Here is a 72089-nt window from a genome sequence, read left to right as displayed (position 1 = left end):
TTCGTTAAAGCGGAGGAATCCGATAGATTTCGATAGGTCATCGAGTGGCTGACCAGTCGCACGCTACATCATGACAGTCAGTTTTCGGCTTTCTCTACTGAGGTGCTCGCCCGACCGAACTGGGGCACAATCGCAGTAGTTCTCCTGGTGCTACCTTAGCCGATAGAGCGGAACATAAGGTAGCCGAACTCAGGAGCCGGGCAACCCAACATTTGACCAAAGACATGATTCGGAGCTGATGCATATAATGCCAAAACTCGCGACGCCGAACACTCCCTAAGGTGTTCGGTCTTTATGAGTGCGGGCGAAACAACACTCTTTATTAAAGAAGCCCCTAGTGTCCAGGTATGTGCAAAAATTCTGACGTGGCCACATGCCAAGACGCCAGCCTCCTCCTTGGTTATATCAGAAAGAAAAAACCAAGGGATGTGTAGCAACAAGAGACAGTAAAAAAGGTTTACGCAGGGTCTTAATCTAAAAAGAATCCTTTAGGACGGGTCCCTACTGCACGTCTGCGCCTGTGTCTCCGTTGTGCCGTATCCTGGACGGGCGCCGCACGACGTTCATCTGTAAAAGAGAGGAACTGAGTTGAAAACGGGTCGTGCCGAAAAAGTTTAAAATAAGCAAAGTATAAAGTAAGATATATAAGATTGAGCTTTATTGTCTCTTATTGTATATGCGTGGAGCCCCTAGTGCGGGGGTATATGGCTTCTAGGCCTGCATCAATGATGATTTTGCACCGAACTCGTCTATCCGCGTTCGTGGTCTTGAATGACCTATTTCGAAGTTTTTTTTGGCCGGTGAGGCCATTTTGCTGTGGGGCTGTCAAAGCGGCCGCACAGTCCACCGCTTGGGGAGGCGCACTTTAGTGCTTCCCCTTCAAAGAGATGATGCCTCGTGGACCGGGCATCTTAAGCGTAAGAGATGCATAATGCGGTATTGCGTTAAAGCGAGCGAAAGCTTCGCGTCCCAATAGTACTTGATAGCGACTTGAGAATGGGACGATATGAAAGGTCAGCTTTTCACGGTGGAGGTTATCGGCAGAGTTGAATATGACTTCGAGTCGGAGAAAACCCATACAATGGGTGTCCGGACCAGGTATTACCCCTTGAAAGGAGGTTTTGCTGCAGCAGATTCTTGCTGGGTTTATCCCCATGTGCTGGATTGTATCCTGATATATCAGGTTTAGTCCACTACCGCCGTCCATAAGTACATTTGAAAACCGGAGTCCGCCAATTATTGGATCGAGTATCAAGGCAGTCCAGCCTACATTCTTGATATTCCTAGAATAATCTAGCTGATTGAAGATGATCGGTTTTGACAACCAGTGGCAGGACCCTTTGGGGATGGGCCGTGTGGTGCGTACCTTTACGGGCGCCGCACGTTTTGTTATGTGAAGTGAGTTCACTGTTTTTACTTCTTGTGGGAAGTTCTTTTGTTTCCTGGTGCTCTGCTTTTGGGGTTCGTCCGCGTCTTCGCTTGGTGTGTCGAGCCCCTTGTGTTCGGCATTGAGTCTGCCGGATTGTTTGAAAACCCAACAGTCTCTGTGGGTATGGTTAGCAGGCTTCCCGGGAGTACTGTGTATCTGACATATCCTGTCCAAGATTTTATTTAGGTTGGATGGATCGTCCCTGTTATCCTGGGGGGCGATTTTTCCTGATTTTGTCGTGAGCCTTTGAATCCGGCATTGACTGCCGTGCTCTTCGGACTTTTGTACTTAGTCCAGCGACGGTCCTTGTTGCGTCACGGTTTTCCGTTTCCATCCCTAGTTTCGGATGTACTTGGGTCACTGGGGCTGCACCTTGCCAAACAGTTGTCCTCCCCTGCACAAAAGCGGGTCATGAGGCTTGTTAGTGCGGCCATTGTTCTTGGCTTTTCTTGGCCGAGGTGTCTGGCGAGCCGTTCGTCTCGGACGTTATGCCTGAAAGCTGCTAAGGCTTCGGCGTCCGGACAGTCGACTATCTGATTCTTTTTAGTGAGGAATCTATTCCAGAACTGCCGAGCTGATTCTCCGGGTTGTTGAGTTATGTGACTAAGATCATCTGCATCCGAAGGGCGGACATAGGTCCCTTGAAAGTTTGCTCGGAAAGCATCCTCGAGCTCTTCCCAACTTCCAATTGTGTTTTCGGGAAGGCTTTTAAGCCAATGCCGGGCTGGCCCTTTAAGCTTAAGGGGTAGATATTTTATGGCATGGAGATCATCTCCTCTAGCCATGTGTATGTGGAGGATATAATCCTCGATCCAAACTCCAGGGTCTGTTGTTCCATCATATGCCTCTATGTTGGGTTTGAATCCCTCTGGGAATTCATAGTCCAGGACCTCATCGGTGAAACATAGGGGGTGTGTGGCGCCCCTGTATTTGGGTGTGCCGGATTCTGATGATGGCTTCATAGCGTTGCTTATGAGAGCTTGCTTTCTTGTCCCATAAATGGACCTGACTGGGCCATGATACGAATCCTTAAGTGGGTCGCATGCCGATTTAGGTGCGACGCCGCTTGCTGCTTTACGGGGTCGTCTATCCGACCGTGTTGCTTTTTCATTTTTTGAATGCGAGGGCTGTAGGGCCTCTTCGTCGAATTCAGGCAGTAGCTTTCTTTTTGGATAGCTTTTAGTGCGGCGACTGTCGCCGTACTTATCTGTGGTATTGATTACTTTGCTCCATCTAATCCGGAGTGCATCTTCTGCTGTTTTTAGCTTCCGCTTCTGCTTTTTTAGGCTGCGTGCAGTTGCAACGAGCCTCTCATGGAGATTCTTCTACTCCATAGGTTTATTCGGCGTGAGGTCATCCGGAATGCCGTTTTCACCGGAGGAGGGATGTTCGGTTTCTCTATCCGTGTTGCCCTGTTCGGACGATTGCTCTAAGGCCTGCTCATCGTCTACCGGCTCGTCCTGCTCTATGGCTGGGTTTTTGTCGAGGCGAGGCTTGGGTCAGTGTTTACGCCGACGCTTTGATTGCTTTTCGGGGGGTCGATCTCCCGTCCCATCCCCTTTTTCCTCGTTGTCGCTTCCTTTAGGGGTATCCACCATGTACACATCGTGAGATGAGGTGGCTGTCCAATGCCCTATGGGCGTTGGTTCGTCGGTATCTCCTGCATCGTCATCCATGCTGTCGATGTCTCCGGAGTCGAAGTTGAGCACGTCGTTTAAATTGTAGACAGTGGCTACCAAGTGGGTGGTGGGTGGGCTTTGGATTTCTTCATCGTCTGTATCCCATCCTCGCTGACCGTAGTTCGGCCAAGGCTCTCCTGATAAGGAGAGAGACTTGAGAGAGTTCAGGATATCGCCACAAGGCGAGTGCTGAAAGATGTCTGCGGTGGTGAACTCTATTATCGGCGCCCAATCGGATTCGATCGACAGGGGCGCGGGGGGTTCGGAGTACGGAAAGGAGTCCGGATCCTCGGAGTCACGGATCATGCAGAGTGCGGGGCTAGCGTTCGGCTCGATCGCCTTTGAGATTGAAGCCCCCGAGGTGACGTCCAACCGCTCATCCTCGATTGGCGCAATAGGCTCCGAGTTAGGGGTCGGAACCGATGCGTGTGCGGCCTCCAGGACACTGTCCGGAGGCAGAGCTAGGTCATGCCCCTCGAGATAGTGCGGTGCGCTTGGCCGTGGCTCGAACCCGTCGAAGATCAAGTCTCCGCGGATGTCACCCGTGTAGTTTAAGCTTCCAAACCTGACTTGATGGCCAGGGGCATAGCTTTCGATCTGCTCCAGGTGGCCGAGTGAATTGGCCCGCAAAGCGAAGCCACCGAAGACGAAGATCTGTCCGAGGAGAAAAGTCTCACCCTGGACCGTATCGTTGTTGATGATCAAAGGAGCCATCGGGCCTAAAGGCGACGACACAGAGGAACTCTCAATGAAAGCACCAATGTCGGTGTCAAAACCGGCGGATCTCGGGTAGGGGGTCCCGAACTGTGCGTCTAGGCCGGATGGTAACAGGAGGCAGGGAACACGATGTTTTACCCAGGTTCGGGCCCTCTTGATGGAGGTAAAACCCTACGTCCTGCTTGATTAATATTGATGATATGGGTAGTACAAGAGTAGATCTACCATGAGATCAAGGAGGCTAAACCCTAGAAGCTAGCCTACGGTATGATTGTTGTATAAGGAGTTGATTGCCTACGGACTACAACCCTCCGATTTATATAGACACCGGATAGGGTTAGGGTTACATAGAGTCGGTTACAATGGTAGGAGATCTTGAATATCCGCATCGCCAAGCTTGCCTTCCACGCCAAGGAAAGTCCTATCCGGACACGGGACGAAGTCTTCAATCTTGTATCTTCATAGTCCAGGAGTCCGGCTGAAGGTATAGTCCGGCTACCCGAACACCCCCTAATCCAGGACTCCCTCAGCCACCAAGCTACAAAAGCTTCGTGATGAACTATAATATGCAAGGGATGAATAAAACTATTCCTGAGCTCTTCGTGATGCTAAAAGCCGCGGAGGTAGAAATCAAGAAGGAGCATCAAGTGTTGATGGTCAATAAGACCACCAGTTTCAAGAAAAAGGGCAAAGGGAAGAAGAAAGGGAACTTCAAGAAGAACAACAAACAAGTTGCTGCTCAGGAGAAGAAACCCAAGTCTGGATCTAAGCCTAAGACTGAGTGCTTCTACCGCAAGCAGACTGGTCACTGGAAGCGGAACTGCCCCAAGTATTTGGCAGATAAGAAGGATGGCAAAGTGAACAAAGGTATATGTGATATACATGTTATTGATGTGTACCTTACTAATGCTTGCAGTAGCACCTGGGTATTTGATACTGGTTCTGTTGCTAACATTTGCAACTCGAAATAGGGGCTACGGATTAAGCGAAGATTGGCTAAGGACGAGGTGACGATGCGCGTGGGAAATGGTTCCAAAGTCGATGTGATCGCGGTCGGCACGCTACCTCTACATCTACCTTCAGGATTAGTATTAGACCTAAATAATTGTTACTTCATGCCAGCGTTGAGCATGAACATTATATCTGGATCTTGTTTGATGCGAGATGGTTATTCATTTAAATCAGAGAATAATGGTTGTTCTATTATATGAGTAATATCTTTTATGGTCATGCACCCTTCAAGAGTGGTCTATTTTTGATGAATCTCGATAGTAGTGATACACATATTCATAATGTTGAAATCAAAAGATGCAGAGTTGATAATGATAGTGCAACTTATTTGTGGCACTGCCATTTAGGTCATATCGGTGTAAAGCGCATGAAGAAACTCCATACTGATGGACTTTTGGAACCACTTGATTATGAATCACTTGGTACTTGCGAACCGTGCCTCATGGGTAAGATGACTAAAACGCCGTTCTCCTGTACTATGGAGAGAGCAACGGATTTGTTGGAAATCATACATACAGATGTATGTGGTCCAATGAATGTTGAGGCTCGTGGCGGATATCGTTATTTTCTCACCTTCACAGATGATTTAAGCAGATATGGATATATCTACTTAATGAAACATAAGTCTGAAACATTTGAAAAGTTCAAAGAATTTCAGAGTGAAGTTGAAAATCATCGTAACAAGAAAATAAAGTTTCCACAATCTGATCGTGGAGGAGAATATTTGAGTTACGTGTTTGGTCTACATTTGAAACAATGCGGAATAGTTTCGCAACTCACGCCACCCGGAACACCACAGCGTACTGGTGTGTCTGAACATCGCAATCGTACTTTATTAGATATGGTGCGATCTATGATGTCTCTTATTGATTTACCGTTATCGTTTCGGGGTTATGCTTTAGAGACGGCTGCATTCACGTTAAATAGGACACCATCGAAATCCGTTGAGACGACGCCTTATGAACTGTGGTTTGGCAAGAAACCAAAATTGTCGTTTCTGAAAGTTTGGGGCTGCGATGCTTATGTGAAAAAGCTTCAACCTGATAAGCTCGAACCGAAATAGGAGAAATGTGTCTTCATAGGATACCCAAAGGAGACTGTTGGGTACACCTTCTATCACAGATCCGAAGGCAAGACTTTTGTTGCTACATTCGGAGTTTTTCTAGAGAAGGAGTTTCTCTCGAAAGAAGTGAGTGGGAGAAAAGTAGAACTTGATGAGGTAACTATACCTGCTCCCTTATTGGAAAGTAGTACATCACAGAAACCGGGTTCTGTGACACCTACACCAATTAGGGAGGAAGCTAATGATAATGATCATGAAACTTCAGATCAAGTTACTACCGAACCTCGTAGATCAACCAGAGTAAGATCCGCACCAGAGTGGTACGGTAATCCTGTTTTGGAAGTCATGCTACTAGATCATGATGAACCTACGAACTATGAAGAAGCAATGGTGAGCCCAGATTCCGCAAAATGGCTAGAAGCCATGAAATATGAGATGGGATCCATGTATGAGAACAAAGTGTGGACTTTGGTTGACTTGCCCGTTGATCGGCAAGCAGTTGAGAATAAATGGATCTTCAAGAAGAAGACTGACGCTGACGGTAATGTTACTGTCTACAAAGCTCGACTTGTTGCAAAAGGTTTTCGACAAGTTCAAGGGATTGACTACGATGAGACCTTCTCACCCGTAGCGATGCTTAAGTCTGTCCGAATCATGTTAGCAATTGCCGCATTTTATAATTATGAAATTTGGCAAATGGATGTCAAAACTGCATTCCTGAATGGATTTCTGGAAGATGAGTTGTATATGATGCAACCAGAAGGTTTTGTCGATCCAAAGGGAGCTAACAAAGTGTGCAAGCTCCAGCGATCCATTTATGGACTGGTGCAAGCCTCTTGGAGTTGGAATAAACGCTTTGATAGTGTGATCAAAGCATTTGGTTTTGTACAGAATTTTGGAGAAGCCTGTATTTACAAGAAAGTGAGTGGGAGCTCCATATCATTTCTGATATTATATGTGGATGACATATTATTGATTGGAAATGATATAGAATTTCTGGATAGCATAAAGGGATACTTGAATAAGAGTTTTTCAATGAAAGACCTCGGTGAAGCTGCTTACATATTGGGCATTAAGATCTATAGAGATAGATCAAGACGCTTAATTGGACTTTCACAAAGTACATACCTTGACAAGGTTTTGAAGAAGTTCAAAATGGATCAAGCAAAGAAAGGGTTCTTGCCTGTGTTACAAGGTGTGAAGTTGAGTAAGACTCAATGTCTGACCACCGTAGAAGATAGGGAGAAAATGAAAGATGTTCCCTATGCTTCAGCCATAGGCTCTATCATGTATGCAATGCTGTGTACCAGCCTGATGTGTGCCTTGCTATAAGTCTAGCAGGGAGGTACCAAAGTAATCCAGGAGTGGATCACTAGACAGCGGTCAAGAACATCCTGAAATATCTGAAAAGGACTAAGGATATGTTTCTCATATATGGAGGTGACAAAGAGCTCATTGTAAATGGTTACGTTGATGCAAGCTTTGACATTGATCCGGACGATTCTAAATCGCAAACCGGATACGTGTTTTTACTGAACGGTGGAGCTGTCAGTTGGTGCAGTTCTAAACAAAGCGTCGTGGCGGGATCTACATGTGAAGCGGAGTGCATAGCTACTTCGGAAGCAGCAAATGAAGGAGTCTAGATGAAGGAGTTCATATCCGATCTAGGTGTCATACCTAGTGCATCGGGTCCAATGAAAATCTTTTGTGACAATACTGGTGCAATTTCCTTGGTGAAGGAATCCAGATTTCACAAGAGAACCAAGCACATCAAGAGACGCTTCAATTCCATTCGGGATTTAGTCCAAGTGGGAGACATAGAAATTTGCAAGATACATACGGATCTGAATGTTGCAGACCCGCTGACTAAGCCTCTTCCACGAGCAAAACATGATCAGCACCAAGGCTCCATGGGTGTTAAAATCATTACTGTGTAATCTAGATTATTGACTCTAGTGCAAGTGGGAGACTGAAGGAAATATGCCCTAGAGGCAATAATAAAGTTATTATTTATTTCCTTATATCATGATAAATGTTTATTATTCATGCTAGAATTGTATTAACCGGAAACATAATACATGTTTGAATACATAGACAAAACAGAGAGTCACTAGTATGCCTCTACTTGACTAGCTCGTTGATCAAAGATGGTTATGTTTCCTAACCATAGACATGAGTTGTCATTTGATTAACGGGATCACATCATTAGGGGAATGATGTGATTGACTTGACCCATTCCATTAGCTTAGCACTTGATCGTTTAGTTTGTTGCTATTGCTTTCTTCATAACTTATACATGTTCCTATGACTATGAGATTATGCAACTCCCGTTTGCCGGAGGAACACTTTGTGTGCTACCAAACGTCACAACGTAACTGGGTGATTATGAAGGTGCTCTACAGGTGTCTCCAAAGGTACTTATTGGGTTGGCGTATTTTGAGATTAGGATTTGTCACTACGATTGTCGGAGAGGTATGTCTGGGCCCTCTCGGTAATGCACATTACTCAAGCCTTGTAAGCATTGCAACTAATAAGATTAGTTGCGGGATGATGTATTACGGAACGAGTAAAGAGACTTGCCGGTAACGAGATTGAACTAGGTATTGAGATACCGATGATCGAATCTCGGGCAAGTAACATACCGATGACAAAGGGAATAACGTATGTTGTTATGCGGTCTGACCGATAAAGATCTTCGTAGAATATGTAGGAGGTAATATGAGCATCCAGATTCCGCTATTGGTTATTGACCGGAGACATGTCTCGGTCATGTCTACATAGTTCTCGCACCCGTAGGGTCCGCACGCTTAAATTCGGTGATGATCGTAATTAGGGTTTTTGTGTTTTGATGTACCGAAGGTTGTTCGGAGTCCTGGATGTGATCACGGACATGACGAGGAGTCTCTAAATGGTCAAGACATAAAGATTGATATATTGGAAGCCTATATTTGAATGTCAGAAACGTTCCGGGTGAAATCGGGATTTTACCGGAGTACCGGGGAGTTACCGGAACCCCCCCCGGGGGTTATTGGGCCTACATGGGCCATAAGGGAGAAGAGAAGGGCCGGCCAGGGCAGGCCGCGTGCCCCCTTCCCCCCTAGTGTGAATAGGACAAGGAAGGGGGGGCGGTGTCCCCCCTTTCCTCTTTCTCCCTTCCTCCTTCCTTTTCCAACAAGGCAAGAGGGGGGAGTCCTACTCCCGGTTGGAGTAGGACTCCTCCAGGCGCACCCATAGGGCCGGCCGCACCTCCCCCTCTCCCTTCTTTATATACTGAGACAAGGGGGCACCCCATGACACACAAGTTGATCCTCGTGATCGTTCCTTAGCCGTGTGCGGTGCCCCCTTCCACCATATTCCACCTCGGTCATATCGTCGCGGTGCTTAGGCGAAGCCCTGCGTCGGTAGAACATCATCACCGTCATCACACCGTCGTGCTGAGAAACTCTCCCTCAATGTTTTGCTGGATCGGAGCTCGAGGGACGTCACCGAGTTGAATGTGTGCAGAACTCGGAGGTGCCGTATGTTCGGTACTTGGATCGGTCGGATCGGGAAGACGTACGACTACTTCCTCTATGTTGTGTCAACGCTTCCGTTGCCGGTCTACAAGGGTACGTAGACAACACTCTCCCCTCTCGTTGCTATGAATCACCGTGATCTTGCGTGTTCGTAGGAATTTTTTTGAAATTACTACGTTCCCCAACACTGATAAGGAAAAGGTGACTTGAAAAACGTTAGATGAGGACGCTTACCAAACACAGCAGAAGTCATAGCGTTTATTTGCCGCTTTAACCCGATGAGTTCCTCAACCACCGGTTTCAGGGCTGCTTCTGTGTCTTCGGCCTTCTTTTCTAAAGAGGCCTTCTCTGTGTCCCAATCTGCACGCTCCTTCGTAAAGGTTTCCTTCAGCTTATCCATGGTTGCTAAGGCATTAGTCAGTTCTTCCTTGGCTTTGGACACCTCCGCTTGCTGAGATTTAATGTTCTCCTGAAGGTCAGCAGTTCGGGCGTCCTTCTTACTCAGCTCGGCCTACAAAGACAAGATATATCATCAATGGGCTATGTATATTTGAAGTACCAAGCGTATAACAAGTTATGCACTTTTGCACTTGTGGGCTAATGCCTATTCGCTTCATTCTAGCAAATTATTTCAAGTCCCAAGCGTCTAATACAAGCATTATTCTTGGCACTTGGGGGCTAATGTACATCTACTCAAAAGTAACAGTAATTAAAGTCCCGGTTCACCTTGGAAAGGTAAACCGGCCCTTGGGGACTACACAGGCGAAAGTTACAAGGATACCATGCTAAAGTACTAGTTCATTTTTAAAGGATCAACTAACCCTTGGAGGGTAAGTATGCAGAAGTATGGTATTATAAAGTCCTGGTTTTTTATTATTATCATAAATCGGTCCTTGGGAGCTACTGGAATTGGTACTTACAATTGGACTTAAGAGAGAAGAGGATTTGTACCTACTTCATAACGTTCCTTAATCAAATTCACTAAACCGGCTTCATAGTCACGGTTTGAGTACAGACGGTTCAGAAAACCAGAATGGAGCTCTTGGGCATTAAGGTGGGCATAGCTTGATAAATCGGTGCTCCACTTGCCTTTCTCCATGGCAGCATGCTCTTCTTTGGCACTATGTTTTGCCAATATAACAGGATGGCCAGGAGAGGTGTGGCCAACACCAGTAATGATAACCTCATCTTCCTTGTCACCAGCAACCTTTTCTAGAGTTGATGGAATGTCAGTAGCTTTCATTGGACTAGAAGGTCCGTCATCAGTCCGGACCAGACATGTCGGTTTATCATCTTGCACAGCAGTATCAACTTTTGCTTGTTCATCAACATTATGATCTTGAGGGGGCGGTTCACCAAATGTGGCCTTAGTATTTGGACCTTCCGATTCCGTAGTCAGCTCCGGTTCAGTCACCACATGGTCTTCAGACGGGTTATTCGCCCGAGCCTTCTTACTGGGTCTGGCTTTGGCTCTAAAAAGAACAGATGCAAAATTTAGCATAGCATATAAAATTTGAAACATCAAAAGATTGAGTTGAAATACTTACCCAGCAACGGTCTTAAGAGGAGGGAGTTGTGTGGCCGTTGATTCGCCGGATGATGAAGGAGGTGTCACCTGATAATTCAAATCGGACGGATTAAGAGGTTGTCGGAAATAGCCTGCCTTGGGATAAGAAGTGTCAGAAGTGGGTGAGACCTCAGGTCGGCGTTTTCAAACTGGGGTGTTCGGTAAACCGGTCGAAGTGACCATTTGGCTGTTGTCCCGGGTTGTGCGGCAAGCCTCGTGCTGCTGCTTCTTCAAAAGAAATTTTGGATCCAAGTGAGCAAGAGGGTGAGAAAATCTTACCTTCTAGACTGATTGACGAATTTTTTGTGTTGGCAGAGGGTCTGAACTGGAGGAAAGGATAATTACCTTTGCATCGTCAGCTTCGCTGCCCTCAGCGTCCTCCTGATAAATATCATTATCAATGAGGTGCATGAAAAGTGATCCAAGTGAATCAAGTTCTACCTCTGCTTCCGGTTCATCAGGGTCGTCATCAAGCTCTAAACCGATGGGTTCAGTGGCCTCCCTCTTCGTGGTTTTCTTGACAGCTTCCGTTTTAGGTCGAGAAGGCTTCACCGCTTTCTCCTGAGGTTTCTTTTTCCAGAACGGATCATCGCCCTGTTTAAAAATGGTCAGAGGGTATTCATAGTTGCATAGTTCAAAAATATCAGGTGTAAAGCGGAAGCAAAAACAATACTTACAGCAGGCGGTTTGTTCTGTGTGTAAAAGGGACTTAACCTGGTCTTGCTACAGACAGCTTCCGGTTTATTCAGCATTTTCTTGACAGACTCAGTAACTTCCTCATCTGTGAGCTGAATGTCAATATGACGTTGGGAGTCTTTTACGTCACCGGTGTACTCGCACATTAAACCGGAGCGGCGACTTAACGGCAAGATACTCCAGGATATCCAACAACAACGAAGTCCACACCTGTTAAATTGTTGGCCATGAAAGCTCTAAGATTGGCGAGTTGTGGTGCGTACGAGGCCCGTTCCTTGGCACTTAGTCATTGTGGAAGCGGATGAGTATTGGCGAGCCGGTGAGCATGGTAACCCGGCAAAGGGTTCTCCTCTTCAGGAGAGTTGTCCTTGCAGTAGAACCAAGTTTGATTCCATTCCTTTGGGTGACTATGAAGTTTGGTGTGAGGAAAACTAACGTCCTTCCTTTTCTGAATGGAGATGCCACCAAGTTCAGTATTGGGCCCGTCTACAAATTTAGTGCGACGGTTTAAGTGGAAGAAATCCCGGAACAACTCGACAGTTGGTTCTTCTTGTAGATACGCTTCACAAAAAACCTGAAAGTTGCAGATATTGGATACAGAGTTGGGTCCAATATCTTGAGGGTGGATCTGAAAGCTGGCAAGTACATCTCGGAAGAACTTGGATCCATGCGGTTTAAAACCACGGCCTATATGATCAGCAAACACCACTACTTCACCCTCTCTGGTGGTAGGAGGATTTTTCGGCCCAGGAACTCGCCATCGGATTTCATTTTTCTTCGGTAAGGTACCAATTTTGACCATTCCGTTCAGTTGCTCCTCAGTAACCCGGGAAGGGACCCAGTTACAGTAATAGAACTGTTTGGCCATTGCAAGTGAAGAGCTGGAAAGAAAATAATGCCGGTTTATGATTCATTAATGACAAAGCGTACGGTACAATAGGTTGAGGAAAAAGGAATTCAAGCATATAAAATTGATAAACCGGAGTAAGTTATAAACCGCCTATGACAGAGTGTTTATAAGTGGTAAAGTGATGAACGGTTTACAAGGGGACTAATGGCATATGACAGATTATTTTCTACATAGATAAACCGCCTGTGCAGGTAAAGATGGTACAGATCTGAAGAAGCAAAAATGGCTAAGTGAAGAAAAACAGGTTTCACAGAATCATGTTCGCGTTTTGGATCTACTACAAGTCAGGAAAAGAAAAAGATTTAGATCTAAAAAAAAGGTTGGTCCTGGAGCAGTTCATTAAGGTACAGATCAAAGTTTTTATGTGTACAAAGGCTTGATTTAAACAACCAAGAAGGGGAGCACTAGAACTATCGCACGGAGCGTATCAAGCCTAAGGTCTACTGTCTACGGACTGGTGAAGAACAAGAAAGGAACGCCATGAACCTGTGGGAACCCTAAAAATGGATCTAGAGAGGAAGGAAGGAAGGACTTATTGTGGCCGCGGAAGCAGCGGAGGTGCGCTGCGGTGCTCTGGTACGAACAGGATGATGCAGTGGCCGACGGTGAGGCAGAGGCGAGGCTTGACGATGGCGGCGGCGTTCGAGTGCGGAGACGTCGCGAGGAAGAAGAAGGGATGAAGACGCAACGGAAAGAAAATAATGGGGGTCCTCCGCCTCTATTTATAAGGGTAAAGAGATAAACGACAGGCGCGGGAATCGAGGAGCCCAAAAAATGGATAGATAACGAGATTGTTGCCTCGATTGTTGGATGCTCATTAATAAAAGGGGTATCTTCGGCTTTAAATAAACAGGTGATGTCATGGCGGTTTACTACAAATCTGGAGGATGACGTCAGGGCGGTTTACAAGATCTATGCGAAGGTGCAAGGGCAACAAATTTTCTAAGTGTTGAAGATTGACATGAACAAGTTCAAATCAATCTGGGGCCTAATGTTGGGGATATTACTACTGGACATAAACCGACCAGGAGTGGCCGGGTTAACTCTATGAGGATTAGAAGCCCAGGAAGACAAAGGATGGTGGCGCTTTATCAAGGCCCAAAGCCCAAAGGCGGGTTAAGGCATGTAGATATAAACCGACATTATCATGTAACTTGTATCGTAAGATAGGAAGAATAGAGACCGAGTTGGACACGTTGATGATCCAGCCTCAGGACTCTGTAAACCGACGGGCGTCGACCTATGTATATAAAGGGACGACCCGGCGGCGGTTTAGGGACAACACACAACAACTCGAGAGCCAGGCAAAGCGGATTCACTCCCTGGTCATCGAAACCCTAGCAATTCCATCACAACTGGAGTAGGCTTTTACCTAGATCGTAAGGGGCCGAACCAGTATAAAACTCTTGCGTCCCTTGTCCGCTTTAACCCCTTTAAGCTAACCCGTAGCAATGGCTCCACTATTGAGTCCTTTCACAAGGACATCTGCCGTGAGAAAACCACGACACATGTCCTTCGCCCGCTCCTCCGGCCCAGCTCCCGCGTCAAGCCTGCCAGCCTTCGCGGGCCAAGGCCCATGGGTGAGGCAGCACCCGAGCCCCCCTGCACTGTTGGGCCGGCCTCTGATTCGGCCCGTTCGTTTTTTTCTGTTGTCAGTGATTTGTTAATTTCTCAAAGCTTTGCATATTTACAGAACTGGCCCTATTTTAATCTGCTAATAACTTTTGAACCATGCATCCAAATAAAACATGTCATATATATAACATGCTTAGAATTTGATCTAGTTTCACAATATCCAACTTTCATGCATGTTTAAAATGTTGTTTGTTTTAATTTGCATAAATACCATGTTTAAATGGTCTATTTCATAACTAAATAACCATAGCTCCAAACTTAATAAACTTTATATGTAAATGGGGTAGAAAAATGCCTAGTTTAACATGGTGGCTTTACTTTGCATGTTTAATAACTCTAAAATTGTGTATAGGGCAGAACAGTACCAACTCTAAAATATGCACATGAGGATTTTCTGGAATTGTTGTTTGTTGTTTCCGGCCTCATTTAAACTTGACTAGATAGTTAGTTTATGTATGCTTCACCTCTTGCCATGTTAATAAACATTTAATATTGTTGGATACATAAACGAGATCGAACTAAATAACTTGAATGTGGTGTTCCATCAATATGCAACACCAGATCTCGTTGCATATTGAGCTCCACTTAATTTGTAGTATTGTTTGTGCACTTTGCCATGCCATGCCTCATTAAACCGGACATGCATCATACCTGGTTGTGCATCATGCCATGATTATGTGATGGTTGTTTAATATGTTGTTTTCTTCTTTTCGGGTTGCTTCTCTCGTTAGCTTCGGTTTTGATCCGGAGTTGTGAGGATTCGTTCGACTCCGTCCGTTTGTCTTATTCATGGACTCGTTCTTCTTCCTTGCGGGATCTCAGGCAAGATGACCATACCCTCGAAATCACGTCTATCTTTGCTTGCTAGTTGTTCACTCTATTGCTATGTCGCGCTACCTACCACTTGCTATATCATGCCTCCCATATTGCCATGTCAAGCCTCTAACCCACCTTCCTAGCAAACCGTTGTTTGGCTATGTTGCCGCTTTTGCTCAGCCCCTCTTATAGCGTTTCTAGTTGCAGGTGAAGATGAAGTTTGTTCCATGTCGGAACATGGATATTGTTAGGATATCATTATTATATCTTATTTACTTTAATGCATCTATATAATTGGTAAAGGGTGGAAGGCTCGGCCTTATGCCTGGTGTTTTGTTCCACTCTTGCCGCCCTAGTTTCCGTCATACCGGTGTTATGTTCCTTGATTTTGCGTTCCTTATGCGGTTGGGTGTTATGGGAACTCCTTAACAGTTCGCTTTGAATAAAACTCCTCCAGCAAGGCCCAACCTTGGTTTTACCATTTGCCTCACCACCTACCTTTTCCCTTGGGAGTCGCGCTCCTGAGGGTCATCTTTATTTTAACCCCCCCTCGGGCCAGTGCTTGTCTAAGTGTTGGTCTGAACCGGGCAGCCTGTCGGGCCACCTCGGGGCAACTCGAGGGCTGGTTTTACTCGTAGCTTGACCTATCCGGTGTTGCGCTGAGAACAAGATATGTCCAGCTCCTATCAGGATTGTCAGCACATCGGGCGGCTTTGCTGGTCTTGTTTTACCATTGTTGAAATGTCTTGTAACCGGGATTCCAAGACTGATCGGGTCTTCCCGGGTGAAGGAATATCCTTCGCTGACCGTGAGAGCTTGTGATGGGCTAAGTTGGGACACCCCTGCAGGGTTTGAACTTTCGAAAGTCATGCCCACGGTTATGTGGCAGATGGGAATTTGTTAATATCCGGTTGTAGAGAACTTGACACTTAACTTAATTAAAATACATCAACCGCGTGTGTAGCCGTGATGGTCTCTTCTCGGCGGAGTCCGGGAAGTGAACACGGTTCTTGTGTTATGCTTGAACGTAAGTAGTTTCAGGATCACTTCTTGATCACTTCTAGTTTCTCGACCGTGCGTTGCTTCTCTTCTCGCTCTTTTTGCGTAAGTTAGCCACCATATATGATTAGTGCTTGCTGCAGCTCCACCTCACTACCCTTTCCTACCCATAAGCTTAAATAGTCTTGATCTCGCGGGTGTGAGATTGCTGAGTCCTTGTGACTCACAGATACTTCCAAACAGTTGCAGGTGCCGATGATACTAGTGCAGGTGACGCAACCCAGCTCAAGTGGGAGCTCGATGAAGATCTTGATCGTTGTTTTATTTCGTTTCCTGTTGATCAATAGTGGAGCCCAGTTGAGACGATTGGGGATCTAGCATTTGGGGTTTTCTTCTTTTATTTTGGTTCTGTAGTCGGACCTAGATTGTATTCTGGATGATGTATGTTTAATTTGTATTTGTGTGAAGTGGTGATTGTAAGCCGACTCTTTATCCCTTTCTTATTCAGTACATGGGATGTGTAAAGATTACCCCTCTTGCGACATGCCTACCATACGGCTATGCCTCTAAGTCGTGCCCCGACACGTGGGAGATATAGCCGCATTGTGGGTGTTACAAGGTGTATCCACCAAAGTTTCCGGGTTATCCTGTTCAAACATAGGTGTATTCACCAAAGAGGACATAGCCTTTTAATTGGTTTGGAATGCCAGGTGTATTCACCAAAAAAATCCGGGTTATCCTGCCTGTATGCAAGATGCTTCTCCACCAGGTAATCCTGAATGACCTGCCGTACTCTTAACAGTCAATCTTTTAAATAAGACCCTGAACTCGTTACGGTTGAAATGGTGGTTTGTCATGCGAGCGTCGGCTTACGGATAGTGAGGATGACCCAAGGCTATTAAGCCGCCTTCATTGAAACTTGGTTAAACCTGCCTGTTTGCATGATGCTACTCCGAACCCCGTTTACTCTCGATAAGTCAATCCATATGGACCCTGAACTTATCAAGGTTAAAACATTGATTGGGTCAAGTGAGAGCCGGCTTACGGAAAGTGATACGTCTCCGTCGTATCTACTTTTCCAAACACTTTTGCCCTTGTTTTGGACTCTAACTTGCATGATTTGAATGGAACTAACCCGGACTGACGTTGTGTTCAGCAGAATTGCCATGGTGTTATTTATGTGCAGAAACAAAAGTTCTCAGAATGACCGGAAACTTCACAGAACATCTTTTCGGAAATAATAAAAAATCCTTGCAAAAGATGAAGACCAGGGGGCCCACACCCTAGCCACCAGGGTGGGGGCGCGCCTGCCCCCCTAGGGTGCGCCCTCCTACCTCGTGCGCCCCCTGGAGCTCCTCCGACCTCAACTCCAACTCTATATATTTGGTTTCAAAGAGAAAAAATAAAGGAGAAAGATCCATCACGTTTTACGATATGGAGCCACCGCCAAGCCCTAAAACCTCTCAGGAGGGCTAATCTGGAGTCCGTTCGGGGCTCCGAAGAGGGGAATCCATCACCATCGTCATCATCAACCATCCTCCATCACCAATTTCATGATGCTCACCGCCGTGCGTGAGTAATTCCATCGTAGGATTGCTGGACGGTGATGGGTTGGATGAGATTTATCATGTAATCGAGTTAGTTTTGTTAGGGTTTGATCCCTAGTATCCACTATGTTATGAGATTGATGTTGCTATGACTTTGCTATGCTTAATGCTTGTCACTAGGGCCCGAGTGCCATGATTTCAGATCTGAACCTATTATGTTTTCATCAATATATGAGAGTTCTTGATACTATCTTGCAAGTCTATAGTCACCTATTATGTGTTATGATCCGTTAACCCTGAAGTGACAATAATTGGGATACTTACCGGTGATGACCGTAGTTTGAGGAGTTCATGTATTCACTATGTGTTAATGCTTTGGTCCGGTACTCTATTAAAAGGAGGCCTTAATATCCCTTAGTTTCCGCTAGGACCCCGCTGCCACGGGAGGGTAGGACAAAAGATGTCATGCAAGTTCTTTTCCATAAGCACGTATGACTATATTCGGAATACATGCCTACATTACATTGATGAATTGGAGCTAGTTCTGTGTCACCCTAGGTTATGACTGTTACATGATGAACCGCATCCGGCATAATTCCCTATCACCGATCCATTGCCTACGAGCTTTCCATATATTGTTCTTCGCTTATTTACTTTTCCGTTGCTATTGCTATCATCACTACAAAATACCAAAAGCATTGCTTTTTCTATCATTACCTTTTTCTACCTTTACCACTACTATCATATTACTTTGCTACTAAACACTTTGTTGCAGATACTAAGTTTCCAGGTGTGGTTGAATTGACAACTCAGCTGCTAACACTTGAGAATATTCTTTGGCTCCCCTTGTGTCGAATCAATAAATTTGGGTTGAATACTCTACCCTCGAAAACTGTTGCGATCCCCTATACTTTTGGGTTATCAAGACTATTTTCTAGCGCCGTTGCCGGGGAGCATAGCTCTATTCTTTGAGTCACTTGAGATTTATATCTACTTATCATTATGAAGAACTTGAGAGATCCAAAAACCAAGATTTATCCCTTAACTACGAGGGGAGGTAAGGAACTGCTATCTAGCTCTGCACTTGATTCACGTTCTGTTTTGAGTAAGCTTGCGACACCTAAACCTGCTTCTGCTATTCGTTCTGATATGTCGCATGTTATTGATGATGACACTTTTGCTATGCATGATACTTATGATGAAACTACTTCTATGCTTGATACTACTATGCCACTTGGTGAATTTCTTGATGAACAACTTGCTAGGGTTAGAGAGAATGAAAATATTGAATCTGATAATATTGATGAAAGTGATGATGAAGACTCTCCCTCTAATGAATATGAATCACCTGTTATTCCTGAGGGTTATGTTTTTGAAAAAGAAGCTGCTCTAGCTATTTTAGCTTGCAAAGATAGATATGAGCTCAAGAGGTTATTATCTAAATGGAAGCAGCAATCTCTTAATGCTAGAATGAAACCTGACCCTGCTTTTGCTACTTCACCTATCTGTGTTACTGATAAGGATTATGAATTTCCTGTTGATCCTGATATAATTACTTCGGTTGAATCTGATCCTTTTCATGGCTATGAATCTGAAACTGTTGTGGCACATCTTACTAAATTAAATGATATAGCTACCCTGTTCACTAATGATGAGAGAACTCGTTACTTTTATATCCTTAAAATATTTCCGTTCTCATTAAAGGGTGATGCTAAGATATGGTTTAATTCTCTTGATCCTGGTTGTGTGCGTAGTCCCCAGGATATGATTTATTACTTCTCTGCTATATATTTCCCTTCTCATAAGAAACAAGCTGCTTTGAGGGATATATATAAATTTGTGCAAATTGAAGAAGAGAGTCTCCCAAAAGCTTGGGGGAGGCTTCTCCAATTACTTAATGCTTTGCCTGATCATCCTCTTAAGAAAAATGAAATACTTGATATCTTTTATAATGGACTAACCGATGCTTCCAGAGATTACCTGGATAGTTGTGATGGTTCTATTTTCAGGGAAAGAACACCGGATGAAGCTGAAATTCTATTAAATAATATGTTGACAAATGAAAATAATTGGACACTTCCTGAGCCTATTCCTAAACCAACTCCGAAGAAAAGAGGTGTTCTATTTCTCAGTCCTGAAGATATGCAAGAGGCAAAGAAATCTATGAAAGAAAAAGGTATTAAAGCTGAAGATGTTAAGAATTTACCTCCTATTGAAGAAATACACGGTCTTAATTTACCGCCTGTTGAAGAAAAACATGATCTTAATCCATTACCTATTGAAGAAATACATGGTCTTGATAACCCGACACGGGTACTAAAGGTAAATCTCTCTATAGATATGATAAAGCTGAAATCCCATTTACTAAGTTTGCTAGCCCATGCTTAGATGAGTTTGATAAATTTATCACTAAGCAAGAAGATTTTAATGCTTATTTTGGTAGACAATTGAAATATAATTCAAATATGCTTGAACACTTGGGTGATTATATGGCTAATGTCAAAGGTGAACTTAAACTTATTAGTAAACATGCTTCCATGGTTACCACTCAAGTAGAACAAGTTCTTAAGGCTCAAAATGATTTGCTCAATGAATTGAATAGTAAGAATAATGATAATGTTGTTAGAGTTATGACTAGAGGTGGTAGAATGACTCGGGAACCTTTGTATCCTGAAGGCCATCCTAAGAGAATTGAGCAAGATTCTCAGAGAAATAATATAGATGCACCTAGTCCTTCTAAAAGGAAGAAAAAGAAAAATGATAGGACTTTGCATGCTTCTAGTGAACCTATTGCTGAAACACCTGAGAATCCCAATGATATTTCTATTTCTGATGCTGAAACACAATCTGGTAATGAACCTGAAACTAGTGATAATGCTAATAATAATGCTCATGATGATGCTCAACCTAGTAATGATAATGATATAGAAATTGAACCTGCTGTTGATCTTGATAACCCACAATCAAAGAATCAACGTTATGATAAGAAAGACTTTGTTGCTAGGAAACACGGAAATGAAAGAGAGCCTTGGGTTCAGAAACCCATGCCTTTTCCTCCCAAACCATCCAAGAAAAAGGATGATGAGGATTTTGAGCGCTTTACTGAAATGATTAGACTTATCTTTTTGCGTATGCGATTAACTGATATGCTCAAAATGAATCCTTATGCTAAGTATATGAAAGAAATTTTTACAAATAAGAGAAAGATATCGGAAGCTGAAATTTCCACCATGCTTGCTAATTATACTTTTAAGGGTGGAATACCAAAGAAACTTAGAGATCCAGGAGTACCCACTATACCATGCTCCATTAAAAGAAACTATGTTAAAACTGCGTTATGTGATCTTGGAGCCTGTGTTAGTGTTATGCCTCTCTCTTTATATCATAGACTTGATTTGAATAAGTTTACACCTACTAAAATATCTTTGCAAATGGCTGATAAATCAACTGCTATACCTGTCGGTATTTGTGTGGATGTGCCTGTTGTAGTTGCAAACATTACTATTTTAACGAACTTTGTTATTCTTGATATTCCCAAGGACGATAGTATGTCTATTATTCTTGAAAGACCCTTTTTGAATACTGCAGGGGATGTTATTGATTGCACTAAAGGCAATGTCACTTTTCATGTTAATGGTAATGAGCATACGGTACACTTTCCGAGGAAACAACCTCAAGTTCATAGTATCAACTCTATTGGAAAAATTCCATCGATTATATTTGGAGGTTTTAAATTTCCTCTTCCTGCTGTCAAGAAGAAATATGATATTCTTGTTATTGGGGATGTGCATATCCTCGTTGAGGTAACATAGTGTTATTCGAAATTTCTCCGGTTCCATGTTATTCGGAATGACTTCGTTAACAAGAATTGGTCAACCTTGTTAGTGGATTCCTTTTGATGATCATGAGATGGATGAAACTAGAAGGCACAACTCTCTGTACCCTCTTTCTACTTTCTGTTATTTATATTAAATAAAATAAAAATAAGCATTTTCCGTCTGTTATCTGAATTATTCGTGCAATATAAAAATACCCCGAAAATAAAAGTTCTCCAAATGCCCTGAAATTTAAATATGATATTTTCTAGAACATTTGAGAATATTTGGCACCGAGAACACAACACGGGGTCATCCACCTGGCCACGAGGGTGGAGGGCGTGCCCCCCTGCCTCGTGGGCCCATGGTGGCCCCCCTCCACTTATTCCTGCACCCACACACTTCTTCTTCCTCCCACAAACACGAATATCCAGCTCAAGCATGAGGTCTAGCTCCTTTTGCTACCATTTTCAATCTCCTTGCTCAAAGCACCTCTCACAAAACTGCTTGGGGAGATTGTTCCTTGGTATGTGACTCCTCCATTGGTACAATTAGTTTTTGTTCTAGTGCTTTATTCATTGCAAATTTTTGCTGCTTAGGTGACCCTATTCTTGAGCTTGCATGTCAAATTCATATGGTCAAAAGTAGTTTTGATGCATGATATAGGCTCTATGCACTTGTAGGAGTAGTTGCTATCAATTTTATTGAGTTTGGTTCACTTTTATTTTGAAGTTACTAAAAATTTCAGAATTTTTCAGAAAATAATGAAGAGATTTTTTAGGGGCTCATCGAGCCAAAGCTCGAAGGAAAAGCAAAATGAAGAAGCAAAGAAGCCCAAATATAATCTGCCCCGCACCGCTAAGGTTCAGCCGTGTGAATGGCCTTCTGATGATTTCTTGAGAGCAGTCGGAATTTATGATGATTTTTATGAATTGACTGAGAATGCAGGCCTCACCGCCTTCCTCCATGACCAACGCGACCAGTATCTCTTACTCACCAATATCTTTGTGCAAAACTTTCATTTCCATTCTAGGAGCTCACCACCTACGGTGGAGTTTTATTTATATGATGAGCATAAGGAGATGTCACTTTATGATTTTTGTCAGGTTTGTTTGGTCCCTTTCGAGGGCACGACAGAGGAACCACATCGCGGCGATGTGGATGGGTTTATTGATACCATCACTGTAGGGGAAACGAGGAAGGTTTTCGATGCACGAATCACTAGCATACATTTTCCTGTTTTACGCTACTTTGCAATATTTGCTAGCGGTTGCTTAATTGGTCGCAGAAACTGTGGGAATCTTAGTGTTCCTGATATTATTATTTTGTTCCATAGTTTATTCAGTGATAACTCTGTTAGTATGGGCAATATTATTGCTAAACGGTTAAGTCTGAACCGTACAAAGGGCCCCATCTTTGGAGGCATCTATGCTTCACGCCTAGCTGCACATTTTAACATACCTATTAGGCATTATGAGAAGGAAGAAAAATTGCTGCCTCGTGTTTATTTAGATTATAAGAGTATGGTGGCACACGATTTTATTGTTAAGAATAGGGAACAGGAGCTTAAATACAAATTTTTCTTTCATAAACATCATCCTGAGACTATTACCCTGCCTACTCCTTCCTTGTTTGATTTATCTTCAGGCCAGTACCTTGTTCTGTTAGAGGCTATTCACGCCTATTGGAACCCTACATCAGCAACAGAGCCAGAGTCGGAACCACAAGTTGATCCTCCACGACAGTCTAATTACCATTGGGATCTGGAGATGATTGCCAACCAATGATAATCAGAGTCTTCTTCATCGCAGTACGACCCCAACTATTACTATGGATATCCGCTAGGCCAACCGTGGCCATAGACCAACTTAGGCCAAAAGCCTAAGCTTGGGGGGGGTACGTATTTCTCACCGACATTACATTCATGTTCACACACTCATTGCTAGATGTCGGCGTTCATACTTTTTCATTGTATCATCCATGCTAGTTTATTTTCCTTTTTATGCTTTATTCTTGTGTGTTTAATAAACGTTAAGAAAAACAGAAAAATTTAGTTGTAGCTTTTAATTAGTTTACTTTCCATGCTTGTAATAGTAATTAAAAAGAAAACTCAAAAAGATTTCCTGTTCTTCTTTTGCTTGTTGGGAGCTTTCCCGTGTAAATAGTTTTATTTCTTTTCTTTGGGGGTCGATAGGAGAAGACCATAATTAAATTGTTGAAGTGGCTCTTATATGCATTGTTGTCGATCTGACAAAAGAGCCCATATTGCCTTGTCTTCTCTTGTTTACTGAATGCTTGCAGATTCCAGCTTAGTCCAATGCACGTGCACTATTATTATTATCCACATCATTCGGTCGTGCAAGTGAAAGGCAATTATGACGATATATGATGGACAGATTGAGATGAGAAAATCTGGTATGAACTCGACCTCTCTTGTTTTTGTAAATATGATTAGTTCATCGTTCCTGATTTAGCCTATTATGAATAAACATGTTTGCAATGACAACTAGAGATCATAGTTTCTTGTGCCATGCTTGATTAGCTAGGAGCTTATAATGGTTTACCTTGCGTGCCAACATGCTATTAAAATGGTTGTGATGTGGTATGATAGGGTGGTATCCTCCTCTGAATGATCTAGGTGACTTGACTTGGCACATGTTCACGCATGTAGTTGAAACAAAATCAACATAGCCTTCATGATATTTATGTTCATGGTGGATTATATCCTACTCATGCTTGCATTCGGTGTTGATTAATTTTAATGCATGTTCATGACTGTTGTCGCTCTCTAGTTGGTCGCTTCCTAGTCTTTTGCTAGCCTTCACCTGTACTAAGCGGGAATACTGCTTGTGCATCCAACTCCATAAACCCCAAAGTTGTTCCATACGAGTCCACCATACCTACCTATATATGATATATACCTGCCGTTCCAAGTAAATTGGTATGTGCCAAACTCTAAACCTTCAAATAAATATCATGTTTTGTATGCTCGAATAGCTCATGTATCAACTAGGGATGTCCGTATCTTCCATGTTAGGCGGGTTATTCTCAAGAGGAGTGGACTCCGCTCCTCACTCACAAGAAAATGGCTGGTCACCGGGATGCCCAGTCCCATGCTTTATGCAAACTAAATCAAAATAATTGCAAACAAAACTCCCCCTGGGACTCTTGTTAGTTGGAGGCACTCGTTGTTTCGAGCAAGCCATGGATTGATGCTTGTTGGTGGAGGGGGAGTATAAACTTTACCATTATGTTTGGGAACCGCCTATAATGTGTGTAGCATGAAAGATATCACCATCTCTTGGTTGCTATGTTGACAATGAAAGTATACCGCTCAAAATATTATTCACCTCTATTTCAAAAACGAGCTCTGGCACCTCTACAAATCCCTGCTTCCCTCTGCGAAGGGCCTATCTATTTACTTTCATGTTGAGTCATCATCCTCTTATTAAAAAGCACCAGTTGGAGAGCACCGCTATCATTTGCATCCATTACTGTTAGTTTACATTGAGTATGACTTGAGTGGATCTCTTTTACCATGAATTACAATGTTTAGTCAGTCCTTGATCTTTAAAGGTGCTCTGCATTTATGTTTTGCGGTCTGAGAAAGGGCTAGCGAGATACCATCTTGTTATATCATATAATGATTGTTTTGAGAAAGTGTTGTCATCCGAGATTTATTATTATTGCTCGCTAGTTTATTATGCCATTGATTTGAGTAAACATGAGACCTATGCATTATTGTGAATATGGTTAGTTTATAATCTTTGCTGAAAACTTGAATGCTGGCTTTACATATTTACAACAACAAGAGCAAACAGAGTTTGTAAAAGTTTTTCTTTATCACTTTCATTTTATCAACTGAATTGCTTGAGGACAAGCAAAGGTTTAACCTTGGGGGAGTTGATACGTCTCCGTCGTATCTACTTTTCCAAACACTTTTGCCCTTGTTTTGGACTCTAACTTGCATGATTTGAATGGAACTAACCAGGACTGACGCTGTTTTCAGCAGAATTGCCATGGTGTTATTTATGTGTAGAAACAAAAGTTCTCGGAATGACCGGAAACTTCACGGAACATCTTTTCAAAAATAATAAAAAATCCTTGCAAAAGATGAAGACCAGGGGGGCCACACCCTAGCCACGAGGGTGGGGGGCGCGCCTGCCCCCCTACCTCGTGGGCCCCCTGGAGCTCCTCCGACCTCAACTCCAACTCTACATATTTGGTTTCGAAGAGACAAAAATCAGGGAGAAAGATTCATCGCATTTTACGATACGGAGCCGCCGCCAAGCCCTAAAACCTCTCGGGAGGGCTGATCTGGAGTCCGTTCGGGGCTCCGGAGAGGGGAATCCATCGCCATCGTCATCATCAACCATCCTCCATCACCAATTTCATGATGCTCATCACCGTGCGTTAGTAATTCCATCATAGGCTTGCTGGACGGTGATGGGTTGGATGAGATTTATCATGTAATCGAGTTAGTTTTGTTAGGGTTTGATCCCTAGTATCCACTATGTTCTGAGATTGATGTTGCTATGACTTTGCTATGCTTAATGCTTGTCACTAGGGCCCGAGTGCCACGATTTCAGATCTGAACCTATTATGTTTTCATCAATATATGAGAGTTCTTGATCCTATCTTGCAAGTCTATAGTCACCTACTATGTGTTATGATCCGTTAACCCTAAAGTGACAATAATCAGGATACTTACCGGTGATGACCGTAGTTTGAGGAGTTCATGTATTCACTATGTGTTAATGCTTTGGTCCGGTACTCTATTAAAAGGAGGCCTTAATATCCCTTAGTTTCCGCTAGGACCCCGCTGCCACGGGAGGGTTGGACAAAAGATGTCATGCAAGTTCTTTTCCATAAGCACGTATGACTATATTCGTAATACATGCCTACATTACATTGATGAATTGGAGCTAGTTCTATGTCACCCTAGGTTATGACTGTTACATGATGAACCGCATCCGGCATAATTCTCTATCACCGATCCATTGCCTACGAGCTTTCCATATATTGTTCTTCGCTTATTTACTTTTCCGTTGCTATTGCTATCATCACTACAAAAATACCAAAACATTGCTTTTGCTATCATTACCTTTTTCTACCGTTACCACTACTATCATATTACTTTGCTACTAAACACTTTGCTGCAGATACTAAGTTTCCAGGTGTGGTTGAATTGACAACTCAACTGCTAATACTTGAGAATATTCTTTGGCTCCCCTTGTGTCGAATCAATAAATTTGGGTTGAATACTCTACCCTCGAAAACTGTTGCGATCCCCTATACTTGTGGGTTATCAGAAGCGAGGATACTCCAGTGGCTATCATGCTAGTTTCATTGAAGTAAGACTCGAGCTTCAAAAGCTGACGTTTTTTATACTCTGTTATCATACACATACATCATCATATATTGCATCATACATTGCATCATCATAGCATGCATCATATGTGCATGGATATACTGGTTTATATGGAAGGAATCGGTTTTCAAGCCGGGTTATATTATTCATACCTTTAATAGCCAACATGGCTGGATTTTTTTATGGTTATCAATAACCAGTATTATGATTGAGGTTTTCAAAGCCGCTCCAGAGTAATGGCTATTCTTTCTTCATTCAAGAATACCAGCTCACAACAGAGAGCAAGGTTCAATATTGATATGCAAGAATTTCAGTAATATTATCTGGACAATGGATATGAATTATAATGAAAGGAATAGTCCCGAGTCGCTGCAGGCTTACGACCCAGCACTTGGGGGCTACATTATTCAAATCATGATTATACCAAATATGGAAGTCCCATGTCGATGCAAGCATGCACCATGAAACTTGGGGGCTAATGCAAGGTCATTTTTTACTTGTCTTATTGAAGACCCGACTCATCACATCGTAATGAGCCGGCCCTTGGGGGCTCCTAATTGCTCCTGTCAAAATTTCAAAGTACACAAGCTTTAATCCATTATATTGAAGGGTCCATTGCTCAGTTGGTAGAGCACAAGACTCTTAACCTTGTGGTCGTGGGTTCAAGCCCCACGATGGGGTCTACATCATACGATGTTATTTTCAATGATCATATCTGCAAAGTCTCTGCTCATTATTGCATAATGACCCGACCCTTGGGGGCTACACTGATTGCAATTTTTATGAGCATAAGGCAATTACAAGTCTCAGGTTGCTGCAAAGCATGACAACCCGGCACTTGGCGACTACATATGTGGAATATCCAATTTTGATTAGTGATTGAGATGAACAACCTGGATTTCTTTAAGGTTGCAACATTTCTATTGAAGCAAGTCTTAAGCTGTTACTACGCTCCCTTCTTAAGACTTGGGGGCTACAAGTGATATGCATATAAGGGAGGTACGCTTTCAAGCTTGATGTTAGCAACAATTATGACCCGGTGCCAACAATATTTACAAACTGGCAATTTTGGCAATGATAAACCGGCAGGTTCTACATCTTCAAGCCGGCTGAAAATCAGATGAGTATTTCAAGACCAACATTTTTTTGGTGAAGCATTGGGAGCTGAATCAAATGAATTATTCTTCACAATATTTTTCTGTGAGAGACCAATGTCAGCAAATTGATTATGAGGCTGGCCTATTGACCCGGACTTTTCAGAAGGAGGAAATAACAAGGACTTAAGGATGATCAGGATGAGTTTAACATGGATAAATCCAAATTACACTGGGGGCTAATGTCGGGGATATACCCCGCGGTGTAACCCGGTCGGATGTATGACCCGGCCGAACTTGGCGACTCACTAGTGACCTGTCCTGACCCAGCGACTGACTAGTAACCCGCCCAGAGTTGGCGGTTCATTGGTGACCCGGTAGACGGGTCAGAGGAGCGACAAGACCTGGTGGCCCAGAAGGCGGCTCATGGAAGGCCGACTCATGTTATGATGGGCCGGTTTAAGGCATAAGGAATATTCTCTTACAAAGGGAGCAAGACTAGGATTCCACTTGTAATAGAGTAGTCCTAGTCCTACTAGGACTCCACATGTAACCCGCCCCTCCAACTTATATAAGGAGGGACAAGGCACCCCAAGATGGACAAGTTCCCTCAAGTTGGACAGATTAAGGGTTAGACAAACAAGTCTATAGCTTTCGAGATAGAGCATCCTTGTAATCATGTTCATCATCATCAATATCAATGAAACAGGATGTAGGCTTTTACCTCCACCGTGAGGGGCCAAACCTGGGTAAAATCTCATGTCTCTCGGTTCCGACCAACCCCTCTCAAGCTATCACATAGATGTGTTGGCCTCACGACTAAGTCCTTTCAACAAGGACATCTGCCATGACAAATCCATGACACACCCCATCTCTGATGACAATTTGGGCGATGGAGGTGCGGAGGATTTCGGGCCCCCGTTGGCGTGAGGTACCCCATTCACGTTCTTGTTAGGTTCAGTATCTTGGCAAGGGCTATGCCGCAACAATGATGTCCCTCTATAGGAATATTGTTGGGGAACGCAATATTTCAAAAAAAATCATACGATCACGCAAGATCTATCTAGGAGATGCATAGGAACGACCGAGGAGAGTGTGTCTACGTACCCTTGTAGACCGAAAGCGGGAGCGTTTAGTAACGCGGTTGATGTAGTCGAACGTCTTCACAAACCAACCGATCAAGTACCGAACGCACGGCACCTCCGCGCTCTGCACACATTCAGCTCGGTGACATCCCTCGAACTCTAAATCCAGCTGAGGCCGAGGGAGAGTTTCGTCAGCATGACGGTGTGGTGACGATAATGATGAAGTTACCGACGCAGGGCTTCGCCTAAGCACTATGACAATATGACCGAGGTGGAAATCTGTGGAGGGGGGCACCGCACACGGCTAAGAAATCAACTTGTGTGTCTATGGGGTGCCCCCCTCTCCCGAAGGAGGGGAGGAGGAGGAGGGCCGGCCTCAAGGGGCACGCCCAAAGGGGGGATTCCTACTCCTAGTAGGAGTAGGTTTCCCCCTTTCCTAGTCCATGTAGGAGAAGAAGGAAGGGGAGGAGAGGGAAAAGGAAAGAGGGGGCCACCGCCCCCTCCCTAGTCCAATTCGAACCAGCCCATGGGGGGCACGGCCACCCCTTGAGGCCATTCTCTCCTTTCCCGTATGGCCCATTAAGGCCCACTACTTCCTCCGGTGAATTCCCGTAACTCTCCAGTACTCCGAAAAATACCCGAATCACTCGGAACCTTTCTGATGTTCGGATATAGACTTCCAATATATCGATCTTTACGTCTAAACCATTTCGAGACTCCTCATCATCTCCGTGATATCATCTGGGACTCCGAACAACTTTCGGTACATCAAATCACATAACTCATAATACAAATCGTCATCGAACGTTAAGCGTGCGGACCCTACGGGTTCGAGAACTATGTAGACATGACCGAGACACATCTCCGGTCAATAACCAATAGAGGAACTTGGATGCTCATATTGGGTCCTACATATTCTACGAAGATCTTTATCGGTCAAACCGCATAACAACATATGTTGTTCCCTTTGTCATCGGTATGTTACATGCTCGAGATTCCATCGTCGGTATCCTCATACCTAGTTTAATCTCGTTACTAGCAAGTCTCTTTACTCGTTCCGTAATGCATCATCCCGCAACTAACTCATTTGTCACATTGCTTGCAAGGCTTATAGTGATGTGCATTACCGAGAGGGCCCAGAGATATGTCACCGACAATCAGAGTGACAAATCCTAATCTCGATCTATGCCAACTCAACAAACACCATCGGAGACACGTGTAGAGCATCTTTATAATCACCCAGTTACGTTGTGACGTTTGATAGCACACTTAGCGTTCCTCCGGTATTCAGGAGTGGCATAATCTCATAGTCATAGGAACATGTATAAGTCATGAAGAAAGCAATAGCAATAAACTAAACGATCATAGTGCTAAGCTAACGGATGGGTCTAGTCCATCACATCATTCTCTAGTGATGTGATCCCGTTCATCAAATGACAACACATGTATTATGTTTCCGGTTAATACAATTCTAGCATGAATATTAAACATTTATCATGATATAAGGAAATAAATAATAACTTTATTATTGCATCTAGGGCATATTTCCTTCAGTCTCCCACTTGCATTAGAGTCAATAATCTAATTCACATCGTCATGTGAGCTAACACCAATAGTTCACATATTTATGTGATTAGTGCACATCTCCATGTGACTAATACCCAAAGGGTTTACTAGAGTCAATAATCTAGTTCACATTGCTATGTGATTAACACCCAAAGAGTGATCATGTTTTGCTTGTGAGAGAAGTTTAGTCTACGGGTCTGCAACATTCAGATCCGTATGTATTTTGCAAATTTCTATGTCTACAATACTCTGCACGGAGCTACTCTAGCTAATTGATCCTACTTGCAATATGTATCTAGATCGGTGTCAAAAGCTTGCATCAACGTAACTCTTTACGACGAACTCTTTTATCACCTCCATAACTGAGAAATATTTCCTTAGTCCTCTAAGGATAATTTTGACCGCTGTCCAGTGATCTACTCCTAGATCACTATTATACTCCCTTGCCAAAATCATGCTAAGGTACATAATAGGTCTGGTACACAACATAGCATAATTTATAGAACCTATGACTAAGGCATTTCTATTTTCTATTGTGGTCGGGTTTTGAGCCTTTTCTCAACTTTACACCTTGCAACACAGTCAAGGACTCCTTCTTTGACTATTTCATTTTGAACTACTTCAAAAACTTGTCAAGGTATGTACTCATTGAAAATTTTATCAAGCATCTTGATCTATCTCTATAGATCTTGATGCCCAATATGTAAGCAGCTTTACCGAGGTCTTTCATTGAAAAATTCTTATTCAAGTATCCTTTTATGCTATCCAGAAATTCAGTATCATTTCCGATCAACAATATGTCATCCACATATAATATCAGAAATGCTACAGAGCTCCCACTCACTTTCTTGTAAATACATGCTTCTCCAAAAGTTTGTATAAAACTATATGCTTTGATCAACTCATCAAAGTGCATATTCCAACTCCGAGATGCTTACACCAGTGCATAGATGGATCGCTGGAGCTTGCACACTTTGTTAGCATCTTTAGGATTGACAAAACCTTCTCATTGCATCATATACAACTCTTTTTTTAATAAATCCATTAAGGAATGTAGTTTTGATATCCATTTGCCAGATTTCATAAAATACGGCAACTGCTAACATGATTCGGACAGACTTTTAAGCATCGATACGAGTGAGAAAATCTCATCGTAGTCAACACCTCGAACTTGTCGAAAACCTTTTGTGACAATTCGAGCTTTGTAGATAGTAACACTACTATCAGCGTCTGTCTTCCTCTTGAAGATCCATTTATTCTCAATGGCTCGCTGATCATCGGGCAAGTCAATCAAAGTCCATACTTTGTTCTTTATACATGGATCCCATCTTAGATTTCATGGCCTCAAGCCATTTTGCGAAATCTAGGCTCATCATTGCTTCCTCATAGTTCGTAGGTTCGTCATGATCAAGTAACATGACCCCCAGAACAGGATTACCATACCACTCTGGTGCGGAACGTACTCTGGTTGACCTACGAGGTTCAGTAGTAACTTGATCCGAAGTTTCATGATCATCATCATTAACTTCCTCACTAATTGGTGTAGGCATCACTGAAACTGATTTCTGTGATGAACTACTTTCCAATTCGGGAGAAGGTAAAATTACCTCATCAAGTTTTACTTTCCTCCCACTCACTTCTTTAGAGAGAAACTCCTTCTCTAGAAAGGATCCATTTTAAGCAACAAAGATCTTGCCTACGGATATGTGATAGAAGGTGTACCCAATAGTTTCTTTTGGGTATCCTATGAAGACGCACTTCTCCAATTTGGGTTTGAGCTTATCAGGCTGAAACTTTTTCACATAAGCATCGCAACCCCAAACTTTAAGAAATGACAACTTAGGTTTCTTGCTAAACCACAGTTCATACGGTGTCATCTCAACGGATTTTTAGATAGTGCCCTATTTAACATGAATGCAGTTGTCTCTAATGCATAACCCCAAAAACGATAGTGGTAAATCGGTAAGAAACATCATAGATCGCACCATTATCTAATAAAGTACGGTTATGACGTTCGGACACACCATTACGATGTGGTGTTCCAGGTGAGGTGAGTTGCGAAACTATTCGACATTGTTTCAATTGAAGGCCAAACTCGTAATTCAAATATTTCGTCCCCGCAATCAGATCGTAGAAACTTTATTTTCTTGTTATGCTGATTCTCCACTTCACTCTGAAATTCTTTGAACTTTTCAAACGTTTCACACTTGTGTTTCATTAAGTAGATATACTCATATCTGCTCAAATCATCTGTGAAGGTCAGAAAATAACGATACCCGCCGCAAGCCTCAACACTCGTCGGACCGCATACATCGGTATGTATTATTTCCAATAAGTCAGTGGCTCGCTCCATTGTTCCGGAGAACGGAGTCTTAGTCATCTTGCCCATGAGGCATGATTCGCAAGCCACAAATGATTCATAATCAAGTGATTCCAAAAGTCCATCTGCATGGAGTTTCTTCATGCGCTTTACACCAATATGACCTAAACGACAGTGCCACAAGTATGTTGCACTATTATTATCAACTTTGCATCTTTTGGCATCAATATTATGAATATGCGTATCACTACGATCGAGATTCAATATACCATTTATATTAAGTGTATGAACATAGAAGATTTTATTGATATAAAAATAATGACTATTAATCTTTGAATTAAATGAATAACCGTACTGCAATAAACATGATCCAATCATATTCATGCTCAATGCAAACACCGAATAACATTTATTTAGGTTCAACACTAATCCCGAAGGTAAAAGGAGTGTGCGATGGTGATCTTATCAACCTTGGAATCATTTCCAACACACATCGTCACCTTGCCCTTAATTAGTCTCTATTCATTTTGCAACTCCTATTTTGAGTTACTAATCTTAGCAACTGAAACGGTATCAAATACCTTGGGGTTACTATGAACACTAGTACACATCAATAACATGTATATCAAATATTCTTTTGTTCATGCCATCCTTCTTATCCGCCAAGTATTTGGGGTAGTTCCGCTTCCAGTGACCATTCCCTTTGCAGTAGAAGCACTCAGTTTCATGCCCAGGTCTAGCTTTGGGCTTCTTCACAGGAGTGGCAACTTGCTTGCCGTTCTTCTTGAAGTTCCCTTTCTTTCCCTTGCCCTTTTGCTTGAAACTAGTGGTCTTGTCAACCATCAACACTTGATGCTTTTTTCTTGATTTCTACCTTTGCCAATTTCAGCATCGCGAAGAGCTAGGGAATCGTTTTCGTTATCCCTTGCATATTATAGTTCATCATGAAGTTCTAGTAACTTGGTGATAGTGACTAGAGAACTCTGTCAATCACTATCTTATGTGGAAGATTAACTCCCACTTGATTCAAGTGATTGTAGTATTCAGACATTCTGAGCACATGCTCACTAGCTGAGCTATTCTCCTCCATCTTGTAGGCAAAGTACTTGTCAGAGGTCTCATACCTCTCGACTTGGGCATGAGTCTGAAATACCAATTTCAGCTCTTGGAACATCTTATATGCTCCGTGGCGTTCAAAACGTCTTTGAAGTCCCGGTTCTAAGTCGTAAAGCATGGCGCACTAAACTATCAAGTAGTCATCATACCGAGCTTGCTAAACATTCATAACGTCTGCATCTGCTCCTGCAATAGGTCCATCACCTAGCGGTGCATCAAGGACATAATTCTTCTGTGCGGCAATGAGGATAATCCTCAGATCACGAAGCTAGTCCGCATCATTGCTACTAACATCTTTCAACATAGTTTTCTCTAGGAACATATCATAAATAAAACGGGGAAGCTATACGCGAGCAATTGATCTACAACATAGATATGCAAATACTATCAGGACTAAGTTTATGATAAATTTAAGTTCAATTAATCATATTACTTAAGAACTCCCACTTATATAGACATCCCTCTAATCATCTAAGTGATCACGTGATCCATATCAACCAAACCATGTCCGATCATCACATGAGATGGAGTAGTTTTCAATGGTGAACATCACTATGTTGATCATATCTACTATATGATTCACGGTCGACCTTTCGGTCTTAGTGTTCCAAGGCCATATCTGCATATGTGAAAGCACAAGTGCTCCCTGGGTGGTTTTGGTAATTAATGTCAACATATCTCTTGTTGGACTAACACTTTTACCTAGTATGTTTCAGATAAGTTCAACAATGGAGTGGCATGGACTAGAGGATGTGGAACCCCTTCAAGATGCTAAGGACAAAGGATTGGCTCAATCTTCAAGATCAAGACTCTACATTTTCTATTTTAGTGGTCCAAGATCACATTGAGTCTATAGGAAAAGACAATACTATCAAGAGGGGATGAGGTGTTTCTTAATGGCTTGCTTGCTCAAAGTGCTTAGTGATATGCTCCAAAACCCTCAACTACCTTCCCACATCCACATATGACCTAAACCAAAAGTCAAACTCGGCCCCACCGATTCTATCTATCCGGAGCCACCGAGTTTCAGATGTCATAGCCACTGCCACAAACCCTAGCAAATCGGTCTCACCGAGATGGGATTGTAATCTCTCTGTGTATGTCCATTACCAAAATCGGTCTCACCGAGTTTGAGCAATCGGTACTATCGAGATTACAATGAAAACCCTCTGGTTAGCTTATTATCAAAATCAGTCCCACCGAGTTTGTGTAATCGGTCTCACCGAGTTTGCCGGACCAACTCTCTGGTTAGCTTATTACCAAAATCGGTCCCACCGAGTTTGTGTAATCGGTCACACCGAGATTACGTTATGCCCTAACCCTAACCATATCGGTCCTACCGAGTTGCATCTCAGTCCCACCGAAAATCCTAACGGTCACTAGGTTTGTTGAATCGGTCCGACCGTGTTTAACCATTCGGTCCCACCGAGTTTGGCAAATTGTGTGTAACGGTTAGATTTTGTGTGGAGGCTATATATACCCCTCCACCCACTCTTCATTCGTGGAGAAAGCCATCAGAACATACCTACACTTCCAATACACATTTTCTGGGAGAGAACCATCTACACTTGTGTTGAGGTCAAGATATTCCATTCCAACCATATGAATCTTGATCTCTAGCCTTCCCCAAGTTGCTTTCCACTCAAATCTTCTTTCCACCAAATCCAAATCATGTGAGAGAGAGTTGAGTGTTGGGGAGACTATCATTTGAAGCACAAGAGCAAGGAGTTCATCATCAACACACCATTTGTTACTTCTTGGAGAGTGGTGTCTCCTAGATTGGCTAGGTGTCACTTGGGAGCCTCCAACAAGATTGTGGAGTTTAACCAAGGAGTTTGTAAGGGCAAGGAGATCGCCTACTTCGTGAAGATCTACCGCTAGTGAGGCAAGTCCTTCGTGGGCGACGACCGTGATGGAATAGACAAGGTTGCTTCTTCGTGGACCCTTCGTGGGTGGAGCCCTCCGTGGACTCGCGCGACCATTACCCTCCGTGGGTTGAAGTCTCCATCAACGTGGATGTACGATAGCACCACCTATCGGAACCACGACAAAAACATCGTGTCTCCAATTGCGTTTGAATACTCCAAACCCTTCTCTTTACATTCTTGCAAGTTGCATGCTTTACTTTCCACTGCTCATATACTCATTGCATGCTTGCTTGATATGTATTGTGTTTGTTAAACTTGTGCTTAAACTCCACTTAAACTTAAGAATATTAAAAACTGCAACTTTTGGCACTTAGTGTCTAATCACCCCCCTCTAGACACCTCTTCTCGATCCTTTCAATTGGTATCAGAGCTTTGGTCTCCATTGACTTGGTTTAAACACCATTAGAGGAAGATGGATGTGTCTACTTTCGGGAGTCTTAGACATAGAGTGCCTATTCTTGATGGAGAGTATTTTCATGAGTGGAAAAATGAAATGCTTGAGATTTTCAATGAATATCATTTGAACAAGTACATTACTAGCCCTTGTGCACCTCATGTTGATCCTTTGCACCCTACGCTAGATGAAGATATTGACATGATTCGCAATCTTAGAACTATTGAGCTCATCATTAGAGGCTTGCCTAGAAACTTGATTAGATGTTTGCCTACTCTCAAGTGTGCCTACACCATATGGAGATTTCTTGAGGAACGATTTCCAGATTATTCCTTGAAAAATTTAGACGAAATTCTCCATAAGTCTATTGCCTTGAGTAAGATGAACTCTAGTGATCCTAGCTTTGGTGATTGTCTATTTGAGCTTACCAATCTCATGCGTGCTAAAGGAAATGTTGGAATCATTAGCGATATCATATCTGAAGCTATTAGAATTCATAAAGGTAACCATTGTGATGATCATTTATCTAATGAATTACCCTCTCTAGGAATTGATCAATCACAAGATGATGTTGAACATGGATACTATGATGAAGATGATGATAGTGACTATGATCTTGATGATGCAATGAGGCATTTTGGTCTTATGGCAAATCTTCGTGGCTACATGGCTGGAGGAAAGGAATGGGTCCTTGATAGTGGATGTACTGATCATATGACCGGAGATAAAGATATGTTCCGTGAGCTTGCTGAAAACGACGACCCTTGAAAATATGTCACTTTTGGTGATAATTCAAAGGGTAAGGTGGTTGGCCTTGGTAAGGTGGCCATCTCACATGATAGCTCCATACAAAATGGCATGCTCGTTGAATCCCTTGGATACAATTTACTTTCAGTTTCTAGACTCGCGGATTTCGGTTTCAATGTCTTATTCACTGAAGTAGATTGCCAAGTGTTTCGTAGAGACAATCATAAAATGGTCTTTACCGGTATACGTAGAGGAGATCTTTACATTGTTGATTTCACTAAAAAAGGCTCAACCTAGAACTTGCTTAATTACCAAATCTTCTAAAGGCTGATTGTGGCATAGAAGACTAGGTCATGTTGGTATGCGAAATCTTGATAAGCTTATTAAAGGTGATCATATCCTTGGAATAAAAGATATCATATTTGACAAGGATAGACTTTGTAGTGCTTGTCAAGCAGGGAAACAAGTTGGAGGAAGTCACCGCGTGAAGAACATCATGACCACAAGAAGACCACTCGAGCTACTTCACATGGATCTCTTTGGTCCAAATGCCTACAAGAGTCTCGGTGGTAACTCATTTGGTCTAGTCATAGTTGATGATTTTTCAAGATTTACGTGGGTGTTCTTTCTTGATGACAAATTGCAGGTCCAAAAGATCTTCAAAAACTTCGTTAGGAAGGCCCAAAATCAGTTTGACGTGAAGATCAAGAAGGTTCGGAGCGACAACGGAACGGAGTTCAAGAACGCAAATGTGGACACCTTTCTTGACGAAGAAGGGATTTCACACGAGTTCTCGGCTACGTACACACCTCAACAAAATGGAGTTGTTGAAAGGAAGAACCGGACTCTTATCGAGATGGCAAGAACGATGCTTGATGAGTACAAAACGCCAAAGCACTTTTGGGCGGAAGCGGTTGAGACAGCTTGTCATGCAACAATCGCTTGTATCTTCACAAGCTACTCGGCAAGACGGCATACGAGCTCCTCACCGGTAACAAACCCCAAGTTGGATACTTTCGAGTATTCGGCTCAAAGTGCTACATTCTTGATAAGCATCATCGTTCTAAATTTTCTCCTAAATCTCATGAAGGTTTCCTACTTGGTTATGGCTCAAACCCTCACACTTACCGTGTCTACAACAATTTCACCCGAAAGGTTGAAGAGACGGTAGATGTGAAGTTTGATGAATCTAACGGCTCGCAAGTAGAGCAATTGCCAATTGATGTAGGAGACAAAGACCCTTCGGAAGCAATTCAAGACTTGTCCATTGGCAAGATTCGTCCAACGGAAGTGAAGGAGAGTACCTCGTCTGTCCAAGTGTAAGCTTCTACCTCACGACAAGGTGAACCAAGAGTTGATACGGAAGCATCCACAAGTGGGACACACCAAGATGAACATCAACAACCTCCTTCTCCACCACGACAAGAGAACGACAACGTCAACAATGAAGAAGGCCAAGAAGAAGCACAAGATGAAGAGGATGTTCCACCCCGACCCAAGCAAAAGCTTTCATGAGTTCGAGCAAGAATTTCTAAGGATCATCCCGTCGAGCAAATCTACAATGATATCCAAACCGGGAGAATCACTCGCTCTAAAACTCATTTAGCTAACTTTTGTGAACATTACTCATTCATCTCTAGCATTGAACCTATGAAGGTTGAAGAAGCATTGGAGGATCCGGACTGGATAAACGCTATGCATGAAGAGCTACACAACTTTGAGAGAAATCAAGTGTGGACATTGGTCGAGAATCCCGACAACAACCACAACATCATTGGTACCAAATGGGTGTTTCGCAACAAGCAAGATGAAGATGGACAAGTGGTTCGCAACAAAGCATGTCTCGTCGCCCAAGGCTACACACAAGTTGAAGGTATGGACTATGGTGAGACATATGCTCCCGTTGCTAGACTTGAGTCCATTCGCATCTTACTTGCTTATGCTAATCACCATGATATCACCTTGTACCAAATGGACATTAAAAGTGCTTTTCTAAATGGCAAAATTGAGGAGGAAGTTTATGTTAAGCAACCTCCCGGCTTCGTCAATCCTAAGAAACCTAATCATGTTTACAAACTTCACAAAGCCCTTTATGGTCTTAAACAAGCTCCTAGAGCATGGTATAAATGCTTGACCAAGTTCCTTATTGAAAAAGGCTTTGAAATTGATAAAATTGATTCTACTCTTTTTACTAAAAGGGTTAAAGGAGAACTATTTGTGTGCCAAATATATGTTGATGATATCATATTTGGTTCAACTAACCCTCATTTTAGTGAGAAGTTTGGAAAGCTAATGTCGGAGAAGTTTGAGATGTCTGTGATGAGTGAACTCAAATTCTTTCTCGGTTTGCAAATCAAGCAAACTAAGGAAGGTACCTTTGTCTCTCAAACGAAGTACACCAAGGACTTATTCAAGAAGTTCAATATGCAAGAATGCAAAGGTATGACTACACCCATGCCTACTAGTGGACATCTTGATTTGACCAAAGATGGCGAACCGGTTGATCAAAAGGTTTATCGCTCTATGATTGGTTCATTGTTATATCTATGTGCCTCTCGTCCCGATATTATGCTAAGTGTGTGCATGTGTGCACGATATCAAGCTGCTCCTAAAGAGTGTCATCTTAAGGCTGTGAAAAGGATAGTGAGATACCTAATCCATACACCAAATTTTGGCATTTGGTATCCGAAGAGGTCCTCTTTTGATCTTGTTGGCTACTCCGATTCGGACTATGCCGGAGACAAGGTTGGTAGAAAATCCACTTCGGGTACTTGTCAATTCCTTGGTAGATCTCTTGTGTCTTGGTCTTCCAAGAAACAAAACTCGGTATCATTATCCACCGCCGAAGCAGAATAAATTGCCGCTGGTTCATGTTGTGCTCAATTACTTTGGATGACCCAAACTCTTAAAGATTATGGGATATATGTGAAACATGTTCCATTGCTATGTGACAATGAAAGTGCTATTAAGATTGCTCACAATCCCGTGCAACATTCTCGAACTAAGCATATTGAAGTTCATCATCATTTCATTCGAGATCATGTTGCAAAAGGGGACATTAACCTTAAGCATGTTCACACCGATAAGCAATTGGCGGATATATTCACTAAACCACTTGATGAGAAAGTGTTTTGCGGGTTGAGAGGTGAATTGAACATCATTGATGCTTCAAACTTGGAGTAGGAACTCCATTTGATACATGCGGGGCATGAGCCTATGACTAATCCTCGATATTTCTCTTATGATGCTATTCATATGTCTTGGATATATTTGTACCTTGCATGTTATCTAACCCGTGTAGGTACTTGGTTGAATCTAAATCTATGAGATTGCAACTCACTCACATCTTGAGCAATCTCTACATCACCAAGTCTCTACACAATGGTGGTTGAAGACAAGGAAGCACGAAACCATTCAAACATATCCTTTGGCAAATTCTATGTTGAGTCTCATGATTGTCATTTTGGATACACAAGTGCTCTTCCTTTCAAAGCTAACCCATGTAGGTAGATGAACTCAAACTCCAAGTGGTGCTCCCAGCCCTTGATGAACTACATCAACCTTGAGCAACCCACACAAGTTCAACTACATGAGCAAGATCAACACCACCACCCAAGGTATGTTATTCCATCTTAGAGAAGCTTTACTCCAAGTCATGAGTCAAAGCAACTCGACAAGATGTGAATACATCAAAAGGCTTAAACAAAAAATGGAACCCCATTTTGAGCTTAAATGATGAGTATGACCTATGATCAAGTGCTCTCACTTGACTCCTAAGTCAATATACTCTAACATAGGTGACTTTGTCGCCGACCATCTCTAGATGAAGTTCTCGTGTGTCTCTCCATGCTTTTGTCTCTTGCATATATGTTTCCCTTCATCTAGAACTTTTAGTTTCTTTTCTTTCCTTTTTGTTCTGCATTTTCTGCATCCAATTCATTGCAAATCTTTCAGTAAATTCTTTGCATATCCTTGTGAGATCTTACTTGTCTAGTGAGCTGAGGTGACAAGTGGTTTCACTCTAATGAACTCGGTCACACCGGTTTGTTCTCTTCGGCCCAACCGAAATCTTTCGGTGCAACTGAAGCACACAACTCGGAGTCACCGATTCCACCATAGGAAAACCAACTTGCCACTTATTCCTGATTTCTGTTTGCTCCAGCTCCACTCAATGATTCTTGTCCTCTACTAGCATCATATTAGACATGCTGCTTTGCTCTGTGACTCGAGGACCAACCCATTTGTATCACATGTCCAGAAGAGCCCTTCTTGGAAATTGATGTCAAAGGGGGAGAGAGAGATCACATCAAAGCTTAATCCTTCCTATAGGGGGAGAAAGAGAGAATACTCAGGGGGAGAGAGTTTCTCAACTAGGAGAAAGTAATATCATCAAATACCCCAGATGCTTGGTGTTCAAGAGGAGAGATGTCACACGTCTTTAAGAGGGGAAAGACATGTTTGGTTGCTTGCTTTAGCTCAAGCTCTGTTGTTTCCTTTTTTGTTGCTCTGATTTTCTATTCCCTATCTTCTCCCAATATCCCATGCAGATTCAGGGGGAGCAAGACATCTAAGGGAAGGAAATCTCTGATTTTATTGGATATCTTTACCTTTGGGGACATGTCTATATCCAATGTGGTACTTAGTACTCACTCTACATGTCATCCCAGTCTTGGTTCTCTTGTGGTTTCTCTTGCTTGCTCTGGTTAGTAGGTGTATCTGTGTTATTTAACCTTGTTTGCGCAGGTTCATCCCATCCTAAGCCAACTCAAGACCACAAGGTAAGTATATGCATCACAATCATGTGAATGAGAAGTTCTTGCTGATGTACATATTATTTGCAAGAAGGATTCATGAGCATGAATGTACATTTCTCACATTCACATCATTTTCTCTGATGCATATAGCCAAGATACATGTAACACATTGCTTACTCTATCATGTTTACGCATTCACATGCTCCTATATTCAATATTCACATGATTGCATACATGTAGGGGGAGCCTACGCATGTTACATGTCTTTACAAAGCTTTACTTGCTATTCTCTATATCTTTATCTAAAGCTTTGATGTATGTTGTCATCAATTACCAAAAAGGGGGATATTGAAAGCACAAGTGCTCCCTGGGTGGTTTTGGTAATTAATGTCAACATATCTCTTGTTGGACTAACACTTTTACCTAGTATGTTTCAGATAAGTTCAACAATGGAGTGGCATGGACTAGAGGATGTGGAACCCTTCAAGATGCTAAGGACAAAGGATTGGCTCAAGCTTCAAGATCAAGACTCTACATTTTCTATTTTAGTGATCCAAGATCACATTGAGTCTATAGGAAAAGCCAATACTATCAAGAGGGGATGAGGTGTTGCTTAATGGCTTGCTTGCTCAAAGTGCTTAGTGATATGCTCCAAAACCCTCAACTACCTTCCCACATCCACATATGACCTAAACCAAAAGTCAAACTCGGCCCCACCGATTCTATCTATCCGGCGCCACCGAGTTTCAGATGTCATAGCCACTGCCACAAACCCTAGCAAATCGGTCTCACCGAGATGGGATTGTAATCTCTTTGTGTATGTCCATTACCAAAATTGGTCTCACCGAGTTTGAGCAATCGGTACTACCAAGATTACAATGCAAACCCTCTGGTTAGCTTATTACCAAAATCGGTCCCACCGAGTTTGTGTAAGCGGTCTCATCGAGTTTGCCTGGCCAACTCTCTGGTTAGCTTATTACCAAAATCGGTCCCACCGAGTTTGTGTAATCGGTCCCACCAAGTTTGTTTAATCGGTCACACCGAGATTACGTTATGCCCTAACCCTAACCATATCGGTCCTACCGAGTTGCATCTCAGTCCCACCGAAAATCCTAACGGTCACTAGGTTTGCTGAATCGGTCCGACCGAGTTTAACCATTCAGTCCCACCGAGTTTGGCAAATTGTGTGTAACGGTTAGATTTTGTGTGGAGGCTATATATACCCCTCCACCCACTCTTCATTCATGGAGAAAGCCATCAGAACATACCTACACTTCCAATACACATTTTCTGAGAGAGAACCACCTACACTTGTGTTGAGGTCAAGATATTCCATTCCAACCATATGAATCTTGATCTCTAGCCTTCCCCAAGTTGCTTTCCACTCAAATCTTCTTTCCACCAAATCCAAATCCTGTGAGAGAGAGAGTTGAGTGTTGGGGAGACTATCATTTGAAGCACAAGAGCAAGGAGTTCATCATCAACACACCATTTGTTACTTCTTGGAGAGTGGTGTCTCCTAGATTGGCTAGGTGTCACTTGGGAGCCTCCAACAAGATTGTGGAGTTGAACCAAGGAGTTTGTAAGGGCAAGGAGGTCGCCTACTTCGTGAAAATCTACCGCTAGTGAGGCAAGTCCTTCATGGGCGACGACCGTGATGGAATAGACAAGGTTGCTTCTTCGTGGACCCTTCGTGGGTGGAGCCCTCCGTGGACTCGCGCAACCGTTACCCTCCGTGGGTTGAAGTCTCCATCAACGTGGATGTATGATAGCACCACCTATCGGAACCACGACAAAAACATCCGTGTCTCCAATTGCGTTTGAATACTCCAAACCCTTCTCTTTACATTCTTGCAAGTTGCATGCTTTACTTTCCGCTGCTCATATACTCATTGCATGCTTGCTTGATATGTATTGTGTTTGTTAAACTTGTGCTTAAACTCCACTTAAACTTAAGAATATTAAAAACTATAACTTTTGGCACTTAGTGTCTAATCACCCCCCTCTAGACACCTCTTCTCGATCCTTTCAATATGCTAGGCTCGTCAAGTTTAACCTGAGTATTCTGCGTGTGCAAAACTGGCTTGCACCCGTTGTATGTGAACATAGAGCTTATATCACCCGATCATCATGTGGTGTCTCGGCACGACGAACTATCACAACGGTGCATACCCAGGGAGAACACGTGTACCTTGAAATTTAGTGAGAGATCATCTTATATCGCTACCGCCGTACTAAGCAAAATAAGATGCATAAAGGATAAACATTACATGCAATCAATATAAGTGATATGATATGGCCATCATCATCTTGTGCCTTTGATCTCCATCTCCAAAGCACCGTCATGATCACCATCGTCACCGGCTTGACACCTTGATCTCCATCGAAGAATCATTGTCGTCTCGCCAACTATTGCTTCTACCACTATCGCTACCGCTTAGTGATAAAGTAAACCAATTACATGGCGATTGCATTTCATACAATAAAGCGACAACCATATGGCTCCTGCCAGTTGCCGATAACTGTGTTACAAAACATGATCATCTCATACAACAATTTATATAATCACGTTTTGACCATATCACATCACAACATGCCCTGCAAAAACAAGTTAGACGTCCTCTACTTTGTTGTTGCAAGTTTTACGTGGCTGCTACGGGCTTAGCAAGAACCGTTCTTACCTACGCATCAAAAACCACAATGCGGTATAGTGATTGCTTTTTGATCTTCAGAAAGAACCCTGTTCATTGAATCCGATTCAACTAAAGTTGGAGAAACTGACACCCGCCAGCCACATGTGTGCAAAGCACGTCGGTAGAACCAGTCTCATGAACGCGGTCATGTAATGTCGGTCCGGACCGCTTCATCCAACAATACCGCCGAATCAAAAGACAACTAGTGACGGCAAGAAATATGTATATACCCACGCCCACAACTCCTTTGTGTTCTACTGGTGCATCTAACATCTACGCATAGACCTGACTCGGATGCTACTGTTGGGGAACGCAGTATTTCAAAAAAAAATCCTACGATCACGCAAGATCTATCTAGGAGATGCATAGCAACGAGCGTGGAGAGTGTGTCTACGTACCCTTGTAGACTGAGGCGGAAGCGTTTAGTAACAAAGTTGATGTAGTTGAACGTCTTCACGATCCAACCGATCAAGTACCGAACGCACGGCACCTCCGCGATCTGCACACGTTCAGCTCGGTGACGTCCCTCAAACTCTAGATCCAGCTGAGGCCGAGGGAGAGTTTCGTCAGCACGACGACGTGGTGAGAGTGATGATGAAGTTACCAACGCAGGGCTTCACCTAAGCACTACGACAATATGACCGAGGTGGAAATCAGTGGAGGGGAGCACCGCACATGGCTAAGAAATCAACTTATGTGTCTATGGGGTGCCCCCCTCTCCCGTATATAAAGGAGGGGAGGAGGAGGAGGGCCGGCCTCAAGGGGCACGCCCAAAGGGGGGATTCCTACTCCTGGTAGGAGTAGGTTTCCCCCTTTCCTAGGAAGGCGAGGAGAGGGAGAAGGAAAGAGGGGGGCGCCGCCCCCTCCCTTGTCTAATTTGGACCAGCCCATGGGGGGGGGCACGCGGCCACCCCTTGAGGCCCTTCTCTCCTTTCCCGTATGGCCAATTAAGGTCCACTACTTCCTCCGGCAAATTCCCGTAACTCGCCGGTACTCCGGAAAATACCCGAATCACTCGGTACCTTTCCGATGTCCGAATATAGACTTCCAATATATCGATCTTTACGTCTCGGCCATTTCGAGACTCCACGTCATGTATGTGATCTCATCCGGGACTCCGAACAGCCTTCAGTACATCAAATCACATAACTCATAATACAAATCACCATCAAACATTAAGCGTGCGGACCCTACGGGTTCGAGAACTATGTAGACATGACCGAGACACATCTCTAGTCAATAACCAATAGCGGAACCTGGATGCTCATATCGGCTCCTACATATTCTACGAAGATCTTTATCGGTCAAACCGCATAACAACATACGTTGTTCCCTTTGTCATCGGTATGTTACATGCCCGAGATTCGATCGCCGGTATCCTCATACCTAGTTCAATCTCGTTACCGGCAAGTCTCTTTACTCGTTCCGTAATGCATCGTCCCGCAACTAACTCATTAGTCACATTGCTTGCAAGGCTTATAGTGATGTGCATTACCGAGAGGGCCCTGAGATACCTCTCCGACAATCGGAGTGACAAATCCTAATATCGATCTATGCCAACTCAACAAACACCATCTGAGACATCTGTAGAGCATCTTTATAATCACCCAGTTACGTTATGATGTTTGAAAGCACACTAAGTGTTCCTCCGGTATTCGGGAGTTGCATAATCTCATAGTCATAGGAACATGTATAAGTCATGAAGAAAGTAATAGCGATAAACTAAACGATCATAGTGCTAAGCTAACGGATGGGTCTAGTCCATCACATCATTCTCTAATGACGTGATCCCGTTCATCAAATGACAACACATGTCCATGGCTAGGAAACTTAACCATCTTTGATTAATGAGCTAGTCAAGTACAGGTATACTAGGAACACTTTGTTTGTCTATGTATTCACACATGTACTAAGTTTCCGATTAATACAGTTCTAGCATGAATAATAAACATTTATCATGATATAAGAAAATAAATAATAACTTTATTATTGCCTCTAGGGCAAATTTCCTTCAAATATTGTCTTCCACGTTCTATCCACGTCCCGATAATGTGTCTAGCGTCGTCGGGGGCGCGTGGAGGTGTGTCTCCGTCGGATCTCACGGGATTCGGCCGGTGATGGTCTTCGGTGGATCCGTTTGGATCCGGTCTTCTTCTTCTTTACAAAGGGTAGATTTTATTGACCCAGAATGAATCATCGAGCATTCATCTTGGTTTGGGTGTTTACAGGTTTGATGCTTTCAATCTACGGCTTTCTTCATCGGCGATGGTTGCTGCTCTGATGCACTGGTCTTACGAGGCCTTAGCACAACAACTACACGGCTGTCTACTACAATAAAGTTTGTGCGAGTCCAGCGAGGGAGGGATGATGACGGCGGCGCATCTTCGGCTCGCTCCATAAAATTTAGGATCATTAGAGTTTTCATTAAAATAGACTTCGTTTGGTAGTATCTTTTCCATTTTTTTTACAATAAACTCTTGCTTTGCCCAGCTCGGTTGGTAGAGCTCCGCTCTTGCAGTTGGGTCGTTGCGATTACGGAGATTGGCGTAATTTTTCTACCGCGTGTACAGCCCCATAATAATAGTGTTTCTCCAAAAGAAAAGTGCTTGTTGTCGCTAGGTAGTTCACGGACCTGATTGTAATTTTATTACCTCTGGTGTTCTTTGTACTCCCATGATTGAAGATGAATAGACCGAAAGTTTTTTCATGCAAAAAAAATTAATTGTTTTAGCCCTTTGGCACAGTTGCCATGATGCCGTGAAACTGATCCTTTGTATGCCGAGGCCGCCAAATAGTGATCCGAGGTGGTAAGCTTCCAAATGATGGTGTCATGTTGATAGTCATGAAGATGCACTTGGCAATGCAATGCTTGAACTTGTACTTGTACCTGCCGGACAGAAATACAGTACAACCTTTAGCTTATTCAGCTAGTACTACCAGTGGCTTTGCCTGTGGTGCATCCGTGATTGATCCTTGTGTTACGCGAGAATATTTCACACTATCTTCACCAAAAGACCCTAAAAAAAATCTTCACCAAAAGAAACGTAGAAAAACAAACAAGGGAGGATTTGAACCCAGGCAGCCCAGCTAGCTGTTCCACACGAAGAAATGGTCCAAAGTCCAAAAGCACCGCACGCCTCACCGGTTGGTAGACCGAAACTCGATCGACGGACCGAATAATGCCCGAGTTTCCCTGCGAGCCGAAATTATTGTCGCGCTTTCCGGAGTGGCTTGCCAAAAAGGAGAGCCCGAAGCATGCATCCATGCACGCACGAACGAACGCACGCTACGACACCCATCGCCCAAAACTACTGTACATGCCACGGACACGAGCACTGTTCATCCATCCATGATCCATCTACTCGCCAGCGCTATCCTCGCGGTTTCTGCCGCCACGGCCGTGCGCACGCCACGGAGTGGGGCGCTCGCATGCGCGGCGCGCGCGCAAAAGTAGCCCGACCGGGCGCCACCACAAGCGAAAGGAGAAGCGCAACCCTTGGCATAATCTGCGTGGTCTGTCCACCGCCTCTCGATGAGCCCGTCCGTGCCCTGTACTGGTAGCTCCCCCGGCTTGGCGGTTGCCGGGTCGCGGCGCGCCTGTCCGTTCTGGCACTGCGCCGGCCTTGTTCGGCGCGGCGGGTTCACGGGCGCGCATCGGCCGGACGAGGCCACGGGGCGCGCTTGACTCGCCGTGCCGCGGTGGGCTCCTTTCCCTTGGCCCTCGTCCTGTGGGTCATGTGACTCGCATGGATCCTTTGGTGCTGCGCCAAGCGGCATACGGCCAGCGTGCTGCAGAGTGTGGTACATGCGTGTTCCCTCGACGTGTCGAAGCTCCGGTTGGCCACGCCGATTCGCGCGGTCCTTCTGTCTGTCCCAAGGTAAGGCTGTCGCGAGCCATGTCAAGCGCACGGTCCGTGTCAGGCATTTATTCCGGAGAGAGATATGGGTTCACGTGATCCATGAAGGGCCATCGTTGGTCCTTGCAATCTGGCCACTTCTCCGTCGGAAGGCGCAAAAATCCAACCCTCTGGTCTAGGCGTGCAGGTGCGGCCAACGCCCTCGGGACCTTGGTGGACATGCGGGAGCCCATTCCGCTTCGGAAAATGATGGAACGCCACGACCACGACACATAACCCGCAGGCCGCAGCATCGTTATCTACCACACAAGGAACTGAACCGTCCAACTGAAGAAGATAAGGTGAAAGTCATGGGGAGAATTCCAACTCAAGAAAGGGTGAAAGTCATCGGAAATCCGTTGGTGCTCCTCCCCAGAGCACGCGCTCCCGCGCTCGAAAATATTTTTTGAAATATCAAAAAAGTTCAACAAAAATTCTAGGTTTTCTTTGTCACATTCAAATGCTACATACAAATTTATAGGCAAAAATATTAAACATTTTTGGCCTGTGCAAAAAAAGGAAAACACCAAATGTTACCCCAAAATGTCACTCTAAATTTGTTTTTTTCACCAGCAAGACACCATTGCTCCGTTTCGCATAAAAAATTTCAAGGATGCTTGCGACACTAACACAAATACCTATAAAAAAATCAGAATTTTTTAAAACATTTAGTATATTTTTTGTTTACTATTCACGCGGGAGCAAAACGCCATTCTCTCAAAGTCATGGAGAAAAGCATGCATGTCCTACAAATGAGATGATTCCAGTGCGAGACTGGTAGGGCTTTTTCTTCAACCACTTAATTCCTCGTCCCAAACAGCGAGATGGCATACAATTACCGCTTACCACAGATACTGTTACACAGACTAAACCTGGCGATAAGATGATTTCAGTGCGAGACTGGTAGGGTTTTTTCTTCAACCACTTAATTTCTCGTCCCAAACAGCGAGATGGCATACAATTACCGGTTACCATAGATACGGTTACACAGACTAAACCTGGCGATAAGGTTGATACTGGCCGATACACAGGCGGCAGGCGGTCGTTGTGGGATATATATACAGTCATATACATTACACGTACCAACACCCATTACAGCACTAATATTAGCACAACCACAAAAACTGTACAAACCTAATCTTATGAGGAAGGCATCAGCAGCGATCTCAGCAATGCGCTGATATCACCGATGCAAGAAATACTCGATGATGACCGTTACGTTCATTCGGCAGGGACGTCAGAGCTCTGCCCTGAAAATTTACAGGGTGGACTTGATTGATAAACCATAATCAAGTGCGCAGACAGAAAATCAAACTGATTGGCAAATGAAAGGTTCAAATTCAGCTACTTGGGTTGGTTAGGGTTATGATGAATTTAGAATCAACAGCCAGAAATACATATTGCTACAAACAGCTGTCGGAAAATTTAACATCACTGCAGCTTATTTTATTTCCTAGGAGTAAGCCAATGGAAAATATATGTGAAGCATGTACCTATTTCTGGGTTAGGAGGACTTGTTAGTGGACCTTCATCTATGCTAGCACTACCTTCATTCCTGTCAAGAAATTCATCGACACCAGCAAGTCAGGGTCATAATCAATTGATAGAAGTCATAAAACAGGGTTACCATACCAGATCGTTGTGCATACTGCCATTGGAAACAACTGGTACAACTACAGTGCTGGAAATTTCACCGAAATATTCCTGTACCAGCACCAATACATACCAGTCCAATGGCAAATACAACACCGATATGTAACCCTGTTGTCATTTTGCTACGCTCCACAAGTCCACAATTCAGTAATTAGTAAATTACCCTTGATTGATCTGTGGGTCGCTTGTATGAGTAGTCATTGTTAAAAGGGCCCCTTCAGAATCAACATCAACTTTGTGTTTCTCTGTGCTCTATATTATGATATTCATAAATCATTAGCTCTGTTATCTAGTTTAAACTGAACAAAGAAGCAAAAAAATTACGTTGCGGTAAACCTAAGTTATACATTTTAACAAAAGAAAAGCTTACCGAGGTTGCGTCTCCCATCCATCCAGGAATAAATTCTGACAGAAGATTCATGTATTTTTCCATAGCAATCTCAGGATGCATGTTTCCTAACTTTTGCCAAGAGACCCTGACAGAACAACGAGTGGCTGTTACCAGCTAAGCATGGTGCACCTACACAGAACCCCTCAGAATACAAAAGTATAAAATTTATTACCAGCAACTGGTAGCACATCATTGTCAAATAATCACACCAATAGATGTCTAACCATTTTTTCTTTAAGGTGTTCCACACTCAACACTAGAAGTCTAAAATTGTAGAATGATTGTCAAGTCAAAATCAGTACAAGATTGTATATCTCTTATTGGATTTCGTGTGCGTATTTTCCTCATGTCATTTTCTTACTCATACTTTCCAAGTACTTTGACACATTCAACAGAATTATTGGAAATAAAATACATGTATGTAGCACATTCATAATTGTTGCAAGTACAACTCCAGCATCAGTTCTTTGTAAATAAATATGATTGACAGATCACACATCAGAAATAGCTGCAAGATATCTGCCATGACCATGTCATGTCATGTATATCAGTTAGGTGTGTGTTAGTACGTCAACATTTCAGTAGTACACTTTTGACCAGCATTCCATATTTTAACATCTATGAAACCTTCTCGTTCCAAAACAGGTAAGTTTGGTTGTTAGATGTGTACCACCACTGGTTGGCAGTGGTCTGTTTAATTAATCAATATATAAGGCTTATAGATTTGGCCAACAAGACTCTAAAGACAAATCTACCAGCTTCTTTTCTCACATTTTAAAGCATATGCTTGCATTACAAGAATATCACTCTGCAGTATACGGTTTATTGCTCGCAACTCATAAGATAATGACTATCAGGATACAACATCTCTCAACTAATGCTCTACCAGATAGCTCTTCAAAGTGAAAAAGAAAAGGAAAAACACTCATGGATAACAACGACCTAGGATATCATCACAGCTGGGTTCAGAACTTAGGATCTCAGGCAGTATTTGCAGCTCCAAAACAGGGTGTTTGTGCCGCGTTAACAGGTAAGGACAGGTATCTTCCCATTGAAATGGACTAAATCACAACAGTACACTCTAGGTTTAAACATAAGATATGCATGTTTGCAGACAGGCTTCTCATGTTATGACACCATTCTGAAGATATGATCACAGGGCCACCAGCTAAATTTGCACAAGAATCTATAAGGTATACATTAAAATTCTTTGCTACAGCTGTACCTTACCCCCAAAAAACTTAGGCAAGAGAGGTTGTCCAGTGCCTACTTGCTGTCAATTATGCCAAATTAGAGAACAGATCGACAGAAGGTAAATCACTTGTTGTAGAATTGTCAATTCAGTTTACAGAGGAAATTGCACCAGACCAACCTATAATATTGAGTTTACGCAAAGCCCAACAGTACTTGTCATAATGGCACAAGATTTACAATTTCGTACGTGGTCCCAAACTAAAAGGTGGTTAAATCGTTTTTTTATTAAGAATATCTTTTGTTGCAAAAATTTGAAAACACGCGTGGTATCTCTAGTGGGATTTCCTCCACTTTGCAGGTAAGGGCTATAATCCTTTTGTCACGTGCCAATTCCAGGAAAGGTGGAGAAGATAGATGGGTACACTGACAGGTGAGACCCGCCTGCCAGTCCATCATTTCAAATTTCAAATGGTTTCTAACTGATGAGGTCTATAGAGATATAACAAACAATTTATATGCCAACATATTACTTAAATGTGTTATGTGTACGATGTTAAAGTTTTAGCAATTTATTCAGAACATTTCAACAATGTCAACCTAGCTGCAAAATTTATCCTGAGAACTGCTTCTATTAGTTTCATCATGCCCATTTTTGGTTTCTTGACTTCCTAATAACAGACAAGAATCCTCTCAGAATTAGCTACAAAACCTTTGAGGCAATTACTGATCATATATCGACTATGATGACACTACATGTATCTTGATACATATGCTTTGGTTGCAATGCTTGATTCATGTTGTGCATATACATAAAGATAGTGTTTCGTCTGCTTCTATTAATGATTAAATTGCACTCTGTCAAATAATGCCAGGTTCATCTGTTCATGTATAGCTTAGTCAAAAAACTCAAAAAGATTCCTGTAAATCATGCAGCCTTATCCATTGACGAAAGAACACTATAGGAGAGACATCCTTACACACTACACATTAAATCACTTGGTTTAAGTGCACCATGTTTCCCCATTAGAAGTAATAGACACGGTACCAGATATATTTGATTGCCATTATGGTGTAGCTACCTTTTTGGTCTTCTGCCAACTTGCAACAGCCAAGCACCAAACAATTCAATTGTCCATGTTATTTCAGCTTTATGCATTGACAGATCAATGTAGCAGGAGACATCCTTACACACTACGAAGTTAGTTACCTGGTTTCAGTGCACGACTTTTAAGCTAGCTTTTAATCATAGTCCCCATTAGAAGTAATAGGCAAGGTACCAGATAAATTTGATTGCCATTATGGTGTAGCTACCATTTTGGTCTTTTGCTAACTTGGAACAGCCAAGCACAAAACAATTCAGTTATTCATGTTATTTCTTCCTTACTGAGATTTAGTACCCCCACATTCCTTGAAGAAATATAGAAATGGTCCAATGTTATTACCATTGGCAGGGGGTTGGGTACTCAAGCGTGTTTTGTAAAAGTATCATTGACTAATACGTATGACTTGCTGCATCATAAGAAAGATAAGTGGAACCAGAGTATCAAAGAGAGATAAAAACACAAACCATTTTGCACGAGAAGAAGGTCTCAGTGTAAGGGGTTGTGCAGCGTCATAACAGGGACCATCAACTGCAACCTTGAGAAGTCCCTGCAGCTGCAGCTGCACATCGGTATTCAGCTTCGACAGAGCAGCCGCCCCAGTGTCACTAGCTGCAAATGCCGCTGCTGCACCAAATCTCTTCTCCACTTCACTTCTCTCAATCCCTTCCCACTCTTCAAACTCCATGCTCGCTCTAGCCTCGTCTTCCGGCATCCCTAGCAATGTGGTATCCTTCTCGGGTAACTGAACATCCACTTTGTCATTAGGGCTGTCTTCTTGGCTGACACTTAGATCATCCGATTTCTTAAGAGCCGGCTCGTCCTTAGGGACCAGTTCTTCATGCTGATCATCCCTGCCGGCCTCACATTGAGCTTCCTCCTTACTGTGAACTTCTTCCTGTGGAACAACAACTTCTTCCACAGATTGTTCTTTCATTTCCTCATCCTTTGCTGCGGCGTCGGGAATCACTCTTGGAGCCACAACGAGAGGCAATTCGTGCTGACTCGCTTCAATGACTTGCTCCTCCTGCTTCCCAGGTATAACGTCAAGAACATCCGAGGGTAGAGTCTCGGGAGCCAGTTCACGCGGAATCACTTCAGCAGCTTGCACTCCCTCCTCCCTCTCCTCCGGTCCTGCATCAATAACTTCTGCAGGAGCAGCCCCCACATCCAGATGGAGCTGCTTCACTTCAACAGCTTCCATGGCATGAAATTCCTGCTTCTGCAAGCCCGCATCAGGGACTTCACTCGGGGCAACTTCAGCGCCCAGATCATTCCGCTGCTGGGTTGTCTCTTCCTCCAACTCCACGCCAAGAACCTCTCTGGGAGCAGCCTCATCGCCCGAATCCCGCGGCTTCACTTCGACAGCCGCCTCCGCGGCGGCGGTCAAATCGCAGTGCTTCTTGCCAACTTCACCCTCCTCCTTCTGCTCCCGCGACACGGTGCCAAGGAACAGCTCCGGAGCAAGAAGCGTCGCCGGAACCCCCTCTTCTTCCGCGGCCACCCACTCGGTCATCCCCTCCGCGACGGCCGCGGGGGCCTTCTCCACCTCGACCCACCCCTCGGCGAGAGCCGGAGCCGCCGCCACATCCGCCCACGCTCCCACCTCGTTGGCCTCGACGGTCCTCTCCTCCTCCGCTTTTTCCTCCGCGATCACGTCAGCGCGATCGCGGCGGGGGGGATCATTGGCCCCGGAGAAGAGCTTGGCGAGCAGGACGGCGACGAGGAGGGTGGCCGCCGCCGTGAGGAGCAGCTCGAACAGCAGCTCCATGAATCCCGGGCGAGGAGGGGCGGGGGAGGAAGCGAGGCAGCGGATGCGGATGCGGCTTCTCGCTTGCTTTTCTTGTTCGGTTGGGTCGGCGAGGGGAAGGGGGAAAGAGAAAGCGGAAGCAGGGGGGCTACAGGAGAAGGGGAGGGGGGGAGCAGCAGAAGAGACGAGGGCGGAGACGGAGGTGGGTGCGTGGGGGGCGAGAGTAAAGGGGGTGGGGCGCCAAAAGGGAGAGGCATATTCGGGGGCGGATACGACCGCCACGAGGGAGTGAGGGAGTGAGGGAGGGCGAGCGGAAAAGGTCTCCTCGACCGCCAGCCGCTTGGGGCGACGCCGTCAGGGGGTTTTCGTTTCCTTGCGCCCGGCTACGCGACGACGGAGGTCATCGGCGAGAAGGGCGGCGACGGCGACGGCGACAGCCAGCGCCGGACCGCCAACGTTTGGAGGTTTGGGTGGGGGGTTTCGGCCTTTTGCTCGCTTTGCGTGTGCTGCGCGCTTTCGGTGCGAAATTTCTCCGCGCTATTGATGGTCGTTTCCTTTCTTTCCTTCTTCCCCCTTCATTCCCCTCTTCCTGACGCCACATATATATTTTTTGGAACGAAGGCAAAACATTTGACTCGTGAAGAAGAAAATAAAGTGTTTATTACTCCCTCCGTCTCATAATATAAGAATGTTTTTGATACTACACTAGTATAAAAAACGTTTTTATACTATGAAACGAAGGGAGTACAAGCCTTGAACTGCAAAAGTTGTTACTCTCCCAGAATGATGGTTCCTAATTTTTTTGGTTCTTGCGGCCACGCAAAGAGAAGCTTCAAGTTTGATGTTGCGGAGCGAATTGTTCATGGCGAGTGTCGGTGTCAAAACCGGCGGATCTCGGGTAAGGGGTTCCGAACTGTGCGTCTAGGCCGGATGGTAACAGGAGGCAGGGAACACTTTGTTTACCCAAGTTTGGGCCCTCTCGATGGAGGTAATACCCTACTCCTGCTTGATTAATATTGATGATATGGGTAGTACAAGAGTAGATCTACCACGAGATCAAGGAGGCTAAACCCTAGAAGCTAGCCTATAGTATGATTGTTGTGTATGGAGTTGTATATCATCTATCGACTAGTCTGGACCTGGTTTATATAATGCACCGAAGGCCTAGGTTAACAAGAGTCCTAGCCGAATACGCCAGTGGGGAGATGTCCTTGTCTTGATCGCCAAGTCTTTGTGGAATCTTCCTTGTATGCGGCAGCTGTTCGAACTGGCCCATGAGTATATGGCCATGGGGGCCTCGGCCCAGTCTAATAGATCGGGAGACGACGTGGTGAGTACCCCCTAGTCCAGGACACCGTCAGTAGCCCCCTGAACCGGTCTTCAAGTTAGGGACGCTCCTCGATTCTTCCGAACTGTTCTTCATCTTCGGTCGCCGGTCTTGAAAACTGGTTCAACAAATCTTCTCATCTTCTAGCTTGAGGATCGCCGAAATGCATTCGGCGAGTTTACACGTCGGGTATCCGAGGAGCCCCTTTAAGTTTCCGGCCTTTATCAATGCCTTGTTATTTTTATGCCACACCTCGGGTTTGAAGTTGTTCCCGGGAGGCAGTGTCCTCTTGCGTCCGAGCTCTAACGCCGGACTGTATTCGAGGTATCTTTTGCAGCCGAGCACCAATACCGGACCGCTTCCCAGCTCTAACGCCGGAATGTATCCGAGCTCCAACGCCGGACTATGTATCCGAGCTCCAACGTTGGACTGTATCCGAGCTCCAACGCCGGACTATATCCGAGGTGTCATATCACCTTGGTTCAAAAAAGTTTGAAGGAGTTTAGCCGAGCTTAATGCCGGAAATGCCCTCTATGGAGCCAGCCACTAGCGCCCGAACTTTATGCCGGACTGCTTCCGAGGTGGTGCACCACCCCGAATGTGGGCCGATTTTTATGAATATTTTTTATTGGTGCAATTTATTCTATGCCGAGATATATAGCCAGTGGCCCTCAAGGTGTGTATCGGTCTAAAACCCGAGATGCACCTGAAGGATGACGTAAGACCGCTGATCCCAGTAGCCGCTGAGACTCAGGCTGATTTGCAAAATCGGTCTGAGGATCAAGTCCAAGCTCGGCAGAATACTTCGGGACACTAAAAGCGGCGTGCTCAGTCCTCGAGACTCAGGTTGGGTGCGGCCGACCAACCTGAGGATCAAAATCTCCTCGGAAACTATATTGCACATAAAATTTTCTGCATTGGACAAGCAATGCAGTAGCCCCCGGGACACTGGTCGGGTGGCAACACCAGATCAGGGGATCGATGTGCCCCTTTAATATTTGTAAATAATAAGCCCGAAGCCCAGTAGCCCCCGAGTCTTAATGCGGGCACGGGTGGCCGAATTAAGGATCAATATCCATAGTAAAATCACAAATTATGTGTAATGACTCTATGTATCCAAGTACTTTACGTCATTAATGCTCAGATCCGCATTATATAAAACTTTGTTAACCGACCATCGGCTTCCACCTCCTCGGCCGGTAGCCGAGGAGTGTTTGTCCTACTTTATAAAACCTTTATGAGGGCAAAGATTTACAACAAACAAGGCAATCTGGCCATACGGTTTTATAAACAAAGGTACGCAGAGAGTTATATTACTGTTTAACAGAAAAATGTCTTCCAAAGAAAATAGTCCCGCTATCGGTTCCTTTCTTTGGGTTGTCATGCTAAGCATGATCATTAAATCTCAGCTCTAATGTAAGAGCAAAATATCGAGGATTTAGTTTGGGAGGCCAGTTAATAGCCCCCGGTAGTGTTTGGCGATAGTCGGGGTCAAGCCGTAAACACTTCGGCCAATGTTATGAACGGCCCGTCATTTAACATAGTCATTGGAGCTGACCAGTTTACGCTTATTGTGACAGTCAGTTTTCGGCTTTCTCCACTGAGGTGCTTAACCATGTGAGCTGGAAGCACAATCGCAGTGGCTCTCCCTTTGCACGCCTAGCCGAACAAAACGGAACGTAGGAAGCAAGTGCAGGAGCCGGGCAACCCAACTATTGACCGAAGACACAATTCGAAACCGATGCATATATAGCAATATCTGAGAATGTTTTTGCCGAATCCCTAAAGGTGTCCGGCATTGCACTGCGAGACTAATGCTGGAAAAACACAAATAGTTTAAAAGTGCCAAAAAGCTTGGAAAATCAAAAAATGTCAGTAAAAACATGACGTCCGAACAAGAGCAAGTGTTCGGTGCCAATCCGAAAATTAGTCTTAGAAAAATGAAGTGCTTCTGTCGTGCTTTAACATGATATATCCTATCTCAAGACTTCGAGCGGGTCAGCCTATGGCTTCAACCTCCTATCCCGAGGGCGGAGTACTTCTCATTAGGCCAGTTTAGCAAACTAAACTCTAGCGGCTTGGAGAGAGAAATTAGGCTCCCCGGCTAGTGATCGCACACTCGCGTCGAAAAAAGGAGTGATAAATAATAATAATAAAACTTTGCAACAACTAAGAAGAAGAACACTTATTATAAAACGGCTCAAATAAACTTAAGAGCCCCCAAGTGACTTGAGTAAAAGAATGATTCCATGTACCGAAGTACTTATATCATATCTATGTTCAACCGAACTTTAAACGCGTCTTAACCGACCGTCGGCTTCTCCCTCTTCGGTTAAGGACCGAAAAGTGTTATGTGAAGGAAATATGCCCTAGAGGCAATAATAAAGTTATTATTTATTTCCTTATAACCGTGATAAATGTTTATCATTCATGCTAGAATTGTATTAACCGGAAACATAATACATGTGTGAATACATAGACAAACAAAGTGTCACTAGTATGCCTCTACTTGACTAGCTCGTTAATCAAAGATGGTTATGTTTCCTAACCATAAACAATGAGTTGTTATTTGATTAGCGAGGTCACATCATTAGTTGAATGATCTGATTGACATGACCCATTCCATTAGCTTAGCACCCGATCGTTTAGTATGTTGCCATTGCTTCCTTCATGACTTATACATGTTCCTATAACTATGAGATTATGCAACTCCCGTTTACCGGAGGAACACTTTGGGTACTACCAAACGTCACAACGTAACTGGGTGATTATAAAGGAGTACTACAGGTGTCTCCAAAGGTACATGTTGGGTTGGCGTATTTCGAGATTAGGATTTGTCACTCCGATTGTCGGAGAGGTATCTCTGGGCCCTCTCGGTAATGCACATCACATAAGCCTTGCAAGCATTACAACTAATATGTTAGTTGTGAAATGATGTATTACGGAACGAGTAAAGTGACTTGCCGGTAACGAGATTGAACTAGGTATTGGATACCGACGATCGAATCTCGGGCAAGTAACATACCGATGACAAAGGGAACAACGTATGTTGTTATGCGGTCTGACCAATAAAGATCTTCGTAGAATATGTAGGAGCCAATATGGGCATCCAGGTCCCGCTATTGGTTATTGACCGGAGACGTGTCTTGGTCATGTCTACATTGTTCTCGAACCCGTAGGGTCCGCACGCTTAAGGTTACGATGATAGTTATATTATGAGTTTATGAATTTTGATGTACCGAAGGTTGTTTGGAGTCCCGGATGTGATCACGGACATGACAAGGAGTCTCGAAATGGTCGAGACGTAAAGATTGATATATTGGAAGCCTATGTTTGGATATCGGAAGTGTTCCGGGTGAAATCGGAATTTTACCGGAGTACCGGGAAGGTTACCGGAACCCCCCGGGAGCTAAATGGGCCATGATAGGCCTTAGTGGAAAAGAGAAGAGGCACCCTACATGGGCTGTGCGCCTCCCCCTTCCCCTAGTCCTATTAGGACTAGGAGAGGTGGTCGGCCCCCTCTCTCTCTTTTCCCCCTCCGCGAATCCTATTCCAGCTAGGATTGGGGGGGGGGAATCCTACTCCCAGAGGGAGTAGGACTCTCCTGGCGCACCCCTTGTGGCCGGCCAGCCTCCCCCCTTTTGGTCCTTTATATACTGAGGTAGAGGCACCCTAGAACACACAAGTTGATCCACGTGATCTATTCCTTAGCCGTGTGCGGTGCCCCCAGCCACCATATTCCTCGATAATACTGTAGCGGAGTTTAGGCGAAGCCCTGCTGCTGTAGTGCAACAAGATCATCACCACGCCGTCGTGCTGACGGAACTCTTCCCCGACACTTTGCTGGATCGGAGTCCGGGGATCATCATCGAGCTGAACGTGTGCTCGAACTCGGAGGTGCCGTAGTTTCGGTGCTTGATCGGTTGGATCGTGAAGACGTACGACTACTTCCTCTACGTCATGTCAGCGCTTCCGCAGTCGGTCTGCGTTGGGTAAGTAGACAACACTCTCCCCTCTCGTTGCTATGCATCACATGATCTTGCGTGTGCGTAGGAAATTTTTTGAAATTACTACAAAACCCAACATTATGTACTTCATCGGTCGAGAAATAGACGGTGTTTCCCATAACCAGGCAATCAGGCCATAAGGCTGTAACAGACAAAGCGCGCTCAGGGAACTTATGCTATATTACTGCAAAGAGTAAGAAGCATCTTCGAAGAAAATAATACCCCCACCGATACCTTTCTTCGGTGCTCATTGTTATTATGAGACTTGTGCAATAGATTTTTTGTACTCATGAGTTCCGTTGTGTGCCGACCATCATTGAATAACTATAAGAGCGCTAGCTTTCGGCTTCACCCAGTCTGAGGTCCGGCTCGGGTGACCCGATCATGACAATCGCAGAGGTGCTCCCTTTACTCCCTAGCCGAACAATCGGGGACGTAGGGGTAAACACAAGAGCGAGGCAACCCAGCTTGCAAATCGCTTAAGTCAATGTGGTGCATATTGTGGCGTAATACACGAACAAGGAACGAAGCCGTACAAGTATAATCATATGCAAGAGGAAAAGCTTCATAAAGGAAGCCCCCAAGTAAACGGGGTATTTGAATTTATGCGTCACAAACAAAGTTTGGACACGGAAATTTTTTACAAGCAACTTTTTTCCGAAAAAGTATAATGCTTGGTCGAACCGAACGCAAGTTAGAAATTAAAGCTTTGAGCATGAAAGCGACTTAGCTGGTTAAATGTGTTCGGTATTGATGGCGCGGTCCGAGCTTGATGCGGGGCAAGGTTCCATCCCTCAAGCCAGTCCCGTGGTGGCGGAGCGGAGAGCTTGACACGCCAAAGTGGTGACATAGCACGATCAATGCAGACCGGCAGAGTGACGCCGAAGTCCCCGGATCATTTTCCTGTGCACAAAAAATAGTGCAAACCAGAGATGATAGTAATAATGATAATTAAAAAAATCGTTGCATAATAAATAATTTATGCAAAGTGAGTAATGAAAGAAATATGGCTTGGCGCCGAAGTCAATGTCCATGCAGGGCATCGGCGTGATGCGGTAAAGGCGTGGCAAAGCCTGAATTCGCAGGTCGGTCCGAGCTCCGGATGCGGCGTTCGCCGGACTATGTATGGAAACTGACCGAACCACCATGCGACTGTCATTAATGCGACCACCATTTGATAGACCTGTGTACATATGATGGACAAACCAGAGTAATAATTCCTTGGGAAAAATGAACCCAAACAAGCAAAAAATACTGGGATTAATAGCACCTGGTTTATTTGTTGTAGCACTCCGAAGGAAGGTGATTCCCAAAATTGGGGCTCGCTCGGCACACCCATTGTCTAATGGGCGATAAAACAATGACATGGCAATGCTGGTAAAGGTTGGCTTGCCGAGGCAAAGCCCTCGGCCCAGCTAACGTGATGGAGCTGGTTGGCTAGTAACGCCGAAGTGTCCGGAGTAGGTTGATGAAGAGATGGCGAAGCCCCCGGTCCAGCCGAGATGTCGGAGCCTCGATGTCAGCCGATGAGTCGAAGTAGGTCGGCGTGATGGACACCAGCTTGAAGAAGCAATAGTGCGGCCCTGTCGATGCAGGTCGTGACATGGTCGATGCCGGCTTGATGAAGCGACCGTGCGGCGATGCCGGTATGCCCGCTACGCGTAATCCATGGGGCGGCGATGTTGGTGGTGATTTATCCTTCGTGATGCCGGACTCTTGTTCGGCTTGCCGAGATGATAATCCGAAGAAGTTGAGCTCGGCTCAACAAAGTGACGCCGCGTCTAGCGCAGGTCGGCAGCCGTGGAGTAATATTGCCGGATTGGTTTGACACCAGCATGATGTTGAAGATCATGTTCAAAAGATCTTAAAGTTAGTGGGATGTGTTCGGGAAAAAAACACAATACCCCATACAGAACTTCCTTCAAAAGGGATGTCCGAAACCCCTTTCATAAAAAAGATGAACTCGGGTCGGATTCGTTTTCGCGTAGAAAACAGATCCGAAAAGTGATGCACTAATCGGAAGGTTCCCGGAGTTTGGACGGTCGGATCGAGCTGAAATTTTGAGAGGTGGTAGATATAGGAATTCCGCAGCCGATCAACGGTTGGATCTTCCAAAGGACGTCCGACCTAGAAGCTGGACACCAAGCCCTAAACTTATCCAAATTCCCGTCCAGATTTGACAGGGCTCCGGTATATCGTGGATTGCCAGAGATTCCTCCATCGGAACTCGATGAAATTTTCCAGGGTTGTTATAGACTCAATTCCGCACAATTACACCAAAGCGATCGTCAAAGCGATACTCGAGGAGGTGGTGGCGGCAGATACGAGTTCGCTGTCCAAAAAAACAGCACGGTCGCTTGAGGACAATGTTGACGTTGAGCCCCCGAGCTCCATAGATGATTCCTCCGTGATCTTGATAGAGATCGGAGTTGATGTTTGATGAAGGCCCTCATCCGGACATGGTGATCCGAACACGGGGCGCAATTCTTGGTCGAACCAAGGTGACCAGTCGAGCTGGTGACGAAGATGCCGAAGTCGCAGTTGATCTGCAGGCGAGCCATCGATCCTTTTGTCGATCACACAGCGGAACTCTCAATGAAAGCACCAATGTCGGTGTCAAAACCGGCGGATCTCGGGTAGGGGGTCCCGAACTATGCGTCTAGATCGGATGGTAACAGGAGGCAGGGAACACTTTGTTTACCCAGGTTCGGGCCCTCTCGATGGAGGTAATACCCTACTCCTGCTTGATTAATATTGATGATATGGGTAGTACAAGAGTAGATCTACCACGAGATCAAGGAGGCTAAACTCTAGAAGCTAGCCTATGGTATGATTGTTGTGTATGGAGTTGTATATCATCTATCGACTAGCCTGGCCCTTGTTTATATAATGCACCGAAGGCCTAGGTTAACAAGAGTCCTAGCCGAATACGCTGGTGGGGAGAAGTCCTTGTCTTGATCACCAAGTCTTTGTGGAATCTTCCTTGTATGCGGCAGCTGTCCGAACTGGCCCATGAGTATATGACCATGGGGGCCTCGGCCTAGTCTAATAGATCGGGAGACGACGTGGTTAGTACCCCCTAGTCTAGGACACCGTCAGCGAGGACTAGTTAGGAAAGACTCATGTATTTCTTTGATTTCATATAGACCAAGAAATGAGCATAGCCAGGGATGTGCAGGCTTTGCGATTTTGTATGTTTTTTCCGAAGCGGTTGGTCCACCGATCTTTAACCGTTTGCTCAAGATGCCATGAGGTGTCAAGGTGCTTGAGATGCAGCCACTCATTGACCAAGTTTCACAAACTAAATGTGCATCGACACTTGTAGAACAGGTGCTTTCAGAAAGAAAGAAAAACACTTGTAGAATAGGTGAACACCGGGTTCTCGCTCTCTCTTGCAAAGGGGGCAAATATCGCAATGATGCCAGCCTATCAATGGTTCAAATCCTTTCTTGAATCGCCAACCACGCGAAGAACTTGACTTTTGGGGGTGCCCAAGCTTTACACACCGTGTGTGGCATTAGAGAGTAGATAGTGTCCATGAACCGCGTTGTCATGTCAAAACCGGTAGATCTCGGATAGGGGGTGTCGGTGCCAAAACCGGCGGACCTCGGGTAGGGGGTCCCGAACTGTGTGTCTAAGGCGGATGGTAACAGGAGGCATGGGACATGATGTTTACCCAGGTTCGGGCCCTCTTGATGGAGGTAATCCCCTACGTCCTGCTTAATTGATCTTGATGATATGAGTATTACAAGAGTTGATCTACCACGAGATCGTAGAGGCTAAACCCTAGAAGCTAGCCTATGGTATGATTGTCTGTTGTCCTACGGACTACATTCTCCGGTTTATATAGACACCGGAGGGGGCTAGGGTTACACAGAGTCGGTTACAAGGGAGGAGTCTACATATCCGTATTGCCAAGCTTACCTTCCACCCCAAGGAAAATCCCATCTGGACACGAGACGAAGCCTTCAATCTTGTATCTTCATAGCCCAACAGTCCGGCCAAAGGATATAGTCCGGCTGTCCGGAGACCCCCTGAGGGAGTCCTGGATTAGGGGGTGTCCGGATAGCCGGACTATACCTTCGGCCGGACTCCTGGACTATGAAGATACAAGATCGAAGACTCCGTCCCATGTACGGAAGGGACTTTCCTTGGCATGAAAGGCAAGCTTGGCGATACGGATATGTAGATCTCCTACCATTGTAACCGACTCTGTGTAACCCTAGCCCTCTCCGGTTTTTATATAAACCGGAGGGTTTTAGTCCGTAGGACGAACAACAATCATACCATAGGCTAGCTTCTAGGGTTTAGCCTCTCTGATCTCGTGGTAGATCTACTCTTGTACTACCCATATCATCAATATTAATCAAGCAGGACGTAGGGTGTTACCTCCATCAAGAGGGCCCGAACCTGGGTAAAACATCGTGTCCCCTGCCTCCTGTTACCATCCGCCTAGACGCACAGTTCAGGACCCCCTACCCGAGATCCGCCGGTTTTGACACCGGCATTGGTGCTTTCATTGAGAGTTCCTCTGTGTCGTCACTTTTAGGCCCGATGGCCCCTCCAATCATCAACGACGATACGATCCAGGGTGAGACTTCTCTCCCCGGACAGATCCTCGTATTTGGCGGCTTTGCACTGTGGGCCAATTCGCTTGGCCATCTGGAGCAGATCGAAAGCTACGCCCCGGGCCGTCAGGTCAGATTTGGAAGTTTAAACTACACAGCGGACCTCCGCGGAGACTTGATCTTCGACGGATTCGAGCCGCAGCCGAGCGCGCCGCACTGTCACGATGGGCATGATCTAGCTTTGCTGCCGAATAGTGCCCTGGAGGCCGCACCCGCATTAGCTTCGACCCTTAATTCGGAGCCAACTGCGCCAATCGAGGATGGGTGGTTGGACACCGCCTCAGGGGATGCAATCTCTATGTTGATCGAGCCGAACACCAGCCCTATTCTCTGCGAAGCCCGTGACTCCAAGGAGCCGGACTCCTCTCCAGACTCCGAGCCCTCCGCGCCCCTACCGATCGAACCCGATTGGGCGCCGATCATGGAGTTCACCGCCGCAGACATCTTTCAGCACTCGCCCTTCGGCGATATTCTGAATTCACTAAAGTCTCTCTCTTTATCAGGAGAGCCCTGGCCGGACTATGGTCAACAAGGTTGGGATGCGGATGATGAAGAAATTCAAAGCCCACCCACCACCCACTTTGTAGCCACTGTCGATAATTTAAACGACGTGCTTGACTTCGACTCCGAAGATATCGACGGTATGGACGATGATGTAGGAGATAAACATGAACCAACGCCTATAAGGCACTGGACAGCCACCTCATCTCATGATGTATACATGGTGGACACACCCAAAGGAAGCGACGACGAGGAATACAGGGATGCAACGAGGGATCGTTCACTCGAAAAGCAATCAAAGCAGCGACGTAAGCGCCGCTCCAAGCCCCGCCTCGACAGAGACAACAGCCATACAGACCCAGCCATGGAGCAGGACGAGCCAGCGGATGACGAACATGCCTTCGAGCAACCGTCCGAACAAGGCAACTTGGATAAACAAACTGGACACCCCGTCCCCGGCGAAAACAACAGTCCGGACGACCTTACGCCGGATAGGCTCATGGAGCAGAAGAACCTCTACGAAGGGCTCGTCGCTACTGCACGTAGCCTGAAAAAGCAGAAGCGGAAGCTCAAAACTGCGGAAGATGCACTCAGAATCAGATGGAGCAAAGTACACAACACCGCAAACAAATATGGCGGCAGTTGCCGCACAAAAAGCTATCCAAAGCGAAAGCTACTGCCTGAATTTGACGAGGAGGCCTTAGAGCCCCCGCAATCAAAAAATAGGAAAGCCACCCGGTCGGATAGATGACCGCATGGCCAGCATGGAGCGGCAAGCGGCAACGCACACAAACCGGCACGCGATCCACCAAAGAATCCGCATCAAAAAGATGGCCCAGCCAGATCTATCTACAGGCCAAAAAAGCAAGCTTTAGTAAGCAATGCAACACAACAAATATCCGAACATCACGGCGCACCCAAATACAGTGGTGCCGCACACCCCCTATGTTTCACCGATGAGGTGCTGGACCATGAATTTCCAGTGGGATTCAAGCCCGTAAACATAGAGGCGTACGACGGAACAACAGACCCTGGTGTCTGGATCGAGGATTATATCCTCCACATACACATGGCCAGAGGATATGACCTCCACGCCATAAAATACTTACCCCTCAAGCTTAAAGGGCCAGCCCGGCATTGGCTCAAAAGCCTTCCCGAAAACACCATTGGAAGTTGGGAAGAGCTTGAGGATGCTTTCCGGGCAAATTTTCAAGGGACCTATGTCCGCCCTTCGGATGCAGACGATCTCAGTCACATAACTCAACAGCCCAGAGAGTTAGCCCGGAAATTCTGGAACATATTTCTTACTAAAAAGAATCAAATAGTCGACTGTCCGGATGCCGAAGCACTAGTCGCTTTTAAGCATAACGTTCGAGACGAATGGCTTGCCAGACACCTCGGCCAAGAAAAGCCAAGAACAATGGCCGCATTAACAAGCCTCATGACCCGCTTTTGCGCAGGAGAGGACAGCTGGTTGGCAAGATGTAGCACCAGCGATCCAAGTACATCCGAAGTTAGGGATGGAAACGGAAAACCCCGACGCAACAAGGACCAGCGCCGGAATAAGAGAAACAACCCAAAGAGCACGACGATCAACGCGGGATTTAAAAGCTCGCGACAGAATCAAAGAAAGCCGCCCCTCGAGGATAACAGGGACGAGCTATCCAACTTAAACAAAATCTTGGACAAGATATGTCAAATACACAGTACTTCCGGGAAGCCTGCGAACCATACCCACAGATATTGTTGGGTTTTCAAGCAATCCGGCAAACTCAACACCGAACACAAGGGGCTCGACACACCAAGTGAGGATGACGACGAACCCCATAAGCAGAGCACTGGGAAACAAAAGGATTTCCCACAAGAAGTCAAAACAGTAAACTTACTTCACGTGACGAACAGAATGGCGCCAACAGAGATACGCGCCATACGGCCTATCCCAAAGGAGTCTCGCCCATGGTTGTTAAAACCGATCACCTTCGACCATCAGGATTACTCTAGAATTATCCGAAACGCAGGCTGGACTGCCTTGGTATTAGATCCAATAATCGGCAGACTCCACTTTACAAATGTCCTGATGGATGGCGGCAGTGGTCTAAACCTATTATACCAGGCCACAATTCGCCATAGCAAAACCTCCTTTCAAGGGGTAACGCCAGGCCCGGATGCCCGTTGCACGGGTTCTCTCTGGCTAGAAGTTATGTTCGGCTCCCCCGATAACTTCCGTCGCGAACAACTAACTTTCCACATCACCCCATTCTCAAGTAGCTACCAAGCACTGCTGGGACGCGAAGCTTTCGCCCGCCTTAACGCAATACCGCATTATGCATCTCTCACGCTTAAGATGCCCGGTCCACAAGGCATCATCTCATTAAAGGGAAAACATTGAGTGTTCCCCCCGCGCGGAAGACAGTGCGGCTGCCTTGACAGCCCCACAATAAAGCGGCTTCACCAGCCAAAGCACCTAAACAGGTCGTTAAGACCACGGACACGGCTAGACGAGTCCGGCATAAACATACAATTGATAAAGGCTTAATAGCCGTATACCCCTGTACTAGGGGCTCCGCACATATAAAACAAGAGACAATAAAGCTCAATTTTACCCATCTCGATTTATACTTCGTTTATTTAGTATAACTCATGTTCGGCACGATCTTTACTAAACTAAGTTCCTCTCTTTTATAGATGAACACTGTGCTACGCCCGTCCAGGATACGGCACAACGGAGACACAGGCGCAGACGTGCAGCAGGGACCCGTTCCAAGGATTCTTTTTAGATTAAGACCCTGCGTAAAACTTTTTTACTATCTCTTGTTGATACACATCCCCTGGTTTCTTGGTATAACCAAGGAGGAGGCTGGCGTTTTGGCATGTGGCCACGTCAGAGTTTTGCACGTACCTGGACACTAGGGGCTTATTACTAAGGGCGTTATCCAGCCCGCCCTCATAAAGATCGAATACCTTAGGGAGTGTTTGGCGTCGCGAGTTTGGCCTTATATGCATCAGCTCCGAATCATGTCGTTGGTCAAATGTTGGGTTTGCCCGGCTCCTGTGTTTTGCTACCTTACGTTCTGCTCTATCGGCTAAGGCGGCACCAGGAGAACTACTGCGATTGTGCCCCGGTTCGGCCAGGCGAGCACCTCAGTAGAGAAAGCCGAAAACTGACGGTCATGATCTAGCATGAGACTGGTCAACCACTCGATGACTTACTGGAATCTTTAGGATTCCTCCGCATTAACGAAGGGCCGCTTCCCGGCCAGGCACATACGCGCCCCGAGTTCGGGCGAGCGCAGGCGCCACCAGGGGCTATATAAATAGCCTCACTGTCAAACTCCTATGGCTAAGTGAAAGTGATAAAGCATCATAGTCCGATTGCCTAGTTCGCTGCGCTCTCACCTCCTTTGTAGGACCAAGACGTTGGTCAAGTGTGAAAATGCACCTTCTACGAACACCCCCGCATTATGTGCGTGGGGGATGAAGTTGACGACTGCCATCTTTCAGAGTTTATATACATATATGTTAAACGGCCGCACATGAGGTATTATAATACTTGCAGGCACAGGTATAAAAAGCTTCTACAATTTATCAATATATTGTTTTACAATAATATATGCTATTCGAATATAGTATCCTTCGAGCACTGTGTCTCTATTAAACGAGCGCCTTGCAGGACTTCCTGAAAATAGTGCTTGGTAGGTACTCGGCTTCCATCCGAGTCTGGGGATGCAACAGCGGTGGCCTCCATTTCCGCCCAGTATGTCTTCACACGGGCAAGAGCCATCCGCGCACCCTCTATGCATGATGACCTCTTCATCGCATCGATACGCGACGCCGCACCAAGGAACTCTTGCACTAAGTTGAAATAACTTTTCGGCTCTGGCCTCTCTGGCCACAGATGACTCATGACATACTTCATGGCGAGTCCAGACAACCTATTTAGCTCGGCCCATTCGGCCAAACGATCGGCTAATGATAGTGGACGCTCCAGATTGTGGAACTGCGACCAAAAGAGCTTTTCCACTTCGCGATCTTCTTGATCTCGGAAGTGTTCAGCCGCATCCGCGGCACTCGCTGCCAAATCCAGATAGGTGTCCGCTGTACTCCACATCCGGTCTAATGGTGCATGTTTAGGATCACAGAACTTCCTCCGCAGCATAAAGGGCTTTCCAGCCGCGATTTCTCCAGCCTGGCGCAGCTCCTCCTTCATAGGTCTCATTGCAGAGCGAGCATCCTTGGCATCAGAAACGGCCTTCTCCAGGTCCGTCTGTTCCGCCCGATCTTCTTTTTCAATAAGCTTGCAACGGTCAGCAGCGTTGTTCAGCTTCACGGCCATCTCGGCCATTTCCTTCTTGCTTTGGCAGTGAGCAGCCTGTTCGGCTTTCAGCTCTTCAATTGCCTTTCCATCAGCCGCATCACTTTTCCTGGCTTGCTCCTTGGCTCGGGCAAGTTCCGCCCGAAGATTCTCCATGGCAGCAGCACCATCTGCATCAAGCGCAAACATTGTAAGATACTGGCTCTTACCAGGTGCCGCCGGAGGAATTACATACCTTGGGCCTCGTCAAGCCGCTTGTTGACAAGCGCGATGTTGGCACCTGCCATGTTAAGTTGCCGCTTTAGCTCGGCAAATTCATCAGTCTGGCTTGACACCGGACACTTCGCCACCTACGTATGAAGGCGACACATTAGACCTGAGATTATGATCCTCTACGCGCCGTCACTTTTGACAACGCACAGAGTCTCAGGGGCTACTATCTACACAGGGCGCATCTTATTTATGTGCAACTGTCCAAAAAGGGTACATTATTTCGCGTACCTCAAAACTTGTCAGCAAACTCCTCACGGCCTCGTGCAATCCGCTCTCCGCTGATGAAATCCTCTCAATCACTGTACCCATCAATGCACGGTGCTCCTCTGAGATAGATGCCCGCCCTAGCAAATCCTTCAGCCCCTCCGACCGCGCACCAGACGGCGCCGGACTCGTCCGATGGCCTCTTTCGAAGGCCAGACGCGAAGGGCTTTGGGGGGCCATATGACTACCTTCCGGCCCTGCCAGATTCGGAGAAACCCTCCACGACGATACCTCAGGGTCACCCGCCTCGCAAGGCGGTACGGCAGGGGGAGGCGTTCTGCTCTCCATCATCTCCGAAAGAAGATCCCCCGAAGACGAGCTCTGCTGAGAAGGGCTAAGGTCCGAGCTACAAGGTAAATTCTTGATTACTTTTCTCAGATATAAAGCAAGGATTCCTCTCGTTTCTTAAAAAGAAAACTCCTCTCTACTTACGGCTAGGTGGAGGGATGATCCCCTTGAGGGCATAATTCGGCCGAAGTATCCCCCAGCACAGGACCCTCTCGCGAAGATTTCTTCCCCCGCTTTGAGGCCATGGTCTCCGGGTCTTCAGATGCGGTCCTCTTCTTCCCCTGAGGAGAGGAATTTTCGATTCCTCCCTTCCGGACAACCTCCTTCGAGGAGGCTGTAGCTTCCTTGTCCCCTCCCTCGCTTTCCTTTGAAGGCACAACCTCCAACATCCTGACTAGCACGGGACCCGACGTGGTCTCGGGGAGGGGGGCCGGACACCTGATTAGCTTTGCTTTCGCTATCCACTCCTATTTAAAGGACAACTCTTTTAGGGGCAATTTTATGATAAATATACGGATAGCGAGTCCAGGCACAAGGCTACTTACTTGAGTATCCGGACAATTGCAGCTTAGACCTGCGTCCTCCGTAGAATCCGGACACACTACTTGTGGTCCGAAGAACAATTTGTGCATCTCCATGGGCGTCATGCCAAGAAAATGTTGGAGAACTCGTGGTCCCTCCGGGTTGAACTCCCACAAGCGGAGGGGGCGACGTTTGTAGGGCAGAACTCGGCGAATTAACATAACCTGCGTCACCACGGCCAGACTGATGTCTCTTTCTAGGAGATCTCGGGTGCAGCCCTGCAACAGGGGCACGTCCTTTGCCGGCCCCCGGTCCAACCCCTTATTGACCCATGACGCCAGTCGTGGCGGGGGACCCGAGCGGAAAGCAGGCAGTGCCACCCACTTGGCGCTCCTGGGAGCTGTGATATAAAACCACTCTCGTTGCCATAAGCTGGACTCCCCTTGAAAAGAGCCCTCGGGCCATGGAGCACCAACATTCTTGCTTATAAAAGCACCTCCGCACTCCACGTGCCGTCCCTCGATCATCTTTGGCTCTACTTTGAAGGTCTTCAGCCATAGTCTAAAGTGAGGAGTAATACGGAGGAAGGCTTCACACACGACGATGAATGAGGAAATATGGAGGATGGACTCCGGAGCTAAGTCGTGAAATTCTAGCCCATAATAAAACATGAGCCCCCTCACGAAGGGATCCGTCGGGAAGCCTAGCCCCCGAAGGAAGTGAGACATGAACACCACACTCTCACCAGGCTTGGGAGTGGGAATGACCTGCCCTTGAGCAGGCAGCCTATGCGATATTTCGCCGGTCAAGAACCTGGCCTCTCTCAACTTTAGCACGTCCTCCTCCGTGACGGAGGAGGGCATCCATCGGCCTCGAAGGTCAGAACCGGACATTGTCAAAGGTCCGAAGCGCCTGAAATCTGGAGCCTTGGGTGTTGGAACTCAAGGCGAAGGGCGAACTCGTTTGAGATTGAAAGAAAGAAGTAAGGCCTTGGTCTCTTTATAAGAGGTTGAATACCAAGGGCCCTCCCCGTGACCGTTTGGGATTCACCTTTGATCGAGAAAACATACCAACAGGAACGGTTGGGTTACCCATGCCCATATTGATGAGAATCCCAGAATAAGGGGACACGATCTCTGCTTTGACAAGACGTGCCAAGGAAACCGCCTCGCTAAACGCGTTGAGGTGGGGCAGTAAAACGATTCGAATAAAGACTTGGCCGTGGTGTGATGTCACGCTACGGAATACGTCAACAGATTAGATTTGTGTAAATATTATTCTCTCTATGGCAATATGTGGAAACTCATTTTGCAGAGCCGGACACTACCTTTGTGTTCAAAATCTTCTACGAAGTACTTGGAGGAGGAACCCGCCTTGCAATGCCGAAGACAATCTGCGCGCTGGACTCGTCGTCATTGAAGCCTGGTTCAGGGGCTACTGAGGGAGTCCTGGATTAGGGGGTGTCCGGATAGCTGGACTATACCTTCGGCCAGACTCCTGGACTATGAAGATACAA

General features: G+C 45.0%; 1 protein-coding gene and 1 non-coding gene across 2 annotated transcripts; one reads left to right on the top strand and one right to left on the bottom strand.

Annotated features, from left to right (window-relative positions):
- The first annotated feature begins 27378 nt into the window (after nucleotides 1-27378).
- TRNAK-CUU lies at nucleotides 27379-27453 on the top strand. The gene has a single exon. It is a non-coding gene; the product is annotated as a tRNA-Lys (tRNA).
- Nucleotides 27454-49267: 21814 nt separating this feature from the next.
- Nucleotides 49268-54639, bottom strand: LOC119285091 (acyl-CoA-binding domain-containing protein 5-like). Its single transcript, XM_037564309.1, has 5 exons — nucleotides 53169-54639; nucleotides 50387-50492; nucleotides 50180-50268; nucleotides 49857-49918; nucleotides 49268-49613 (listed from the first exon to the last, which is right to left on the bottom strand). Exons 1-5 carry the CDS (start codon nucleotides 54470-54472, stop codon nucleotides 49585-49587), a joined length of 1590 nt encoding a protein of 529 aa, XP_037420206.1. The 5' UTR covers nucleotides 54473-54639; the 3' UTR covers nucleotides 49268-49584.
- Between the last annotated feature and the right edge of the window lie 17450 nt (nucleotides 54640-72089).

Source organism: Triticum dicoccoides, chromosome 4A, assembly GCF_002162155.2.
Source record: "Triticum dicoccoides isolate Atlit2015 ecotype Zavitan chromosome 4A, WEW_v2.0, whole genome shotgun sequence".
Classification (NCBI taxonomy): domain Eukaryota; kingdom Viridiplantae; phylum Streptophyta; class Magnoliopsida; order Poales; family Poaceae; genus Triticum; species Triticum dicoccoides.
This window is presented reverse-complemented; position numbering and strand designations above follow the sequence as displayed.

What these genes read in the sequence shown, in the direction of transcription:
- LOC119285091 (XM_037564309.1), bottom strand. Translation starts at nt 54,472, where the DNA reads ATGGAGCTGCTGTTCGAGCTGCTCCTCACGGCGGCGGCCACCCTCCTC. An exon ending in CCTTCTTCTCGTGCAAAATG is followed by an intron (nt 50,493 to 53,168) that starts GTTTGTGTTTTT and finishes TTGTTCTGTCAG; the next exon opens with GGTCTCTTGGCAAAAGTTAG. An exon ending in TCCTCCTAACCCAGAAATAG is followed by an intron (nt 49,614 to 49,856) that starts GTACATGCTTCA and finishes GTAAATTTTCAG; the next exon opens with GGCAGAGCTCTGACGTCCCT.